The following is a 69,826-nucleotide window of genomic DNA, read 5'->3' as shown; positions in this document are numbered from 1 at the left end:
TGACTGGCTGTTGGCTGGAAGTCACGTTCATTTTCTTGCCACTGGGACCTCTCTATAAAGGAGCTCACTACATGGCAGCTTGCTTTATCCAAGTGGCCAAGGACTAGAGTCTGCTAGGAAGACACAAGTTACCATCTTATATGAAGTAACCCCAGAGGTGACATTCCATCACCTTTGCCTGTTCTGTTAGTTAGAAGCAAGCCACAGGTCCAGCCACTGAAAGAAAGGCAGGGGATCCCACGAAGACCTGAACACCAGGAGGAGAGGGTCACTAGGGACCATCTCAGAGCTTGCCCACATGAGGCATTTTCTTTTTCTGTGTAGAAGAGACCATTGTGTAGTCAAGAGCCCTGGGCCAGTGGCCCGAAGTCCTGGGTGTGAAGCCTGGCTTTGCCACATAGCATGTGAATTTAAATGAGGCCATTTCATCTCCCTGAGATCCAGTGTCCTTCGTCTTCAGTGGGACAGCGGTACATCTCTCGGGGGGGCTATGCAGAGGAGGAAATGAAGCAGCTTATGGAAGCACCCGCGCACAGTGGGAGCCTGTGCCAACCTCAGGCCAGGGAGAGGGGGACCCACAATTCTTCACATTTAAGCCTGGGTTTTCTCAAGAGAAGAATGCCAACAGTGACGTCCCTGAAGTTCAAGATCAGGGTGAGACTGCCCCACCGGCCACACTTCCCGCTCAAGGACTGCAGCAGAAATGCAGCCAGGAAACAGCAGCCCCCGCCAAGTTCAGGTTCACCAATATAAAATCATGCTGACCAAAGACAGTCCTGTGTCACCCTGACAGGCAATCGACATGTGGCAGGTAGCCTCCTGAACTAGCTCACTAAATGGAGGAACTGGAAAGCTGCTGCAACCGGTTCAAAGGGAAACATGAACAGATACGTTCATGGGTCAAGAGTATTGAATGAGCCGGCAAAATGCTCTGGGTGGGAGCACAGGGGACATGCAGTGAGGGTTGTCCCTCACCACGCATTTCATGTTCATGTCCATAAACAGAAGTGATTTGCATCATCACCCGTTCTCTACAACTTCGATTGTAAAATAGAGGCAGTGAAGAGCTAGAATCAGGTGGCGCAGCAGGGTGAGCCCTAAGAAATGCAGTTTCCCACTGGGGACACCCAATAATCCTTTCTGTGTATTCCAAGTCTCCTTACACCAGGTATATTACGTTGCTAGAGCCGCCAGAACAAAGCACCGCAAACTGAGCGGCTTAAACAGCAGAGATTCATTCTCGTCTGGAGGCCTGAAGTCCAAGATGACGCTGTGGGCAGGGCTGGTCCCTCCTGAGGCTGAGGGAGGATCTTTCCCTAGCACCTGGTGGTTGGCTGGCCCTCTTTGGCATTCCTTGGCCTGTAGAAGCCTCACCCCAATCTCTGCCTTTATCTTCACGTGGTGTCTTGTCTCCCTGTGTGCCTCTCTGTGTCCAAATTTCCCATTTTTACAAGGACACCAGTCATACTGGGTAGGGTCCATGCCAATGACCTCATTGTAACTTGTCTCCAAATACAGTCACATTCTGAGGTCCTGAGGGTTAGGACTCAACATGTGAATTTGGGGGCGACCTAACCTGAGGAAATCTGAACCCCAAAACACAGCTAGCCAGGCAGGATTGTGAGGGGGAACCTGGAGCCTGAGCTCTGGTGGCAGTGACCACAGTGCCCCAGGCCCCGCAGCATGAGGGTTGTCATGGGGTCCCCTCCCCATCCAGAGGTCCGCAGAGTCCGGCGGCCAGGATTGCTCACTGCACATTCATACAAGGCCTCTCCCGGCAGGGGGCTCCCACCAGGTCCTGCGGCTTACCTGGGGTGTCTCTCCATCAGTAACTTCAGATCTGCTCATTAGTAAAACGTTTGTTGCGGATTCACTCGGGAGGGCACTGGGCTGGGCCCCTGGGCTGCAATACTTGCCTGCTAGCCGGGAATGCCCACCAGAAAAAACAGCTAATAATATAAACACTGCAGTGGACGAACACCAGGCCCTGGCTTTGCCCTGAAGCACTGGCTTCAGATAACTTTCCCAGTGAAAGCTTTTGTCCCAACCACCTACCCCAGGACAGTTGTGTCCATGGCAGAAGCTTCTCTCTGGGTCTTCCGTTTCATGCAGTTGCATCTTCCCGGTCTCAGTTGCAAGGTCACACCACAGAGCTGCCCAGACCTCAGGTAAATGACAAGGCCCTGAAGCTGGCCTGTGACACTTGTGTTGCTCCTGAGGAAAGACAAAAGGTTTAGTTCTGCAAGTGGCAGAGTGACTGTGACGCTTTCTTGCTGCCAACAACTTTCCAAAACAAACTGCTGCCTTCATTGCCCATGTGATTGGGCCAAGTTTCTAAATTAGGTTCATAGTCTAGAGGCATTGTCTGTGATGTCATTTTTGTAAAAATCTGTTTCTCATTGAAGTTACAAAAGTAACAACAACAAAAGCCTTCAGAGAGCCTCACCGACTTTGTTGGTTTGCCCTATACACTGCCGCCCAGTGTGGGAGGTCCCGGGAGCTATGGTGGACAAAGCCCACCTCTGCCTGAAGCTTCCAGTCAGGTGTGCACCACTTACTGGGCTGAGAACCAGGACCAAGAAGCAGTATCGAGCTTCTCTTTGTAGTTTGTTAAGAAGAGGGATCCAATTCCTCGAAGGCCCCTGGCTTTCCTCACTTAGCACGACGTCCTTCCTATTGACGGCTGAGTAATATTCCACTGTTGGCATTACATTGCTGGCTATATTCCAGTTTGCTTAATTATTCATCTGTAGACAGACACTTCGGTTATTTCCACCCCGTGGCTATTGTGAATAAGGCTGCCATGAACAGGGGCGCACACATTCGAGTCCCTGCTTTCAATTCTTTGAGGGATGTGCTGAATCCCTCAAAAAAAATCGTGGTGATTTTTAAGTTGGGGGGGTGGGGAACTGTCATATCGTCTTGCACAGCGGCTCTACCACCTCACAGTCCCACCAGCAGTGCCCGAGGGTTTTGGTTTCTCCCCGCTCTTGCCCACACTTGTTGTTTTCTATTGTTTTGATCGCACTCATCCCAGTGGCGGTGAGGCTGTTGCCAATGATTTTTAAGACGCCTTCGGTTCCAAGTTTCCTTAGCTACATTCCTCCCCCTCCTACCTTCTGAAATACTCAAGAGGTTAAATTTATAAGGTAAGGAATTTTCTAAACATGAAGAACTGGGAAGTTTAGACTTACATTCCCCCAGAGCTCTTGGAATGAGTCCCTTTGCACCACCAGGAACTGTCCCAGTGGAGACTGCCATGTCACACTTCACAGCTGGTTCTTGAAAGCATACAGTGTTAGGAATGAAAACGAAGAGATTGTTTTAAAAGATCTTTATTAATTTATTTAAAGTCATGGTAAGAAACTTATTCCATGTTATTCTACGACAACATAAATAACATTTTATGAAAAAGAATTATTTTCAAAAAAATTAGAAGAGTGGACTTGTTTTCCATTTGGGGGATCTCTTTAATATCTACGTAGCTTGCTAGAAAACACCTGCGTTCTTCTATCTGCTCCTGTGCTCAGTCTGTTGTGATCTATTGTTTTAGTTGACGTGTGTGAAGAAAATTTGGCCTGGCCGAGATATGTAGTAGGAAAACGGAAGAGCATTTACTTAGATACTCCACCCAAACTGACCTGTGGCTGTTTCTTGAAGGTCCTTTGCAGTGTGGATTCTGACACCACATCGGTGAACTTTTTGTACTGCTGGACTAAAACCCACTGGTCTCCTGGGCACTTTAAATGGGCCTATGACCCACCCGAGATTTTGTAACATGGCCTTTTGGTCGTTTGGAAAATATCAATTCACTGAATTATGCAAATATTCTAAATGTTGACACATTTCACTAGACAATATTCAAAAATCACAGTTGCAAATATCACCACCTGCCTCATCAGAGAAATCTTTAAGGGTTGGGCGGAGACCAAGTTCGTGACAAGTCCAGGACTTCCAGAATTCTAATTTTCACTGGAAAGCTCAAATGTCATCACTGAAAGCAAATACTGTCCATTGGTTTCTTTGAAGTGACTAACTCACTTTATTCATTTTTAAGAAAATACCTGCCAAGTACCGTGAAGCCTGTCCCTTGTTCTCTCAGGTCAAAAAGTTTCCACGAAAAACAACACCTAAGTCAGCTCAGGCGTAGCAGGGCTCTTCCTCCCGGCAGCTGCTGGACTTGGGTCTGCAGAGAAGAACTGGACGTGTCCTTTCCATTTCCTTGCACAGAATATTAAAAAGTTGCATACTCAGTGGTCAAGACTTCATCAGATTAATAAATGCTGCTCCGTCAAGGACATTCGTAGCGAAACTCCTTTTTTACAGTGAGTGCCTGGTGATGGAGGGCACAGTGACAAGCAGTAGAATTGGGTATCACGGCCTTGATCCAGACAGGCAGAGGGCCCCACGGTTCTGCCCACTGTTGTGTTTTTGCCAGCACTGCAAATGCCACTGTGAAAAGCCAAGTAACGCCTTCGTATTGTTATAAAATGGTTTTGACCAGACAGACTCCCTGAATGGGTCTTGGGGGTCTTCGGACCCATGGACCACGCTTTGAGAGTCGCTCGTTAGATTTTAATGTCACACAGAAGACTGCAGTTCTTCGAATTGATTTCTAATTAGTTATTCTGCAAGGTCTCTTTGTATGGTTTTCTTTTCCTCATTTACATCTCTCGTTTGCTTATTAATTTGTCATTGAGAGCCGACAGGGTGCCAGCTCCCGTGCTGGGTTTCCATGCTAAGTGCAAGCTCACCTACTTTTTGTTCTGATTGGAGTTTCGTTTTTATACACTCCTCCAGGGTCTCACACAACTCACGCCAGGAACTGTTCAAATGTTGTCATATAGTGCAAGCTCCAAGAATTCTCCAAATCACTCAATTCTATTATCCGATAAAAAGCCTTCAGAGACACCATTTCTTGATGAGGTCAATGAGCCGTGGAAACATGATAACCCCCATCCGGACAGAGCAAGCCAGCAAGTACATTCAGGTACCAAGGAATTTAAAAGGATTTAAGTCACACAAAGCATGTCCTCCCACCACAGAGAATTAAACCACAAATCAATAACAGAAAGATAACTGGAAAATCCCCAAATATTTGGAAGCAATAAAACACACTTGTGGTAAAATACACGTATCATGAAGTTTGCCATTTTGACCATTTGTGAGCGTACAACCCCACGACCTTGAACTCCGTGACAGTGCTGTGCTGCGTCCCCACCATCCATCCATCCACAGAGCTCTCTCCTCTGGGAAGCAGGGGCTCTGTGCCCGTCGGACATCGCTCCCCACTGCCTGTCCCCCGGCCCCTGGGAGTCACCGTTCTGCCCTCTGTCTCTGTGAATCCTCTAGGCACCTCATCTGAGTGGAGTCATGCAGTGTTTGTCCTTTGGTGACTGGCTTATTTCCCTTGGCATGCTGTCCTCAGGGTTCATCCATGTTGTGACATGGGTCAGAATTTCCTTCCCTTTTAAGGCTGAATGATAACTCTGTTGAGAGAGAGAGAGAGAGAGAGAGAGAGAGAGAGAGAGAGAGAGAGAGAGAGAATATTTCTTGACTAGGTCAACGAACAGTTGAAACCGATAACCACTGGCAGGATGGAGCAAGTGACAGTGGAGGACACCAAACTGCACAACAGGCGGCTTGGGGTTTGGGGCAGACAGCGGGCTGGCGTTGAGCCAGCTGTGCGTAGCTCCCCTTGTGGGGAAGCGGGGCTGCTAACATGCTCAGACAGGTTGAGGAAGTGCAGGAAACTATGTAGCACCATGAAGAAGCGCTGCAGCCCCGGGAATGGGCTCAGCTGTGTGGGGCAGATGGTGTCTCCTGAGCTTTGGCACCTCGATGGGTCGTTTTGTGTGTCAGCTGGCTGAGCTAGCGCACCCAGTGCTGTGGCTAAACACAAGTCTACCTGTTGCTGGGAGGGTAGTTTCCTAGATGTGATTAACCTTCGGATCAGCGGGCTCTTGAGGAAAGCAGGTTGTCCTCCACAATGTGGGTGGGCCTCTCCCAGCCATCTGAAGGCCGGGAAGAGACTGAGGGCCCTGGAAGAGGCGGGGCTTCTACCAGCAGACGGAGCATTGCAACATCAGCTCTCACCAGTGTACCCCGCCTGCCCGCCCACCCAGCCAGTCTCAGCCTCGACAGCACCCTCAATGGCACGACGCAGCCCTGAACTAACTCTCTCTCTCTCTCTCTCTCTCTCTCTCTCTCTCTCTCTCTCTCTCTCTCTCGCTCTCTCTCTCTCTCTCTCGCTCTCTCTCTCTCTCTCTCTCCATATATATATGTGTTTCTTTCTCCACTCTACTGGTTCTGTTTCTCTGGAGAACCCTAAGACAGTACCCCTTTCCATCTCTATTTAGACCCTTATAATGGCATATTGAGGCCAGCAGAAGAGCAGACGTGCTTCACTGATTTACTGCACCGTTTCCTCCTTCCCTGCTATGGATGGCCAAGGCCTCCCTGGATGACGCTGGAAGGCGAGTTAGGTACTCGGCCCACAGTTCCCCTAGGGGATTATGCAGCTGAGGGAGACACTGAAAACATGCTGTCAAGTCCTGTCCTGCTTCCTAGCAGTCCACAGCATTCAGAGTCCTTGGGAAGGTTGCCCTCTTGCCCTCTCAGGGCCCCCGGGGCTTGGACACTCCCACCTGGAGGGGCTCCAGCCACGCCTGGCTGAGGAGGAGTGCGGGGATGGAGAGGCAGTGGTTTGGCTGCGGGCGCCTCTCCCACCTCCTTGCAGGCCAGCTGGCCATAACTGGCCTTTGCAGGGGCTCAGATCTGCTGTGGCCCCATCTGGAGAGACCCACCCAAGATAACGCCCAAGAGAGAGGGGCAGAGCTGGCACACTGCCCTCCTGCCCTCGGGACAGCACAAAGTTAGCACCAAAAGGAGCATCAAGCTAAAAAAATTCTTTTTCTTCTTGGCCCCTCATTCTTCACTGTTTTCCTAAACTTGCTGAAATGAATGTTTACCATCTTTTGGGACATCAGAGAACAGTTTCATTTTCTGCAGCATATTTTCAATGAGGAAAGAGTTTCGTTTTCTGCAGCACGTATTTTCAGGGGGGGGGGCAGAGAGAGAGTGAGAGAGAGAGAGAGAGAGAGAGAGAGAGAGAGGGAGAGAACAAAGCCTGGGCTGGACCTGTGGGCTTGGTTGGATAGTAGCCTTCTGGACGGCTGCGTCGTCTCTCTCTCTCTCTCTCTTACTGCCTATCAGACTGGACGGTACTTTTGTTCCGCTGCGTCAACATATATTTGTCTACAAATAAATGCACTTTTGTTATGTATAGGTATTAATCAGGATCACTGGAAAGATTAAAGAATAAACTGGTTACCAGGAAACAGAATGTGCTCACAAATTCCAGAGCCAGAAGGAATCTCCCAGGTCCTTGTACGGGGAGAAAATTGTCCGGACAAGTTTAAGGCTCCCTTCAGCCCCACTATGCCTTGAAGACAAATCATGGCTGTCCTCCCAGCACTGGGTGTCTCCTTTTCCTACTTTCAATATGAACAAGGAACACAAACTCTTGCCTAATAAGGATCTTTAGAAGGCTTGTTTAGCAACGAGATGGAATCACTTATAATTAGCTAAGTTTGAGTAATTATGTACTCATGTTTGTTCTATGTCTTACAAAAATTAGGGAGTCCTTGAACTACAGAATAATTTGGGGCACTTTTTTTTTTACTTTCAGAAAGATCCACATTGCCTTTTTATCATGATTTTCACCCCTTGAGTTGTGGATGCCATCTGTGTGGCACAAGGAATGAAACTCTGTGCACCCCTCCCCCAGCCGGCACCATTGTCTGTGAGACCAACTCAGGTCCACATCTTTGAGGCATGTTATTGACATAATGATGAGGCATTCTGTTCCTTTCTGAGGTTTTTACTCCAGATCTATTACTAGTCTTTAGCTAATTTTCTTTATACTATTATAGACAACTCAAGGGTTTGTGGGAAGCCACCAATATGTCTTCTCAAATGCACGTCTTCCAGGCAGGGCCGTTTGTTGATGACTTCCACGGCACATACTTCTATGTTCCATCATCGTTCTATGTAACTCCCACTGCATTTCCCGTAACATAGACTTCGTGCTGCGGTTGGCAGTTTCCTCGACATACTGGCTTCTCCCATTGGCTCACTGATACCCCAAACTCAATAAACCACCCCGTTACCGGGTGTTGGGCTGGTGGAAATTAACCAGCTTCTGCAGCAGCTTATTTTTGTTTTGTGTACTCATCTGCCTCTGGGAACTAGTGATTTATAAATAAAAATGTATTATTTATCATTTAGGAGACTGGAAATGTTGTGCGTCTGGAACTCCGGAAATAAATTGTCAGCCACCGAGCAATATACTTTTGATACATTGTAGATTTATTTGATACATCACCAGTTTGCCCAGATGGGCCTCCAGTTGTCATATGAAGACTGACTCCTCTGGGGAGGATTTGATGCTCTGAAAGTTTTATCTCCCTCTTTCACGGCCATTCGTCCCCTGGGTCCCCATCTATTTTCTGTCTCCTTGTCAACGACACTTAAGTGTGATGCAATAATTTGAGGGCTACAGGGTAGTAACTCAGGCTTGTGTTTACGTAGCATCTCCAAGGAGCCAGAGGTGCTCTAAGGACAGTGCTCGGGTCGCCACATTCTGGTGCGGGAGACCAGGGCTGGTGTCATTATTTTCTAACCTTTTTATTTTGGACATTTTCACATGCACAGAAGTAGAGAGAAGAGTATAATGAATCTCTGTGTACCTATCACTCAGCTTTAAAACTATTAACAGTTTGCCAATTTTATTTCATCTGTTTTCCATCCTTTTTTCTCCCCTTAAGTAGTTTAAACAAATCCCAGGCATCATGTTATTTCACTGCAGTGTGAGCAAGTGTTATTAATTCTGTTTTATGGGAAAGTAGAGATGCTGAAAAGTTAAGAATCTCACCCAAAAGGACACACCGAGTCTGTGGGGAAGGAAGCTACCAGAAGTGGATTTTTTCCATCCTAACACTGCTCTTGCAAGCAAAAGCAGACTATGCCCCCAAATGGTTTCTTTAGTCACACAGAGAGCGTGTCAGCAACTACACAATGTCAGTGGTGGGAACAACATGCAAACAGACTAATCACATCGATAGATTTGTCTCAGCCTGTAACTATTTAAATAAGTTAAAAGAATTTACTTCCTGAAACTACAAGTCAGAGTCCCTTTAAAGAATAACTAGGAAGCTAAATCCCCAAAGTGACATCGACTCAGAAGAATGCTATTTAAAATCCAAACATATGGTGTCAGAGTGAATCCGTGCGCAACCTTTGGTCAACTGTGACTCTAGCAATACTTGCTTTTGTTGTTGCGGAGGCGATACCGACATTCCTGCGAGGAGAATTTGCAGCAAATGCTGCCTCCCGCTAAGATGTCCTGAGTGTCTGGGGTCTTCTCCTGAGAACTTTTTGAGCTTTGGGTACCTCGTCTGCCAAGAGAACACTGCCAGACACGTTACCACCCTCCGGTGTCCCCACAAAGGATGGCTCTTGGGGCAGCTCTCAGAGATGATTTGGAGTTTCCTTTGGTCCCTTGTGGTGCTGCTGGGAAGCTGTTGTATATCAAAGAATTCGGCCAGTCTCTGCGCCGCCCCCCCCAGGAGGCCTCTAACTCCTCCCAACACACCTGAGCTTCTACTGACCAGGTGTCATGGCGGCCCCCAGGTAGCTTCTGGGTGGGGGCCCATCATACCAGAAAGACCATCCAGGGGTTCAGAGGATTGGAACTTTCAGCCAAGTGGTATCAGGCTGACCCCTTGACCTCCAGGGGGAGGGTACAGAGCTTGAGTTCAATCACGTGACCAGTGATTCAGTCATAAATCTGTAATAAACCCCGATAAGAATTCAGACACTGGAAGCACATATGAGCTTCCTGGTTGGGGTGGCACGTAAGGGCACAGAGGCTGTGCATTCGAGGCCGACACTGTTTGTCCCTTCTTTGGGCGGGGCAGGTCCTGATTTTATCCTTTATTTATTTATTTATTTATTTATTTAAAGATTTCATTGGGGCACAGGACTTTATTGGGGAACAGTGTGTACTTCCAGGCCTTTTTCAAGTCAAGTTGTTGTCCTTTCAGTCTTAGTTGTGGAGGGCGCAGCTCAGCTCCAGGTCCAGTTGCCGTTGCTAGTTGCAGGGGGCGCAGCCCACCATCCCCTGTGGGAGTCGAACCGGCAACCTTGTGGTTGAGAGGACGCGCTCCAACCAACTGAGCCATCCGGGAGCTCAGCAGCAGCTCAGCTCAAGGTGCCGTGTTCAATCTTAGTTGCAGGGGGCGCTGCCCACCATCCCTTGAGGGACTCGAGGAGTTGAACCGGCAACCTTGTGATTGAGAGCCCACCGGCCCATGTGGGAATCGAACCGGCAGCCTTCGGCGTTAAGAGTACGAAGCTCCCACCACTTGAGTCACCAGGCCAGCCCCTGTATCCTTTATGATACAACTATAAATTTCAGTATAGTGCTCTCCTGAGTTCTGTGAGTCGTTCTAGCAAATGATCGAACTGGAGGAGTTGTTGGGACCCTCGAATTAGTAGCCAGTTGGTCAGAAGCACCAGTGGCCTGGAACCCCTAAAATTTGGCTGGTACATGGAGTGATGGCAGTCTTTTGGCGTGCCGTGCCCTCCATGTATGGGTCTGTACTAACCCCGGGAGCTGCTGTCAGGACGGCATGGCTCAGCCAGCTCACTCACCTTGGAGCCGTAAGTACCTGGTGTCGGTCGGTCCTGCATCCACCCCCAGATCTCAGCACAGCACCTGGATTCTGCGGGCCTCTCCCCTTGGCCACGCGGACGATGCAGCGTCCCAGGCCACTCTCCAAGGGACGGGTCACAAATAGTCAGCTGCTCTAGCGTTTTTCTGTGTCACCGCTTATGTTTTAAAACAGTCATATTAGATTTTATTATCAAATCACACACACATTGCTAAAAGCACAAATATAGAAGCAAATAAATAAAATATAGAAGTCAATGAATGAAAACACACTCAGTGTCGTCAGAGGTGCCCACTGTCCCCAGGAAGAGGTGTTCCCTTGCAGACTCTTTTCAAGGAGTTCCTACCATTTTAAGGAAAAAGCTGGCCCTTCCCACAGGGAAGGCAGAAGTGCTGGCCCCCCCAGGTCCCTTTCCCTCCTTCCTCCTGCTCTGTGCCCTGAGGGCCATCTGCACAGGTGGCTCCAGCAGCTCCCTCCTTCTGGCTTCCAGGTGGGCTGGCCAATGGAGGCACTGTGAGAATTCAGAGGGTAGGAGGAAAGTGGGGGCTGTTATGTGTGGGTCACCATGGGGCAGGTCCCTCCCACCACTGCCAGTTTCATGCAGTCCCCTGCCTCCCAGTTTCTGGGAACCACTCCCTCTCTTGCCCTGCATAGTCCCTTGGCCGTAGCTTGGAGCCAACACCCACGTAGTGTCCTCAGATCACTGGGTCTGTGTGCTTTTTGTATTCCGCTGGCCCTGGCCAGTGCACTGGAATGGGGAGGAGGCAGCAGGAAGCACCTGTGAACTCTGGGAGCAGCCACCACCTGCCTAGCACCAAGGGTTGTCTTGGGGACACCCAGGTGGTTCTGGTCAGACCAAGTCCAGGTGAGAAGGGACTGGCCAGTCAAGGTCACTGAAGAGAGAAGGCAGAGGCCGGTACCTTGGCCAGGCGGGTCAGGCCATCCACGCTACAGACCGGCTGTGCGCCAGGGATGGTGAGGCCCTTTGTTCCTGTGGGAACAGCTTTTGGTGGCCCAAGGTCTCCCACGTTTAAGACCTGGAAAAGCCACATCGTGAGCAGAAGTAACAGCGAACGCTGGCGAGGGCTTGGGTGACTCACCACGCCCGGGCTCTCAGGTTATCACAGAACAGGGGACGCTAAGCAAGGAATGACACAGTGTTACCGGGGTGACACGGGCTGCACCTGCATCACTGCAATGCGCCAAAACAGTTTCTCAAAGTCTGGTCCCGTGCCACCTGTCTCCGAGTCACTGGCATTCGTCCGAAATACAGACCATTGGCACCAACAACCATGACCTTACCTGGGCTCTAGGAAATGGCGACCTTGAGACTTCCCCACTTTCCCATGCAATTTAGATAAGACTTGCTGTCTGTTCTTTCCCACGACTCCCATAGGACTCACAGAAGATACCTTCTATACACAGACCCTCCTCCCCCAATTTCCTGTTCTTTGTCTCATGACTGCCTAGCTGAGCGTAGAGCTGTCCCCTGAAACCAGTTAGACACAGAGATGAGCATATTCCGTTCAGCTAACTGACCAAGACGGCGCTTGACGAATGACACTGACGTCAAAAGTACCCTGCCTGTGATTACTCTGTCCCCTCCCTGTAAAAGTCCAAGGTGAGACCACCCTGGCAAGACCCTGGTCTTTGAGTGGGGCCTCTCCTTCCTGCAGCGTGAATAAAATCAGTCTCCTCACTTGTTTCTTTGGTCCTGAGCTCCCACCCAAGACCGCTAAGTTGGGAGTCAGCATTTCAAGGCCACAAGTCAGGAGTCAGCATTTTCGCTAACACCCTTGGCGATTCCTATAGGGTCAAGTTTGAGCAGCTGGGCCCTGGAGGCTGGTGTGATGGAGGACATCACCAGGGCTGCGTGGTCGAACTCTGACAAACACTCCCTGCACTAGCAGGTGAAGGTGTGGTGGGAGCTTGGTGGGTGCCCAGTGGGGGCTCGGTGGGGGAATTCGCTCTTGCAATTGCAGTTCTGTCCTCGAGCTCGTGTTCCCAGCCGCTCTGCTTTGACCTGGGGGGAAAGAGCAGATTTTGTCAATAGAAACAGATTTGTGAAAATCAACGATAAGAATTTTTGAGATCAATCCATTGCTTTTTGAAAGCAGCTCCAAAACAGCTTTCTTAACATGCAGGGGTCCAGCCTCCTTCCTTCACCAGCCTGCCCCATTCAGCCTTTTATTGGTTTGTCATCATCCAGCCTGCTGACAATGAATGATCTCCTCCCAGGGAGTCTCACAAGAACCGGAGTCCTTGCCAAAATCGTTTGGCACAAACTCCCCTCTGAGTCAGAGCCTCGAGCCATTAGTGAGGAAGGAACAGCTGCAAGGGCTGTGCATCTGCGAGTCATTTGAAAATTTTATGATGAATAAAAACTCTCCACTACACAGACTTATCCATTATGTATTAACCTAATACCTCTACAATTACACCGCCACCCAGCTCCTTTTGTTGAGTACATTTTTTCTGATGACACTCCAACTCCAATAATAAATCCAAATATCTAAAACGTTGACTATCCAGTAACATGACATAAAATTCCCTACTTTCTACATGGTCAGATCCTCAATGGCAATAATAATAAATACAGCCTGCACGGAAGGCAGAAGAGAGACGTGGAAACCCCCAGCGTGCTAAGAGCACAGAAAGATAATTAGGGGTTTTAGATTAAACAACCAAAAGATTGAAACAAACAAAAAAAAAACAGAGTGCATTAAAGATGCTGAAAAATAAGCCTTTTAAAAATAGTCCAAGCACCACAGGCTGTTTAAGCTGTCCCCTGCGGGTAGACGACCTTAGTTTGCAACTGTGTGTCTGGCGGTGCAATCAGGTTGCTTTAAAGGACCCAGAGGCATAATGAAAAGGGAGGAAGGTGGAAACTGAAAGCTAGGAGAAAGAAAAGGAGCTGCGTTAAGTACCATTTAGGCCGCGCAGCAGGGCTCCTCCCTGCGAGGAACCTTGCGGAGAGTGGTGGCGGGGTGTAAGTGTTCAACGACACCCTAAATTACTTTGTAGGATGGGGGGTGCCGCCTCCCCTCCCTTCCTGTGTCTGTTCTCAGATAGGGCATCCAGCTGCCCAGTGTCTGGGTCAGCTCTGAGGAATGCCTTTCCCCCTTTACTTCTTTTTCCTCTTTTCCTTCAACTCCATAGTTTAAAAATTCTCTCAGAAAACAGCCTTTGGTGTCATGAAGCTTTGCCCATTTCCATGCGCTAAACTCGCATTTTTATTTTGTATCAGAACATCCTTTCTCTTCTGATTTCTTCTAATTCCGGCGACAGTGACTTGCCATATGTTCTAAGGAAGACAGTACATTACTTTGGCTTCCCTTGCTGGCTGGGAGCTGCGGGTGATATATTTTAAGCCCCACATTTAAAAATAAAATCCTTGGCAAGCCTTCTGATGAACGAAAAACAGCAAGATATACTTGCAACCTAGGCTCCGATTCGTTTGGATTTTGTAAGATTTCAAAGCCTGGCTTAAAAGAAAGGAAGAAACAAAGGCTGGCGGGTGCCAAACTGGAGAGGCTGGACCTGACTCCTGAGTGTGGGTCCCCATCCCATGTGGGGCCAGCCTCCTAGGACAGAGGGTGGCCGGCCTGGGAGCTGCAACGTGACCCCAGGGCCTCTGGGCGGCTCTCACCAAAGGAGTCCAGGAGGTCGCTCAGGCCTCCACTACCCAGGGAATGCAAAGAGGCTGCCCTCCTTTCTCTTTTCTGCGTCTGCAAGCTGGTTGCCTGTGTTGGATGTTCAACTGGCACGGCTGTCCCTGGCTATGTCCTGTCCCCTGATTTCTAGGCTGGGGGTTCAGTAGGCAGGGATAACAGAAGAGACATTTTTTAACCCTATTTGCTAAGAAGAGTTGCTTCTTAACTGAATCCCAACAGCCCACTTTCTGGGACTGCCCTTTCACGGTCTCCACCCTCCACTGGCCCCCAACCCAGCCCTCCACCCGCCATGGCCGAGGAGGGCGGCTCGGTTTTCCTGTCTCACTCCCAGCATCACTCAGGTAGTACTTGATTTGTGAGAGTCCAGCCTTGCTTGCCTAAAGGAAAGGTGTTTAGGGGTGGCCGCTTAGCTCAGTTGGTTAGAGCGTGGTGCTAATAACACCAAGGTTGCCGATTCGATCGCCGCACGGGCCACTGAACTGTGCCCTCCTTATAAAAAAAAAGGTGTTTATTGTAGGCTGTGGGTGGCAGGCACTGCCCAGACCCCGTGCTCTTGGGCACAGCTGGTGCTGGGGGAAGCTGGCGGTCACGGAAGGAAGGCTCGTATCTCACCCACCCTGGAGCCTCCCTGTGTGCACCGTCCCAGGGATGCATCCTGCAAAGGGCCACTCCTACGTTGGAGGAAGCCTTGCTAATCCAGGTACCAAGACGCCACGGGCGAGCTTCCATCTTCCCTGGTCTTGTGGCTCTACCTCTGTGTAGAACAAACTGGGGCGCACATGACAACTTGGCCCACGTTGGCACGCTGCACATTTGGGGAAGGACTGAGAGCCGTGGTTACCCAGGATATACCTTTTCCACCTCCTCAGATAGCAGAGCAGAGAGAGGTAAGAACCCTGAGGAGGGGGACCCTGTTTCATCCCTGTTTCATCCAGGAGACTTTTTTTTTTTTTAAAGATTTTATTGGGGAAGGGGAACAGGACTTTATTGGGGAACAGAGTGTACTTCCAGGACTGTGTTTTCCAAGTCAAGCTGTTGTCCTTTCAGTCTTAATTGTGGAGGGCACAGCTCAGCTCCAGGTCCAGTTGCCCGTTGTTAGATGCAGGGGGCGCAGCCCACCATCCCTTGTGGGAGTCAAACCGGCAACCTTATGGTTGAGAGCCCATGCTCCTACTAACTGAGCCATCTGGGAGCTTAGCGGCAGCTTAGCTCAAGGTGCCGTGTTCAATCTTAGTTGCAGGGGGCGCTGTCCACCATTCCTTGCGAGGGTTGAACCAGCAACCTTGTGGTTGAGAGCCCAATGGCCCATGTGAAAATCGAACCGGCAGCCTTCAGAGTTAGGAGCATGGAGCTCCAACCGCGTGAGCCAACCGCGTGAGCCAACGGGCTGGCCCCAGGGGACAACTTTTGGCAAGTCCAAGACCTCACCTCGCTGTCTGTCTCTCACGTAACTCGAATAGTCAGTATTTGCAGGAAGCACGCTGGGAACGCCAGCCCAGAGGTGTCTTCTGCTCTTGTTGCCACAAGGAAGCATGTGGCGTGTGGCCAGTGCGTTCACTGACGGGTCTCAGTTGCAAGTTTTGTGTGATTTCAGGAAGACAGGGAGAAGTCCACACTCACTTCTGACCAAGGTAACACCCTCAAGTAAAAGGAACGGTACTGGAGACAATTGGATGTTTGTGAGTTCCTCCACTTGTGGGAAAAACAGCCACTGGTTTTTGCCAAAACGATACTATAAATCCATATTCTATTTTCACATGGGGCAATCTCACCTGCTGTCACTTGTCAACCGTGTCACTCATTCCTTCTACCTGTACAAATTAGATTTAGATGAACTTAATGGGAAGTGCTGTGGCTTTTGGTGTAAAGATGCACTTGGCCATCATCAAGGCACGTGTGCAAGCCCGACACCACTGCCCAGAGCTGGACTCCCCATGGAACCAAGGAGACAGGCTTCAGGCACACACCCCCTGCCCCGGGGCTGGTGGGGGTCCAGCCAAGTCTTCACAGGGTCATGTGTTGTCAAATTTGCAAACGTCAGTTATTTTGATCACAATCACTTACGACCACAGCCTCTATCCGCTCCGGCGCCCCGAGTCATGTCTCCGTCCTGTCAGGCGTTGCTGGCTGGGGACATGTTGGGACCTGGCAGGAGGACACTAATTTGGGTTTAGTGGGACGCATTTATGGCTTCACACTGACTCCCGGGTGACCAGGCTACTGATCGCTGTCTCTGTGGAAATGGCTTCCAGCCACATGCCTACTTCCCACTGAGCTGACCCCAGGCACGCTGTCCCGAAGGTGCTGACCAGAGGGTATGAACATGAACATGTAACACGGTCACAAACATGTGCTATGACCATGTGACATGATAATGAACCTGGGATATGATCATGAACATGTGATGTGACCATGAACCGTGTGACATGATCACAAACATGTTATGACCATGTGACATGACCAGGAACATGTGACATGACTGCACATATGATGTGACTGGACATGTGACATGACAATGAATATGTGATGGGATCAAGAAACTCTGAGATGACCCGGAATGCGTAACATGACTAGGAACATGTAACATGACCACAAACGTATGTATGAACATGAGATATGGCCACAAACATGTGACCCAGCTACAAACGTGATGTGACAATGAACATGAACTTCGACCATGCCCTGAGATACGTGGTACCAGGAGTCGGCGGAGGAGGAGGGGAAGGAGATTTTGAAATTCACAAAGCCAGAGCTGGTTGGTGGAAAATTCTTTCAATTATGAAAAATTGTACACACAGGATTTGGTTCCCATGTGTGGCTAGACAGACGGAATTTCTCTCTTGTCAGGCACGTACCCCACAATACAGCATGTGAAATTACACATAGGCTTGACTTTTTCTTTTCTAATGTGAGTCATGTGAAATAAAATTCACCAGAATTTCTGTGTTTGAAGCAGTAGTATGAACAGCAAGGACATCTGTGTGTGAAGTCACATATTTTATGTATCTAAACTATCAAAGAATAAATTTTGACCAACCATGCAGGAGGAAAGACTGAATTATCTTTATATTCTAGCAAAATAGTAATAAAACATTGTCAAGTGAAAAAGTATTGCAGATTGGTGCAGCCACTATGGAAAACAGTATGGAGGTATCTCAAAAAACTGAAAATGGAACTACCCTATGATCCAGTAATTCCACTCCTCGGTATCTATCCGGAGAAATCCAAAACCTCAATTCAAAAATCTTTATGCACTCCTATGTTTATTGCAGCACTGTACACAATAGCTACGACATGGAAACAACCAAAATGCCCATTGGTAGATGACTGGATTAAGAAACTGTGGTACATTTATACAATGGAGTATTACGCAGCCATAAAGAAGAAAGAAATCTTACCATTTGCAACAACATGGATGGACCTAGAGAACATTATGTTAAGTGAAATAAGTCAGACAGAGAAAGATAAGTACCATATGATCTCACTTATATGCGGAATCTAAAGAAAAGAATAAGTGAATGAACTAATCAGAAACAGTTTTGGAGACAAAGAGGAAAAACTGAGGGTTGCTAGATGGGCGGGGGGTGGGGGTAAGGGGGAAGGTGAGGGGATTAGAAAACAGTCAGTAACCACAAGATGGCCACGGGGTTTGAAAATTAATCTGGGGAACGTAATTTAGTGGTTACCAGAGGGTAAAGGGGTTGGGGGGTGGGAGATGAGGGTAAGGGGGATCAAATATATGGTGATGGAAGGAGAACTGACTCTGGGTGGTGAACACACAATGTAATTTATAGATGATGTGATACAGAATTGCACACCTGAAATCTATTTAATTTTACTAACAATTGTCACCCCAATAAATTTAAAAAAAAATAAAAATAAGGTAACGATGGAAGGAGAAAAAAAAAGTAATGAAAAATTTTGCAGCCAAAAGTTATTATTATTTTTTTATTAATTGCCTGACACATATGGAGGTCAAGCAGTTAATAAAAATATCATGTTATTTTTCTGGATTTGTGAGGTTTATGGTATGTACCAGCTTTTGTAATTTGTAAACTTTTTCTTCTCCTTCTAAATAATGTGCACTTTCATACCTAACTTTGAATGAATAATCCTGTATTATTTTTTTGTGAAAGAGAGCCCTTCTAATTCTATAAGCTTTAGGCCCCACAAAACTCAAATTCATCCCCAATAGTGCTCCGTACTTTCTCTTTTTTTTTGTAGCTGTTAATTCTCATCGAACTTTTCTAGCCTTGAATAGAACTCATTCATGGCCATAGAAACTAATTGCAAAGAATAGTTCCAACACATCTCACTAAGAGACGCATGTCCAATCAAGCTTTACTTTTCAAGTTTAGAAGTGATCGTAAAATATGACTAAATAGATTAATAAGATTTGTAAAGAAAAGCTTTAAGAAAAATTAGATTAAATAAGATTGAATATTAAACATGTTTTCAAGCTTTGATTTAAAAAATTTTGTTTAAATTCCCCCCACTCCCTTTTTCCACCTCCCCCCGCCCCCCCACTCCCCCCACTCGGGTTCAAGCCGTTGTTTCTCAGTCTAGTGGTGTAGGACACAGCTCCCTGGCCCGTGCTGGTGTTAGGAGCCTTGGCTCCCGCGGCTGAGGCAGCCGGTCGCCGGTAGTTGGTGGGCCACTCACAGCAGCTCACTGCAGCCCAGCTCCAGGAAGAGCTGTTGTTCACAGTCTTAGCTGTAGAGGGCGCAGCTCACTGGCCCACGTGGGAACCACATGGGCGACCTGGGCGTTGGTAGCACAGAGCTCCAACCACCTGAGCCACCGGGCCGGCCCTACATTTTAAAATAAATTAAAAACCTTTTTAAAATATCAACTTAAAAAAAGTCTTTTCTGTATGAGAATCTGTCCGACATAAAGGAACTTAATTTGACACTAAAAATACAAAGCATTACATTATACATTAAATTATTAAATTTAACAGATAAAAAGAAATTGAAGTAAAACATGAAGGGATTTCTAAACTTCAGATAAACTTTTTTTCCCAAAAGACACCGGTTCCTAGTAAATTCCACTAGAATCAAGCAGCAGACTGAGAACCGTGGGGGCATCACGGCTCTCTGAGTCCAGCTTCCATTTTCAACAGCGCCACCCACTTGCTCTGAAAGATGAGCTGGGTCCCTCTCGGCTGCCTCCCCGCCCCCAGCGCCTGGCTCCAGAGACTAGGCTTGGATGATTTTTACGATTTTTACTTCATCGTTCTGTCTCAGTTCCATATACAAATACACCATTCGGTGGCCTCTTACTGGGGCTCTTCAACTTCTGAGTGTCAACGTTAATTATTTCCTAGTTGGCAGGGTTGCATCGACTAGTTTTTCTCCCACGAAGGGCTCATAGGTGATACATTCTCTCAGAAAGGCAGGTAGAAGACAGACAACAGTGAGATCACCAAGGTGAGATGACCTAACAAACGGAAAAGAGAGACACATGGTTGTTACCAGAGCACCTTGCTCTTATGCTTCTAAGCCTGAAGAGAACATATACTCATCCACACTCGGGACAAAAGTTATTTATCAGACGAGCAAACGTCAGAAACCGATACTTCCTGTTGGCAAGGGTGTGAGGGGGTAGGTGCATTCCTAAACTGCTGGAAAGACTAATCTGGATTGACCTTTCAGGACGGCGGGTGGCGGGTGGCTGTCTGTGAGAATCTCCAAGAGCTGCCTGGCCGCCCAGCCCAGGAGCCACCTCGAGTGCAACTGATGCTCTGCCTGGGGAACTGCAGTGACCGGCTGCCTCCGTCTCCAGTGTCTTCCTTCCCAACTTTATTCTCCATAGGATTGGTTTTAACAATTCTTGTTATTTCCCAAGCACTTGACAAGTTAGAGCAGGTTCATGAACTTCCACGTGCCCTTCACCCAGTCTCAACAATTACCCACATTTGAACTTTATCACCTCTCATGCTGCTAGCCCCTTCCGCCCTTTTATTGTCAGAGTATTCCAAACAAATGATCAGTTTGGCTGTTTTTGCAAAACCGAATAGCTAAATTCTCTTCCTGCGGGGTAGAGCCTGTCACAGACAAAATGTTTCTGTCCCCCAGAATTCATATATTGAGGCCCTAGTCCCCCGTGCGACGGTATTAGGAGAAAGCAGCTGTCTGCAAGCCAGGAAGGTCGTCCTCACCAGGAAACAAATCCCCAGCGCCTTGATCTTGGACTTCCGCCTCGACTGGGAGACGGTAGATTTCTTATTTAAGCCACTCACTGTGTATTTTGATTGGCAGCCTGAGCTGACTGACACAAGCCACAGGATTCAGCCCCGACACTTACTCAGTGTAGTGTGTCCCCTCTTACTCGGAGCCCCCAGCGACGTCAAAAGACTTAGTTTCCTATAAACCAATTGCCATTTCAGAGTCCAAGCCTTGCATGTACCCGTCCTGATGCCCTGAAGACCTCCAGGGCCCCCTCCACCTTCCCACTGTATGCCTGGTGAATTCCTGGTCACTTTTAAATCCGGGTGAGACATCATGTCCCACACAGCCTTCTCTGACGACCACGCACCTTCACCTCTTCCCGTCAGTCCACTTCTGCTATTACCCTTCTGTCAGGGGACGCAGCACGCTATCTCGCGATGCTTTTCGCACACCTCTCCTTTCCCTCCTTGGGAGAGGCTGCCTTCATCGGCTTTGAACCCACAGCCCCAGCCTAGGCCTGGCAGTCAGGAAACATTTACAGTGTTTCTCACAGGCCTGTAAGAGTGAAAATTGCTCTGGAAGGAACATCATTTTAGCTGTTAATTTTTTATTCCTGGCATTGTTTCAGATCCTTCCAGAATAAGGGCAATAAGAAGGAACAGGGAAGAAGGGTCAGGGAAGGAAGGCGGTCCACCACTTCCTTAGTCTTCTCTCTGGCCAGCCTGTTCACGGAATTCAGTGATCTGTGGCAACCTCTTTAATACTGGGGTCAACAACCTGCACCCCTCAGATAAACCCTGCTCTCTGCCTGTTTTGTAAGATCCACAAGCTCAGAATGATTTTAACATTTTTAAAGGGTTAAAAAAAACTGTGCAATACTGACTGTATGTATGTGGCAAAGCCAAAAATATTTACTATCTGGCCCCTTACAGAAAATGTTCCCCTCCTCCTGCTGTCAGAGCACGTGGATTCTAGCATTTAGCTCCCCTGCACCATCCCGCAGGGCACAATTCCGTGGTCGCTGAACTCATTGCACAGCCCTCGGATTGTGTCCTGGCCCTCGTGCGAGGTGTGGGGCAGGGTCACGTAGCGCTGGGTGGCAAGCTGGGAGCTGCTGAGCAGTCTCAGGTGCCGAACGCAGGTTGAGAGACTGGTAGGAGGACAGAAACTGTTAAAATACAAAGCACGTGCCTGGCAGCAGCATCAGAAAACCCTCCAAACGTCTGCTGATTTTCAGTTATTAGCCAGCTGCCAGCCTCAGGGCCAGAACCCGTAGTAAGCAGGGGCTAGACTAACGGTTTACACACACTCTCCTCCAGTCCCCAGGGATTTATGTGACAGGGGTAAGAGAACACACACCCAGGGAGATGTTCGGGTGACAGGAAAAATATAAAAGGACATAACTGTGTACCTTATTTAACTCAAATCTCGTGGCAATAAAAGCAAGTGTTCATGTGTCACACGTGATTCGTCAGATTCGCTTCTCGAAAGCCATCGTAAGGAGACAATACGAAATACAGAATGAGTTATAGTCACACAGCTGTTTCTGGTAGCACTCCTCAGGAGAACATGGGAAATAACAGACCCAAAAATGGTGCGGTGGGCAGCCATTGTGTTGCCACCAGATGGGGACAAGGAGTCATGAGCGACTATGGGCCCAGAACGCAGACCGCCTGGCACCGCCCATTGTTGCTTCTCAAACCTCTTCAGTGGGAAGAGAGGGGACCCAAGTCCCAGGGAAAACGTCACGCAAATTAAAACATATTCATATCCGTTTTTATACAGAAAGAATTTCAGCTCGGTGACAGTAGCAGTCCAGAGATGCACCGCGGGGCTTCACACTCTATGTCCCCTGCTGCCGGGCCCATGTACCACCACACGTCACAGGGGTTCTGCGGGCCACAGTTTGACAAGCAGGCTATTGAATGGGAAAACCCCAGCAGGATAAAAAAGTGTACGTACGTTATACGATTACGTCTAAAACCACCACCCCTGGGGAAACACGTAAAATGTCAGTGGTAGCTGGGTTACCACGGTGGGCTTTAGGTAATTACTATTTTCCATTTTCTTTCTGGAAATGTGGTCTCAGTAGTTTTCTAATAAAAATGTGATTTTGAAGAATCTTGCTGAGTCCCTAAGCCTCTTGGGTGGTAAGAAAAATCTGAGGCAATCACAATGCTAGTTGGCAATACTGTTTTCAACTTTGGTATTCTTACTTGGACTAATTTTAATAAATGTAGGATAACAGAAGTGGGGAACCATGTTATAAATCCAGTGTACTGTTTGCTGTAAGTGGACTGGAGGCCAAAGACCAGAATTCATATGAAATGAAATAAAGCCCATGAAGAAGAGAAGCGTGGGGACAAAACCAAACATGAAACTGTCCTGTATGCACAGATGTCCTCCTTCAGGGACATGTGGTCTGAATGGATGGCCCACATCTCACCTCTGGATTTCTTCTGAGTTCCCGGAATCTGTAGCAGTCTCATCTAGATTTGATTTTTCTCCGAGGGGCCTGCTTACTTCGTCCCCACAGGGTGCCCGGTGCACAGACCCGCCCCGCCTACGCCTGGGTGCCTAACATTTGCAGCGATGGAAGCTCATTCGGCCAAGTCTGCTGCGGCCGTCTACAAACAAAAAGCTATAGCTGGACCCTAAAAAATTTCCACCCTCCCCAATCCCACCACTGACAAGTTCTGAGTTTACATCAAATACCTCATTCAAGTGCACAATTGTTCCTTCTCTGATAATAAAATGCTAATTTATTAGAACTTGTTTGCAAAGCAGTAGTTAAAATTAACAAAACTCCTACTTCTAATTTATCAAGAACTAGGTCTATAAAATTAGACGTCACTGTTCCATTTGTCAGCACCTAGCTGGGAACCCACATTAATGCTGAAACGACCAGGGGCTCAACACAGAACCACTGCGAGTGTTTCATTCCTACATTCCCTCATTTTAGGGTGTCCAGTGAGCCCTAACTGAAGAAAAACTCCTTGCACACAGACGTTTTCCTAAACCCAGGCTGAATAAATGCCCAGCAGTCGTGTTGCTGGTTCGCCATTCGCTGTGAGGGTGTAAAGGGAAAGCATCTGCACACGCCACGCCTGGAGGCTGCAGCGGACTTTATTTTCGCAGGCAAGGGTGCGGCAGGAGACGTCAGGGTCGCCTGTAAGCCGAGCTCTCAGTGGCGAGGTGACTCTCGTCCGGAAGAGGGCTGAGGCAACCTGAACTTGGAGAGGTCCAGGTTTAGGTCTGTGAAGGTGTAAGGGGTGTAGTCATGATGCTGCAGGTTCTTGTAGGAGCTGTTGTCGAACGGCTCGGCGGGCGCGGCGGGCGCAGCGGCCTGCGCGGGCTCTGTGGGGGGAAGACACGCGTGAGCTCTTGGAACAAGAACGGCCTTCTGCGCAACCCACACCCCAGGCCCTCTCCGTACCCCGACCTGGCATGAGGAAGCTTCTAACCAGAAAAGAAAAGCCGCGGAAGCAACAGCATCTTCAAAAGCAAAAGGAAGGAATTAGCTGAAAGTTTCTTCTAAAACATGCAGACCGCATGATGTAGGGAATGGAATGGCTGTTAAAACGCGTCTTAATATCGTCCTCCGTGGATTCTTTCCAATCTCAGCCCTAGAGCTGCCGGAACTTTGAATGCTCCCAGAACATTATGGAGGGACTTTCGGGTCACGTACAGATGCAGAAAAAAAATGAGATCTATTAGAATCTGTCTAAAACAGAAACATTTTATAGAAGAAAAACTTCAAAAGCAGAGACTAAGTCTCTGAATACAAAAAAGTTAGATAAACTCCACCTGTTTTAATAATAACACCCCAGTTAAGGGGAGCTGGAAATGAGATGCACAGCTTTTAACTTTTTTGAAAAAGTTGTTGCTATACTTTAGACTAAAAAGTATTATTTTAGCTTTATTTCTTTAAGTGGGAAAAAGAATTGAGATCCATACACCTAGACATTTGGTACTGAAAACTGAAGTGTGTGGTTGAAGCAAAAGAAAAACTGCTCTCCTGTAGTGGGGGTGCCACATAAAAGGACGGCGGAATAAAGGTCGCGTGGGATGATGGCTAAGGTTTGGGTTAAGTCCCTACTGACCCTAAATTGTCACTGCAGCTCTCTCAACTTCTACTCAGGCTGCACAAGAGAGAACTTAAATGCATCTCCCACTATTTGAATTCATACCAAAAGTTTTTGTTGCTGTTGTATTACGCAAAAATGATCTCTTATTTAAAGAGCTGCCATCTTTCTAATCTCAGCAAGTGGAGTGTCTCCGATGTGTGTGGGGACATCACAGCGCAGGCATTATTAAGTCGGTACAGAAGGCGACACAGGGAAGGGACACGTGGTCTAGAGAACTTATCAAAAACCGGTCCACTGGGAAGGCACGGAGCTGCCCGGACATGGTGACACTCAGTCCTCCACGGACACAGCCCCTGCGCTCCTGGGACCCTCTTTAGCCTCCGAAGGGCAAGGAGAATACTGGAAAAACCCCACATTCATGAAAAATTGGAAGCACATTGTTTTCAAGAGGGTTTGCGATCTGAAGCCCCCAATTCTCTGTGTTTTCTCCTGGAGGCTCTGGTATTCCTGTCCCATGTCCAGCAGCGTGACTGAAAGAGGAGGTCAGTAAGGCACCTGTCGAGGTCTTGAGAAGTCTGGTAAGCACTGGCACGTGTGTGTTAACGACAGCTGGAGAAAATGGAGGGAAGAAAACACACAAATGCTGTCAACATAACACAAACGGTGACAATCATCGCCAGGTAACATCAACCGGGCGCAGGGGGGGCTTTAACAGAATGAAGAGCGGACAGGAAGGGGCTGGGTTAGTAATGCATTTGAAAGACGCCTCGGAGGGCCACAGATCCTGAAACTGGGGACCTCCTTCACTGTTCTGCCGTGACCTTCCTAAAACACGCTGGATTTTATAAAGTTCACTGCAGAAGAAAATGGTAACATAAAAGGAATAAATGTTTCCCTTTAAAACTCTGAGGTAGCCAAAAAGCCCTTCATAAAAATTCAGAACAGAAAAACAAAGCGGCCCACCGTGTTTGCCAGGTAAGGGAGAAGGAAGCCTCCAGAGAGGACTCGGCCAGTCCACGCTGCCTCTGGCCACTTCCGACTAAGTCCTAAAATGCGGGTTTCCCTTAGGCCTGAGGACGCTCAGAGCAATCAGGTCCGCTCCCCTGAGGGCACGAGACCAATGTGGCTACTGCCCGTCCCCCACGGGACTCAGACAGGACCCCCTCCGCTCAGTGCGCTGCACGTTCAGGAAGTGGACACTGGCACACCCTCGCAAGTTAAGGGTGATGCTGTTACACCGCCAGTTTTCAGGATTATCCTGCTCCCGGGACAGCCAAGAGAGCCAATAAATCCCAGCACAATACACTGCGCATGTCTCCGGGGTCTGTGTAGGAAGCGTGCACTACTCGTAATTAGGACGGCTGCCTCTGCTTAGCGGAGGGGGTCCTGGGCTGCTCGGCTGCTCTGACTAACGGTAACACTTGCTGGTACCCTACAGGTGTCCAGTGCAACCACCCCAAGGACAAGGGGAGCGCTGGACAGTCACGGCATGTACCCTGGGCGCCGGCCCGCTCGTCCCCCGCGCTTGCCGAGTCCTCCGGGGTTTCGCTCTTCGCCTCAAGCGTTAGTGCTGCCGTCTTGTCCTCCGAAACGTCTTTCTTCTGAACAGGAACCGGCTTGACATTCTTTATTGGCACCTGATCTTCCAAAATCTCTTCTTTAGCCTTCAAGATCCCCTCTGTTACCTGCTTCCGCAAGCTCTCTTTTGGGACCAGGGGAAAAGCCACGTCCCCACCAGGCTCCGGGATGTGCTCTTCCGGACGTCTCTCCCTGGTCTCAGGAGGAGTCGCTTGCAGCTGTCCTCCTGCGGCGGTTTTTTCTGTCAGTCGAGGGGACCCCGCGCTGCCATTCAGTTGTGCAGATATTCCCGCCTTTGTAGGGTCAGATGAGATTTTCTTAACTTCAAATGGCTCTTGGCTTTCTTTCTCTATTTTATTTAACCTAACTGTTTTCTGCAGCTTTTTTTCCTTTACATTTTGCATCAGAAACTCTTCATCTACTTGTGACTTGGGTACCACGGGTTTTGGTTCAGCATCTTTTTTGTCCTCTAATGGCTTGGTGGGGGTCACCTTCTTCTTCGTCTGACGGGGCTTCTCTGGAGAGCTGAGGTCCAGATGTGGCTGTGGGGACCAGGTCTTCTCTTTTGTTGATATCGAAATTTGGGGCACTTTGTTTTCAAAGGCACGGGAGGCCCCTGGTTTTGGAACCTTTCCTCTGCCTTTGCTCGTCACCTGAGAATCAACTTCGGAGCTAGGCGCCTCCTCGTCGGACTCTGAATCTGAGGAGCTGGACGAAGACGAAGACGAAGACGAGCTGCCCGGCTCTCTCCTGCTCTTCTCAAGAGCTTCAGAACCGGAACCCTGCTTTCTGAATGAAGGTGGAACTTTCTGAGGAAACTCTACCAAAGTCTTTCTTGACAAAAACGTTGGAACCCCTGCATCTGTGAACTGCAGGTTGTCACTGGGGTTAGGGCCAGCTACCGTCCCACCGCGATTCACCAGTGACGAGTAAGAACTGGGTGAAGGTAAGTTTTTAGATAATTCGGCAGCTGCTGGGGTGGTTAGTAGCTTGCCCTTCTTGTTTGGTTCCACTACATCTAGGAAATGGCATAAAGAGGAATATGATTTTTAATATTTAGTAAAACAATCTAAATTCATCACAGTCACAGACATTTCATCATATACCAACTTGGTGTTTATATCTTCAACGTAATCATCCTCAGAAATGTTCTATGGAAACCCACTCTTTAGTGAAAGCCACGCCACAAGAGAACAGGAAGAAATGTAGATGATTTTCTCTGGAACTGGAAAATTTAAAAACGGGGACTTTTAACAACAGAAGTGACAAACTTGTTTCTATTTTTCACAAGAGATCTTCTTTGATGATAACTATTTTTAAACTATTATTTCACCCAAATTTGAGATCACGTATGATAAGACATTTTCAGATGACTGTTGAAGTCATCTGATTACAAATGTATAATTTGAAAATTACAAATGTATAATTTTTTAGAGCTCTCAAAAACTGGTGCTTCTCAAATATTAAAAAAGTTATCCATATCGTATGAACTTGAGCTTTCTGAACAAAGCAGCAAAGCAAAAGCAGAGACAAAAGCCTGGTGGGCTGGGTGTGCTCATACACGTGTTTGGGGATCGGGGATGATGGAGTGCAAGTGTAGCCGCTCTGAGAGGAAGAAAGCCTTCCAAATCACAAGCCACCTGGGGATTTCTTCAGCCAAAGAAAGCAAATGGACTGCAAGGCCAAAAATGTCTAAAATAATTTAATGTCATATACACATCGTTGGACACAACAGGTTTTAAACTGTAAAAAATAAATAAATAGAATAGTGCCAACACAAAAGCATTATATTTTGTAGTCAATTAGGAAAACATGAAATCATATAGCACATTAATTAGAGCTAATTTCAATTTTCTCAGGCGGTAAATCTTCTCTAATCATACAGATGAGAAGAAAAATAAAGGACAAGTTTTTATAAATTAAAATTACTTTTCAAATCTAAAGCAAAAATTTAAAACATATTACAAATGAGCAAACTCTAAACCCAATTTTCATTAAGTCTAGGAGTCTATTTTCTGCTATTTTACACTAAAAAGATTTCAGTCCTATTTCTCTCAAGTGGAAAAAAACGCATTCCTAGCTTTACTTTCTTAACAGTCCAAAAACGTTTTAATTGTTTTCTGAACTCAGGGACTTCCATAAAACAGAATGACAGAAAATGATCAAAGAAAATGGAGGAATAGCCAAAAAGCGGGTATGGGTTTTGTTCAGGAGCAATGTGCGAGGGCAGGACTGAACAGCGAGAGCCTGGGAGACTCCCAACTGTCACCTCTCCACCTTGCCCACCACCTCATCCTGCCAGTGCCTGGTCCTATGGCTCCGTGCCAGCCCAGACTCAGCACTCTGACCCCCCAGGCGGGTGCTGATGCAGGTAACTCTCAGAACCCACAGGGCTCCGGGACCATGGCGAACAGAAAAGCGAGGTAAAGAAGCGCATACACACTTGAACGCTCCCTTCTGTCTCTCTAAACCATACTTGATACACCTCAGAAACTCCAACGGCAATGTGTAAGATGTGCTGGCCTGAAAACCCCGACAGCCTCGCACCTGGGTCATTAATTCACTTTTATGTTGAGCACAAACTTTCCACGTATGAAAAATTAACTTACGCAACTCGACATCAAAAACCCCCAAACAATCCAATGAAAAAATGGGCAGAGGACCTGATAGGCATTTCTCCAAAGAGGACATGCAGACGGCCAATAGGTACATGAAAAGAGCTCAGTGTCATTTATTATCTGAGAATGCAATCAAAACCACAATGGGACATCACTCGTCAGAACTGCTGTTATCAAAAGAGAGTAACAAGTGTTGGTGAGAATGTGGAGAGAAGAGACCCCTCGTGCACTGTTGATGGGACTGTAAGTTGGTGCAGACACTGTGGAAAACAGTGTGGAAGGTCCTCAAAAAATCAAAAACAGAGCTGCCTTATGAGCCAGCAATTCCACTTCTGGGTATTTATCCAAAGAAAAATGAAAACACTAATTTGAAAAGCTATCTGCACCCCTGCGTTCATTCAGCATTATGTACACTAGCCAAGATATGGAAGCAACCTAAGTGTCCATGGGTAGACGATTGGATACGAAGATGTGGTATATACACAAAATAGAACATTACTCAGCCATAAAAAAGAATGAAATCTTGCCATTTGCAACATGGACAGACATAGAGGACATTATGCGAAGTGAAATAAGTCAGACAAAGACCAATACAGTATAATTTCACTTATATGAGGACTCTAAAAAAGAAAACAAACAAACAAACAAAATGAAACAAACTCATAGACACCGAGAACAAACTGATGGTTGCCAGAGGGGAGCGGGGTAGGGTGCTGGGCGGAAAAGGAGTTAAAAAAAGGCAAAACTTAACATAAGGCTTATCTTAGAAAGGCTGCTTTGAATAGAAAAATTTTCCGGAATCTTCCAAAATTTGTTGTGCAGATTTTTAAAATTGTAAATAAGTTATTCAAACCACATTATAGGTTGATGTATCACCTACTGAAAATGGAAAGAAAATTTCAGATGGGATGAACAATAACATAATTTAGAAATTCTGTCTGGAAAAGCAACTTCTGGCAATTTCATAAACCTATGAAGTATTATTGCAGATATAAGACAAAAACTTACAAGGGCAAGGATAATACTAGCAACAAAACTCAACTGCTCATTCATCAGTAAACACTGAAAGAACGTCAGAAACATGCCAGACACAATACAAAATTTTACTGACATTCTTGTAAACATGCTTTAGGGTGATAATGGTATGATGTTTATGTCAAAAAAAAAAAAAAGAAAAGAAAAATCCTGGTGTTTAAGATACCTATTTAAAAACAATGGATTAAAAGAAAAAAGAGAACCCTAGATTTAAAAATGAGGCAGATACAGGACAGAATTAAATGTTCCTGTAGAAATCAGGCCTCCCGTCCAAGGGGCCGAAGACACCACCAGGAAGGTGCATCTTCCAGTGGGGACCCATGGTGTGTGAAGACAGCGGGCTGGCACTCTCAAGCGAGTGCCAACTTCTTATAACCCACCAATGTTTTTGTGTACAGACCAAAGAGGGACAAAACAAAAGAATCTAAACACTTTTAAACTGAGGAAATGGTGTTACGATAAAAATAAGACAAATTCAAATGATCACTCTAAACCCCCTATGAAGCTTATACATTTGCAACGAGACTGTACATATTACATATGTTAAATTTTAAGTTATTTAAGGTTCATCAACTAAGACTAAATGCAATGGACCTGTATTATAATCCATTATTAATAATGAGCATGGAGTAAAAGGAAACTGTTGCGTTTCCTATTTTCCTTCAATGAGGATATGCTACATTGGTATTCAGGGAGGGAAAGTAAAAACTCTATAAAAGTCAAAATGACTATGGAAAGAGTTGGAAACGGATCAGACATCATGTTCCATTAAAGTGAGTAATAATGAGAAATGGTGCCTGCTCTTAACTCTCTGCAGTCACAAAATGACGCTTGCAATCCTGGACTGTGGCCAAGCAAAGCCTGGGAAACCACAGATGAGTCTCAAAACACTGAAAAAAGTCACAGTCAGGGGAAGCAAAATAAGGTGGGGTTCACAGCTACCTCCCGGGAGTACAGGGTCTGTTGTAGGGCCATCTAAATGCCACCGAGCCTTTATACTCTGCATCCATTGCTACAAATCAGAGTTTGGCATTTAGAAAATAGGACAGAACCAGTTCAGGGCTAAATGTTGAGTCAAAGACTGTTACAGTACTGACGTGTTTGGTCTAAACTCTGTTACAGATCTTATGTCTGATTACAATCTGGATGCTGCTGGAAAGGACAAACCCTAAATTATGTTGCTAGTAAAACTTCTTTTTATGTGTGGGAAGCTGACTGATTTATTTACTCTTTGTTCTTCTCCCCTAGCGACTACCATTAAATCTTACTTTTTGGTGGACTTGGCTTCTTAGGATTTGGTGGCTGTTCCTTGTCACTCTTTCCTGATTCTGTGGAGAGAGAAACTGCAGGAGCAAGTCCTCGAAACATTCGTCCTTCTAGGAGAATAGTCTGACAACAAAATGAACAAATATGGGTATTTTAGAATAATACCATTTACAATAGCTATTACTACATACAAATACCACATATTATTACTGCATATGAATGTTTTGGATTCTTATGGCATATTTCTAATGGTTATTACAATTTCACAACACGTGCATTATGGAAATTGTGGAAAATACAAAAAAGCTGCAAGAAAAAAACACCTGAGTTCAAGGACAGTCGCTGTTCACATTTGGGTACTTCTCCAACCAGACCTTCTCTTGTGCATATTTTTTTGTAGTCTCCAATTACCTATTAACCTACAAAATACTCAGCATGTGTGTACGACTGCCTACTGTGTGCTGAGCACTGTTCTAGATGTTCCACGGAGAACAGAGGGGCCTATCATGAAGGTGAAAATAGTTATTTTTCATGTCAACAGATTTCCCCGCGGTACTTTATTTTGCAATGAATAGTTACTGCCTTTGTAATAAGAGCTCCTTTTAATGTTAAATATAGTGAAGTGGCCTTAGCTTTTACATATGGAGAAAGACAGCCCTTCTTTCTCCCCTTTTCATAGAGGAGGTAATGTGAACTGGCTTCCTAGTAACTGCCAAATAAGCTATCGGGTCAACCAGGTACCCAGACGTTCCCTCATTTCCTCTTCTGGTTCAACAAGAAGACGCCGTCCTGAACGGTTCCGACAGCACGGTGGCCTGCGACACCCGAGAGCCCCACACCTGTCCGTGGCCCCAGCACCCCACACCGCAGGCTCGCCAGGAGATTCGGTCGAGCGGGGGCCCGTCCGGGGTCGGGGGTCTGCCCGCCGGCCGCCTGTCCCCGCCCGGAGCCGGGCCAGTGCCCCCCACCAGGACGGCCGGAGTTGGCCGTCAGGGCTGCGCTCGCCGTCCGGGCTCTAAGCTCACTCCCTGCCGCGGGCCCGGCTCCCCTTTACCTTCAGACACCAGGCTCGTCCTTGCCGCAGCAGGAGGGCCGCCATCGCGGTGACTCCGGGGCGGGCCGGGCGAGGAACAGGCGGAGCGAAGGGCGGGCAGGGCCGAGGTCGCACCCGGACAGACGCGACCGCTGCGCGCGCACCGCCGCCTGAAGGCCCGCCCCCTGAGCTTAGGGCACCAATCACAGGCCGGGACAGGAGCAGGCGGGGGAAGCGGCCGCTGCGCGCGCACCGCCATCTGAGCACCGGTCCTCTGGGCCCGGGGCGCAAGGCGGGGGTCGTGCGCACGCGCCCCAGCCTCCCCCGGCTCTTTGCGCACCTCGGGGCCACGTCTCGGGGTAGAGCCGCCAATCACTGGCGGGTGGTTCGCGCCGTCCAGGGTGCTCGGCGCGGCGGGCACACGGTCGCTAGTGGGGGTATTGCGAGGGTCGCCTCCTGTCAGTGTGCGGAGGGGACCCCGACGTCTGCCGTGCCCCCTACCTCGGTGCACAGACTTCAGACGGTGCCCCGGGGCTTTGCTGGCCCTGGCTGAGTCCTTATGTCTGGTGGGCTTGATGGCCCTCTGCACGTGGTCAGGTTCGCACCCAGCGCCCGGCCCCCCTCGTTGCCACCCTGCTGCGTGAGCTCAGACCCCCATCCTCCGATCTGCGTGGTTACCTGTGGTCACCCTTGTTCGCTGACCCTCCTGCAGGGCGAGCTCAGGCGGGAGGATGCGCTTTGGGCCGTGACAACACTAATACCGGAGCCAGGGTGATGAGAGACGCAAGCTTTTCTTCGCCTGACGTTCATAGCTTACAGTGCAATGATTTTCCCCAGTTAGGCATAATCGTGGAGTAGACGTAGTTGGTAATGGCTTCCTGACCCCCTGCTGGTCGTGCCTCCCAGCCCGGATCCCTGCCATGCCCGGTGCCCTTATATTCCCGGCTAACAGCTGGAGAGTCATTCGGCGGAAGATAAACAGCTCCCCCAGACCCTTACCAAAGGGGATCAAGCGAATGCAATGGGGGAGGCAAAGAGAACAGCCTTGGGTCTTAGGGCAATAATGAGAAAGGAGTCCTTTGTCCTGCAGGGAGAAGGAAGAAAACGTGCTAATAGAATTATCCTTTGCCCAAATTAACTCTGTTGTCCCAGGGGAAAGCTCACACTTGTTTTTGTGAGTGTGCTTGCTTTGCAGGTGATTAAGAAAAGTGAAGGTGATGAGCCACAGCTGCCACTTGGGGATCCTGATGTGGAACTGGGGTGTCTACATGGCTCTCTGGAGCCCCCAGTGTTGCCTGCCTCCTTCCCACCCCCAGAAAAGCAGGGCACAGTCAGCTAAAGGTAGCCATCTGGCTAGAGTCTTAAGACTCAAGAACAAACAAAGTGCGATGGGGTATGGTCACCAGCCAGAGTGGGTTCAGGAGGGCAGGTATGGTTGAGGGGAGCCCTGGGGAGGAAGAGACCCTGTGAGAAGGGGGGAGTCATCTTAGTGGTTTTCAAAGAAGCAACATAAGGTTATACGTGTGAAGGTAACTATGGCAACAACCTGTAAGACTAATGCCTAAACCTGACCCGCTCAAGATCGACTAGGAAGCTACTGCAGTCAGGCGGGGAGGTGAATGCCAGGCTGCACGCACTATTCCTAGTTAGCCAAAGGGAATAGAAACCTCAGGGTCAAGTACAAGAGGGAAATATAAAGTGCTACAGAAAAATCAAAGAAGCAGAGGCCAAAGAAAGGCCCAGTGATCTCAGGAGTATTTGAGGAGAGGGGTTTGTATTGTATTTTCCAGTCAGCTAAAAAACTAGATTGTGCCGACAACAGGGGTTGGGCCTCTAATCACTAATGCTCTGTTCAGAGTTTTTCCGCCGGCTACCATCATCTCTGCCTGGAGCTCTAGCAAGTACCAATGCGACATTTTTCAACAAAACCTTGTAGGAAGTTGGCATAAGTGGAGCCATTTTAAAATGGAGTCAGGGCAACCGTTCCAGAGGAGCTGGTTTGCATAGCAATATCCTTGAACCTTTGGAATATTTGAACCGGGCAAAATACCTTCGGACAGGGTCAGAGCAGCATTGTCTTCCACACAACTGTTTGTAAAGCTAACAGGAAAGCAGACCTCCTGACCACAGGACTGCAAATTAAGGACATTTTTTAGAATCACTAAACAGCCATGTGTAGCTGAAGAATAACTGAGCTTATACAAATTCCAATACAGACTCCTTCCTTCCATTCATGCCATTATTTCCCTTCCTCTTCTTGTAAAAACCCCTTGACTTCAGCCCCATAATCAGAACACTATTTGGGCTTCTGCCTGAATCAGTGCTTCACGAATAACTATTCTTTGATCTCTAATAAACATGTGTTGCCTCTCACTTTGGCTTTTTATTTTCAGGTTAACATAAATCTCAAAAACTTGTGTTTGTCTATATTCTTTTATTAATCACCTAAAGTTTTATATAAGCTACCAGAAACCCTCCCGTATGTCTCGCAAGGGTGCATTAAACTTCTTTTTCAGATAACTAGGTAACTAGAACACCACTTGGACCCCAACCATGAACTTGAAGGTGTTTGGGTCAAAGAAGAAACTAAAAATACCTGGATCACAGCATCTGAACGAACGCCCGCCCTAGCTCTGTATTTTTGTCTAATGTGTATATTCTTTTTAAGCCCCAAAGGGAATGTATTACGCCATTATCCTGTGTAAATTAATACAATTCAATTATGTGTTTTAAATTAAGATATTCTGTTTTACAAAACTTTCAATAACATTGGCTTTAAAATGTTGTTTAGGATAACCATATATAGTATGCTTTACTAAGTCAGATAACTTTCTTTTAATAAAAGAATAAAAACTGGTAGCTCAGCATACAGGAAAAGTAAATTTAAAAGCTTTTTTAATTTTGTCAAGAAGAAATAAGGAAAGTTAAAGGGAAATTGGGTGTACGTAAAACTGTTTTAAAACACACGTAATGACTTCTCTTTCTGGCAGTATTTGCCCCCTAGTTACGCAAAACTCTTGGGCTACAGCACATTAGGCAATTCTGGGCAAACTATTACAAGAAGAATTTCAACGACCGATTCTGTCCACTTGTCCAGTTCTGTTTTCTGTTGTCTGCTGGCTCTGTTCATGATCGCTGTGCAGAGGTACCCCTGAAGCTCATGTACATCGGGGCTCTTAGCGGTGGGAATTCCCAAGCCTGGGTTGAGTGGACATTTCCTTTTGAGTGGATTTGCTTTTCGTGTCTGCCAGGATCTTCTGAGTCCTTCCCATCTTGGTCTAGTGTGCTCATTTTTTTGTCATAGTTTGGAATGTCCTGGACCACAGGAAGTGTGAGTCCCTAGGGACCAAACAACAGAAACAAGAAACCACAAGAAGCTCCACCTGCCCTGCGAGCATTTGCTGATCTCAAGTGAGCGAAAGCCTTGGTTTCACTGACGTCTGGAGAATAGGAGACAAGACAGTGGACCCACGAACCCTTGAGAGTGGGCTGGAGAGCGCCAGAGGAAGCCCACACAGAGCTTCCACTCACTGACACCGTGAACCTGGGCAAAGCCACCTGCTACCAAAGAAAGGCCACGGGAAATGCGTCTATCTCAGCCGGGCACTGCGTGGGGGAATGTTTCAAGGCCTACTGTATCTCGAGTTTGGGGTTAAACACACACACACCACATACACCCCCCCACACACACACCCCCCCCACACACAAACACACACACACACACACCCCACATACCCTCCCCCCACACACACCACACACACACACACACCACACACACCCCCACACACACACCACACACACACACACACACCACATCCCCCCCACACACCACCCACACACACACACCCACACACACACCACACACACCACACACACACCTCTTCCCGTTTCCCAGGACATTCCAAGCTATTTCCATTAAAATTAAAATTTCTGTTTAGTCAAAGGTACTATAAAAGTTAAAAGACAAACCACAAACTGAGAAGTAACTTAATTTGCAAAGAATTAGTATCCAGAGTACACAGTTTCTTACTCATTAAACAAGAACAAGCTGCCCAAAAGAATAGATAGTTGCTGCCTTTGGAGGGTGGGAGCTGGAATATCGCTGACACTGAGGGGGTCCCAGGGCTTCAGTTCTATCAGTAATTTGTATTTCTTCAGGTGTATTGTAGGTACACCAGGGTTTGCTATCTTACTTGTAAATTTTTTGTTAAGTATGAAGTACTTCATAGTACATTTTGATGAGTAAAAAACCCACAAATATTTCATTTAGTGCCTCTCAAAGTTATATGATCGTTTTAGATGCCCACTTTTTAATGGAAAGATGGAGATTCCAATAACACTGCCAGAAATCTATCTTCTGTGCACTGAAATGACGAACAGGTTTGTCCAGCAGGATTGTCTGCACGTGAGCCTTGCATATATAACCCAGCTCTGCATCATTTCGGATGGTCCGCCGGGTGGCGGCACAAAACGGGCACCCAGCTTTGAAGATCTGCCTTCATGTGTGTCACACCTCGCCAGGTGGATTGTTGCTGGAGACTTTCCAACTCCCTAACGGCCAAATGTCATTACCAAGCAAGGGCGAGCAGAGTAGCTGAGCGCTGCCACTGAGTAAGCAGTCAGTTGTTAGAACACCACTGTCCTCAAAATGAAAATGTATGTTGTCTTAGTTTGCTAGGTCTGCCATAACAAAGTGCCACTACCGGGCAGCTTAAGACAACAGGAAAGTATTGAGCTGCAGTTCTGGTATCCTACATCAATCAAGGTGTCAGGAGGGCCACTATCCTCTGGGTAGAAGCCTTCCTGCCTGGCCTCGGCCAGCGTTCGTGGTGGCCAGCCATCTTTGGTACTCCTTGGTTTGTAGCTGCATCAGTCCACGGCTTGCACTGTGGTTACTGTGTCGAACCTCCATTGGTTCTCCCTTGCAATGATTTCTGTGTGACTCTCCTGCTTTGCTCCTGCCCTTCTTCCCCTCCCTTCCCCCAACCTTGCATCCTTCGTTCTGTGATACACAGACTCTCCTCCATATTCTGCCTCCACGAAAGCTTCTTTTACCTCACTGCCTTTAAGGAAGCCCAGCTATGCCCCAAGCATCGTGTTTTGCCAGCTGCCTTTAAGTCTTGGTGTAAATTCATCCTTGATTCTAACAGGAAGTGGGGTTCCAGTGCCTCCTGCCTGTCATCATCCCTTCACTCTTAGGTGAAAAGAGCTGCTCCTTTAAGACAGTGGATTAGTTATTCCATGTATTTACTTAGCAAATGTTGATTGAGCACTCACTGACATAATTTATGTTAGGTATTGCGCTGCAAGCTGGGGCAACAGTGACCTGCAAAATTAGGCATCAGTCCCTGTCCTCGTGGCATTTGTAGTCTGGAGACAGACATGAAACAAATAGTGCTGTGAATGCAGATAACGGAAGGTCAGGAAAGGCTGGCCTGATTAAGTGATGACTCCACTGGGGTGAAACTGGGTGATTGAAATTAATGAGGGACAGGAGAGAGATGGGGTTGAGGGGAGAACATTTCAGGCAGGAAGGCGAGCATGTGCTAAGGTCCTGCGGTTAGTAAGAGCATTGTGCGATTAACTGGAGGGGCAGTCCCGGCTAGAACAGAGAATGGACTGGGCCTGGCAGGGACCGAGGCTGCAGAGTAGGGGGGAGCCAGACCACATGCAGTTTCGTAGGGCATGATCAGGATTTGGTCTTTGTCTGGAGAGCAATGAGAAGCCGCTTGGTTTAAATATGGGGAGGAAATGACCAGATTTGTGTACCGGAAAGATCTCTCTGGCTTTAGTGTGGAAAGTGGATCCGCGGGGAACAGGAAAGATGCTGGCAGCAGCAAGCTGTGGGATCGCTGTGGTTTGGCTTATGGCCGAGACCATGGAGATGGAGAGAAGGGGTGTCCAGGCGGGGGATTTAAGTGAGTAGATGAACAGTGTGTAATATGGGGGCCACGTGTCCTGAGAAACCATCTATCTGTGTAACTGGTGATGGGCGATGCCACTCCATGAGCAAAAGGACACCGGAAGTGGCCGTGTCTCGAGTTGAAAAATAGCGCTTCAGGAGCCTCCTAAGCGCACAGGACGCGAGCGCTCACTTCCGGCGACCTTAGCTCTGAGCTCACGTCCTGGCCCGGGATCTGAACCCAAACCCTCTCATTTCTTGAAGGAATATTTACCGAGAACCTAACAGGTAGGTACCAGGCGGACCAAGTAGACCAGCTACCGCGCGAGAAACATCCAGAACCGCCCCTAGGTAGTCTGGAGGAAAGGACCAACACTAAACAAGAGTTAGCACGCGCGCCCTGTATGGCATCCCGACAAATCTGGTCCGCGCCCGAGCCGGAGCGGGCAAGACGCCAGGGTCAGCGGGAGGATGGAAAGACGACGTCCTGCGCCTGCAGGCCCGCGCTTCCGCCGGGGCGCGCGGGGACGCGCGGGGACGCGCCACCTGGCGGCGACCGCGCGTGACGTCACTGAGCCGCGCCGTCCGGCACCGGCGTTGGGCGGTGCACGTGGGTGGGGGCGCGAGGGCCGACTCATGGCGAGTTCCGCGGGGCTGGCTCTGAGCGGGCAGGCGCTGGTGGTGCGGGGAGGCAGCCGGTTCCTGGTCACCTCCACTGCGAGCAGGTGAGGGGTCTGCGCTTGGAGCGGGGAGCCCAGGCTGCGGGCGCGCGTCGGGGCCTGGAGACCCCGATTCCCCTGCGCCGCCCGAGCGGCGTCCGTGCTGGGGTGACACCTGGGGAGTCCGCTACCGCCTTCCGACCCGCCGGCGCCGCCTGGGCCCGGCCGCGTGCCCGCGCCCTGGACCATCTGCCCCCCGTGTCCTCCCAAGACCCGCCCCCGGCGCGCCCCTCGCCGCCTGCCCAGTGCCCTGCCCACTCCTTGGCCGGTCTGCGGCGCTCTGGGTCGGACTCGGGGGGCCGCGGGGCCCGGCCCGGTGGGGCGACGTAGGCTAGGTTGGTGCCAGTGCTTACAAATCAGTGACTCTTGTTTCTTAGTTTGGGTGAGATAGACGTTTTCTGTACCTCGAAGGTGATGAAAGTGCCTGTGACGTCATACTGTTGAAGTATTTTGTGGCTAGAATTTTTTATTTGGATTCATTTTCTTTAATGTATAAATCTATTTGGGTTTTCTATTTCTTTTTTTTTAATTAAAGTTTATTGGGGTAACAATTGTTAGTCAAGTTACACAGATTTCAGGTGTACAATTCTGTAACACATCATCTATAAATCCCATTGTGTGTTCCCCACCCAGAGTCAGTTCTCCTTCCATCACCATATATTTGATCCCCCTTACCCTCGTCTCCCACCCCCCACCCCCCTTACCCTCTGGTAACCACTAAACTATTGTCTGTGTCTGTAAGTTTTTGTTTCTCATTTGTTTGTCTTGTTCTTTTGTTGTTTTTGGTTCATATACCACATATCAGTGAAATCATATGGTTCTCTGCTGGGTTTTCTATTTCTTGAACAATTTTTGGTAATTGGTATCTTTTTCCAGGTAATCGTCTATCTCATTTTTCAAATGTATAGTTTAATATACAGATTAATATACAGAGTTGAAAGCTTTAGACGGAGAGCCAGTCATCTGTCTCAGGTGTGCAGTCCACACCCGCCCTGGGGCATAGGGAGGGAGACGTTTTTACTCTGGGGAACTTGCTGGGACTGACTGAGCTCCCGGCGCTCTCCTCTTCCTCCGTCTCCTGGCTGCGGCGCCTGACCCCTCCTCCTCGTTTGCATCTGTCGACCTTACCCTACTTGCCCTGAGGCGTCTTGGTCTGTCGCAGCCGTGCCCACCATTCCCCAGAGTCTGCAGTGTGTACCTCCCTGGTGGCCCTTCACATGGTTCTGCTTTTGCTTTTCCTAATTTCCCGCTCCTTCCTTATTGTTTCCCGGTGTGTACACAGCGCCCAGGATTTTGAAATCAGGAAATATTTGTTGCTCGGGTCGTCTTGACCCAGGAGCCTCATGATGTCAGTACTGGTCAGGCTGGACTCCAAGTCGTCGTCCTTCAATCCAGTTGTGGAAGGCGCAGTTCACTGGCCCACGTGGGAATCGGACCCACAGCCCTGCTGCTCAGAGCTCGAACTCTAACCAGCTGAGCCAGCTGGCGGCTTCCTCCCCAGGGTTTTGATTCCCTCATAGTTGAAACAGAGGACATGCCGGACAAGTGTGCTCAGTACTTTTTGTTAGCGTTTAGTTTCAGAAATCCAGTTTGATGTAAAATTTAGATTTCATAAAACCTGTCATCCCAGATTGCTTTAGATGCCCCCGTATCTAACACATGCCACAGGGAGACATGATCTGCTTGCTTCTGTCTTGCCTTTTGAGGAAATCTAGGGGCAGGCGCAGTTTCTCATTGGGAGGACGACACCTCTTCCTATACTATAGTGTTCGGTGTGAAAGGAGTTTAGAGTACAGTCACTTTAGAGGTTGCAAATTTGTACTAGATGCCTTCCCCATGCCAGGCACTGGAGGTGGGTGGGAGAAAGAGAGAGCGACGAGACCTTGGGGTCTGATGGGGAAGGTGGGTGATTCCTGTTTCGGTAAATGCTTGGCAGCCATGGGAGCTTTTTTGGGTAGATGAGACATGTTTATAAACAGGAAATGGCAATTTTAAATTTGGGTGCAAAAATCCACTGAAAACAATATCAGAACACAATTTCTTTTAACAATCATCTTGCATTGATGTTCTGGTGCTTGAAGGAACAATATACGCATATTACTTCCTGTTGAGTTTTTGTCCTCGTTTGTTTTATTTAGCTGATTTTTTTGTACAGAACCATGCCAGTGTGTATGGCAGATCTAAATAGAAGATTAAGCAAATAAAGCTCCCAGAGACTGTTCCCGGAAATAATGTACCTAGACAATTTCTTGTCGGGGCCAGGACTCTTAATTTAATGAGCATGCAAATATTTTTCTGCTCCAGGAAAAAAAGGAAATGAGCATTTTTATTAACAAAGTGCTTCTTTAAAACAATCTGTTGTTTTTCTTTAGTGATGATGACATCCTCTTCACATATGATTGCAGCTCTGCAGAAAAGAAGCCACAAGAAAATAAAGGGTGAGATGACGGGGAGGCCTCTTGAGGTCCTGATCTTGGTTTGAATAATGGGACTTGCTAGCCTAAGATGGAAATCGTTGCCTTCCCACCGAATTCTTCATTTCTTTTTACCTTGCTGTGTAGGTGAACCAGGTACCACCTCAGAAAAGAAATGGGGAACTCATTTTCAAGTTAGGCATTAGGAGCATCAGGTCTTCTGCAAATATTTTGAATTAGTTTCTGTCAGTGATTCTTTTATTGGCACCTTTAAATAATGCCATCAATTTTAAATTCGTTGGGGGCAGTTGTATGAAATTAACTTTCGCTAATCGAAAGGTAAGAAAAGCAGAATGCGATGATTTTGTGTGGTGGGTTTCTTTAGTGGAGCTGGTCTTGTGGCTCAGTTTATTTTTTAAAATATGATTTAATCCCTACCTCTGGTCTTCGTTCATGTCTGTGGGGGAGTCGGCCGTGTGGTCTCTGAGGGGTCTTCCTGCTTAGCTCTGTGGATTCCGGTGTGTATGTTGAGAGATTTCTCTGTTAGATTTTATCCTTAAAAATGAGGCTGTTTTGAACCTCCCCATAACATGTCTTATATTTTGGCTACTTGAACCTCATGGCATGTTCTATGTCTTCTTGCAATATAACTGAACAAGGCTGGCCTGGAATCCCGCAGCCTTAATTTCTCAGGTAAGTCCTAACCGTTCTCTCTTCCTCAGGGAGGACGGACAGCCCGTGGATAAGGGGAGTGACACGATCCTGGCGTCCACCTTCTCCCAGTCGGGCAGCTATTTTGCTTTAACCGATGACAGTAAGCGTCTGATTCTTTTCCGTACAAAACCATGGCAATGTCTGAGTGTCAGGTATGAAATGCTAACGTTGAATAATTACGATGTTGAACGCACAGCTTACACTTACTTGCCAATAACAACAGTGAACAGTAACTGTCAAGCAACTAACACGTAGCGCCGCTTACGTGCCCGGCACTGTTTTTAGCGCTTTCCGTGTGTGTGACCTGCTTTAATCCTCATGAAGGTCCTGTCACGGGACAGGGGCCTTGTTCTCCCCACACCCACTGGCCAGGAGTCCAGAAGCCGAGCCAGTCAGTCAGTCAGCTTGGAAAGGGTTGAACTGGGCCCCGAAACTGGTCACTCTGGCTCCAGAGGCGGTGCCCTGGCCACTGCGCCAGCCTGCTTTCCGGTGTCCCTTCCGCCTTGCGGTGGTGGCAGAAATAAAGGTCGGTGTGTACCCTGAGAGTGGGGATTTGTGTAAGAGGAGGCGTCTGTGCCACAGCTGTAACTCAGTGAGATTTCGTGGGAGTGAGTGCGCTTACTTCTAAGTATCTGAGAACAGACGGGAGCGCAGCGTGGCTCGGGGAGGACGGTAGTGACACAGCAAGAGCACAGGTCCGGGGCGTCGGCGGCTCTCTTCCCCACCACCCTGGAGCCGCTCCTCTGCCTGACGCAGTCCTCGGCTGACTCTGCCACCTTCTGACAGGAGATTTGGGGACCCTCGCTTCCCGAGAGCCCCCGTGTCTCCTCAGCCCCGTGTAGGCGAGGACGTGGGTGATGCTGACACAGGCGCCGGGCAGATGTCAGTGTCTGTCGGCTCTGACAGTGTCCTCTGTGCAAGTTCTCTTGTTTCCTGAAGAGGGTGAAGAGCTCTGCTGTGATACTGATGGAAACACCCACATGGCTGCCCGTCCCCTCATTCCCGCCTCCCTGAGGCTGCAAGGTTTAACGGTCCCTGATGAGCAGAGACAAACTCGCGCAGGTGATAATGTTTGAACTTCTAAGCAACCCAGCTTAAGGAATTCCCCTTTGTAGCTGGCTCACACCTGTTTGGGGACAGCTGTGCTCTTTAGAGATTTACTTCATCTTGTTTTTTAAGAGAAGAGTAAAACGCCAAATTCCCGGAGGCATCAAAAGCAAGGCATACCCACTCTGCCCTCTGCCGCAGTCAGCTTAAAAATAAAGTCTTAACAATATTTTTATCTTATGTGCATTTTTATATATCAAATAGGCAATGGATGCCCGTGATTTAAGAGTGGAAAAGACAAAACAATGAAAAGGATGTGCAGTGATGTGTAAATCTCCCCCCAACCCCCTGTCCAGGCCCCTCCCCACAGGCAGGTAGGTTTCCCAGGAGAAGGACTTAGTGTGTGTTGCCACGTGTCCAGGTCATGACTGATGACGAATGGCTTCCTGCAGCTGACTACGGTGAAGTCATCTCGTCCTCAGCTTGGAAGGCCCGTTAGGCAGCACCTTTTTGCCAGAATAGCCTGAACATCAGCAGCTAGTTAGAACACAGATGTGGAGTGCTTTCCAGATATGGGGTCTTGAGGGTTCTGCCTGGAGCTTCTCTGACCCTGAAGGGTCTTTGCAGTTGGCCTTGGCTTTGAGTTGCTTCCACAAGCTGTGGGGAAGAGGGAGGGACATGAGTACAGGAAGCAAGCTGGTGACGGCAGGAACAGAGATGGCAGCTGTCTTAGTCTGCTCGGACGTCCATGACAAACTGCACAGGGTGAAACACGTATTTATTTGGTACCGTTCTGGAGCTGGGCGTCTGAGATCGAGTCGTCGGCAGGGCTGGTTTGTCTGGAGGCCTCGCCCTTGGCTTGTCGATGGCTGTCCTGTTGCTGCCGGTCACATGGCGTCCCTCTGTGCCATGCCCCTGGTGTCTCTGTACCCCAAAATTTCCTCCTGTAAGGACACCAGTCGTCCTGGATTAGGGCCAAACAGCCTCGTTTAACCATAATCACCTGTCAAGGCCCTCTTTCCAAATGCAGCCACATTCTGAGGTATGGGGAGGGATCGAATTCCAGCTTAGGCATTTTGGGGACATAGTTTGGTCCGTAACAGCTAATCTTACCTTTCTGACACTGGCTGCTGAGTTTGTCTCTAGAGCTTCCATAGCTTCTATCGGATTCTTAAAGGGGAGTTGCCCCAACAGATGGAAATCAAATGATCTGAAGGAATCTGGTGGGAGTTCTTTGGCTCAAGTAAAGGCTGTCTGGCCAGACACGTGCTCAGGAGCCAGCGGGTACCTGGGGGAGGTGCAGATGGGGGCGGGGCTGGAGTCTGCAATGGTGACCAGCTATCAGGCCATGGCAGTGCCACCGGCTGGGGACGGCAGCACGATGCCATAGAGCTGATTGTCCCCCAGGATGTCATGGATCTGAAGGTCACCGTCAGGTTGGCGGGGCACTTAGGCTGGAGCAGAGGAGACCTGGTGACATCAGGGCCTGAAGGGTGTGTCGGAGGCCATTTGATGGAATCATCAGCGCTAAGGGACTGACGCGTTAGACACTGGAGAGGGGACGTGTCTGCAGCTCCGTGTTGTGGCCGCAGTGCTTTCAGCCGGCGCCGTGCAGGGACATTTTTCACTTGCGTTTCACTTGTTTCGCTATTTTAAAAAGCGCTTCAGTGAATTGTCATATATAGATGTCATAAATGTCACTTATCGGTAGAAGTCCCCAAAATGGGTTGCCAGGTCCAAGGTAAGGGCACTAGCCGAGGTGGAGACTCCCAGGCTGCCTCCCCCCCCCCCGCCCCGAGCACAGGGGGTGTCACACTTGACGGTTTCTGAGTCTGATAGAAGGAAGTTGGCATCCTGTATACTTCATCACGAGCGAGGGCCAGCGACCTTTATCCTGCAGAACCCCGTGTCTTGTGAGCGGCTTCCCCATGTGCGTCCCTTTCTCGTTTGCTCACGATTAGGGAACGTAGGCCCCTCCACGGGTTGTAGGTGGTCCATCCACACCGGTTCCTTTCACACGGTCTTGGCCCTCAGTGAGGAGCACAGTGTGCACAGAAGCCGCTCAGGGCCTCCGCACTCGCCTCGCAGGCAGCTTTTCAAAGACCTGTGGTCTCTGTCCACGTAACGATGTACTGGGTGGGGCCTGGCCTACTCCCGGGTGCCCCAGTGTCTGCTGGTCCATGAGGTCGGGGAAATTGTGGGCAGGTCTTTGGATCCCCCCGGAGTACAGTGCGTCCTGCGGGAATTTACAGCTCTCTGCAGCCGCTGCCTCCTTAACCGCGGCTGCTTTTAAAACTGCACCTTGGAGGGTTTGGAGGAAAAATTGAGATGGAAATTGGGGGCAGCGATGGTTCTTTTTAAGTAACAGTTTAGAATGACAAAGGGCAGAGAACCCCTGAACTGAGCAGGTCAGAGAGACTTCAGGCCTGGAACCAAGGCTAAAGCGAGGTTTTCTGAACCAAAAATGAGGTGCTGGGGTGACGTGATGTTTTCTCTTTTGATGTGAGTGTTTATTAATGCGGAACCTCGCACACACAGTCGCACCATTTCATAAAATGTGTGTATTAAAGTCACAGAAGCCTCTGGAAAAGGCAGAGCCCCAGGAAATCAGGTCTGGTTTGTTTTACCTGCAGGGTCTGGAGATGGGGAGTCACTGCTGGAATGTGTGGAGTGGGGGAGCCCGGGGTCAGGGCCTGGCGGGGGGCGGGGCCCCCACACCAGCTGGGGCCTGTTTCAGGGCTCACCTTCTCCGGGGGGCTCCCCTCACTGACAGAGGGGAGGGGCAGGCCGGGCCTGGGGCCCGAGGACCCACTGGGCTGTGAACCCCATCACTGTGGAGGGAGGGGACAGTGCTGAGAGCCTGCAGAGGCTGAAGATTGGGGGGGCCTCTGCCTTTGCCCCTGGGGCAACATGGCCGCCCACTGGCCGATGACCTGCCCCCCTTCTGCAGCCTGTCTCTCCAGACCCTAACCCCCAAACCTGCTCTGTACTGAGCCCCATCCTAGAATCGTTGCCAGGCTGAATTTAGCCTGAGCAGCTGAAAGTCCCCAGCTGGCACAAGACAAAGGGACGAGATATGAGTGCCATTTCTGTGCTGAGCTGGGTGGGAGGAGTGCTGCGGGGCGGGCGGTGGGTGAGCTCCTTGGAACCGAGGCCCAGTGCTCCTGGAGGAGTGTCCTGGGGGCTCCCGCAGGGCGCTGTGGCCTGCTGTCACAGCTGCTTCATTGGCCCGTTAGAGCGCGTGCGTGTGTGCATGTGGCTGGCGCCACACAGGCCGCTCGCTGTTGAAAGCACGGTGCTCAGGGAATTCTGTGAACCTTACCCCAGCTCGATGGTCTCTCGTCATTGTTTTCTCCATGTTTATGCTTCTCTCTGCAGCTCCACTGGCTCAGAGTGGAGTGGAGGAGGTTCAGCCGCGACCTGCTGGCTGGTGCCTGGGAGGCCACCCCCCGGCCTTTTCTGTCCTTTTGTCCTTTTGCTCCTGAGAAGTGCTGGGTCCTGTTTGGTCCTTGTGTGGGGGACATACTTCCTACAAGCGTTAGTTTCTATGTCGAGCTGACATCTGGAGTTCCAGCTGGCCTGAGCTGGGCGCCGTGTGCACAGATATCAGCTCTTTATTGGGAAAGGGGGTCCAGTGCCACCCCCTTGGGGGACAGAGGAAAGCAGGGACTGTCGGTCTTCTGTTAGGGTGCCTAAGTGTGGATACAGGGGACGTATGTGTGTGAGGCGGTGGCACAGCTTGTATCTGATACAGAATGGAAAGCCCAGGCACCTGCCTGTAAGAGCACACCTGCTACTTGGAAGGGATTCCAGTAGAACTGGGGGTGGGGACCGGAGGCGGCAGCAGGAGCCCTGCCCCCTGGAGGAGCCCGTGTGGCTGTGGGCCTGTATCGGTGCACTCGGGCCTGAGCTGGCCTTTGCTTCTCGCTCTGATACTGTTCCTGAACCAGCTGCAGAGGTGACAGACCTGAGTCCGGATCGAGGACTTGAACTTGAGAGCCTGCCCGTTGAGACCGAGCTGGGACTCAGCCCTCTGGCGGGCCTGCCTCCAGAGAGGCCCGACAGAGGAGTGCCGTGTGTCTCGCCCCAGCTCTCAGTATCGGGGACCCCGTCTTGGGGTCCACGTGCACGTGCCGCATGTGGGGTTCCTGGCCCACCTCGGCACAGCCAGGCGTGGGTTGTCTCTGAGGGTGGGGGTGCAGTGTGGCTCGCAGGTACTGGATGGGAAGCTGCCAGGAGGCCCCGGGGTGGGGGTGCCTGAGGCCTTGGGCTTTATGCGGCCGCTGCCGTCACCCCCAGATGTGCCGTCGAGGTGCTGGGGCCAGGAGCAGCTCCCCTGACATTGTGTTACGACAGTGTTCGCACGTACAGTAAGGTGGGGGGATTTCGTACAGAACGTGTAGGTCCCCCCGCCCAGAGTCTGCCGTGAGGAGCAGTTTTTGAATCTCTCCCGCCTCCTAGGACCGTGGTGAGGAGGTGCACGGCCCTGACGTTCACAGCCTCCGAGGAGAAGGTCTTGGTGGCAGACAAGTCTGGGGACGTTTACTCCTTTTCGGTGCTCGAGCCCCACGGCTGCGGCAAGCTTGAACTTGGGCACCTGTCCATGTTGCTGGACGTGGTAGGTGCACGGAGAGCTGAGCTCGGGGGGTGGGGCAGGGGTCGCACAAGGGTCTGGGTGGGTGTGGGGTCTCCGGAAGCAGGGCTGTGAGCAGGACAGCTGGAATTTGGTAGGTGAAGCCAACGGCACGGTGAGTTAGGAGGGGGCTGGCTGGTTCCGGACTGGAGGGTCAGCCCAGGTCTGGGACACGGTGGAGGGGGTGGGAAGAGCAGGCACAGTCACGAGGCCTGAGCTCGTCCCCCGTGTTCGTGGGCATCACCCCAGCCCCTCCCGGCCCCCGAGCCAGGAGCTGTCCCACCGGAGGCACCGAGAGGCCCAGTAGAGGCTGGGCTGTAGCCACTGGCTGCTGGAGTTGGGGGGATCCCCTTGGGGACACTTAGGAACAAGAGGGGAAAGACAGGTCACCAGGACTTGGTGACTGGCTGGACATGTGGAATAGGAGGGAGGGGGGACCCGGCGTGCGGGGGTGGGGGGAGAGGTGGGTGGCAGCAAGGAGACGTGTGTAGGAGCCGCGGCATCAGTGTGGACGAGGAATGGGATGCAGTCCCACGAGCGCCCCGCTCTTCCTCCCCCGGCACACAGGCCGTGAGTCCGGATGACCGCTTCGTCCTCACCGCTGACCGGGACGAGAAGATCCGGGTGAGCTGGGCCCTGGCACCGCACAGCATCGAGGCCTTCTGCCTGGGGCACACCGAGTGAGTCTCCTGCCCGCCCGCCCGCCCGCCCGCCCGCCGGCCTCCCAGGGAGGAAGTTCAGGCTGAAAGCACAGGGGTGGCCCCTTCAGTTGGGAAGCTGGCGTCTGTGTGACCCCTGGGCCTCGGGGAGTGGGGACCGTCCCGTGTGCAGCTTCCCTTCGAGGCCAGGGCTCACAGCTGGCCAGCCCTGTTGCACGCAGCCGTCAGAACCTCCTTCCTCTACGTGTGTTGGGGACAGTTTCCTCGTTGGCCCTGAGGTCTCCGTGTGGGGTGTGCCTGCAGGAGCCCATGTGCACACAGCTGAGAGGCCTGCCACCCGCCATCCACGGTGCCCGGGGGCTTGTTCTGGAATACCCCCCCTTTCTCAGTGTAGACACCTGGCGGTGCCCAGCAGTGGTCAGCGGTCACTAGGTGGTGTGCTGAGGACGAGGGACATACTTCAGTAGTTTCACCTGCCCGAGAATGAAATAGCCTCCGGCCCCAGGCCCTTGTGATCTCTGTGATCTCTGACTCTGTGATCTCTGACTTCTGTGAGTGAGCTCTGTCAGCAGCTGGGCTTTGAAGTTCTGAAGGGAGGCATTTCTGAGGAATACCCTCTCCTCGGGCAGAAGCCTGATTATCATGTGCACAGAGGAAGAGCACTCTGAGTGGCTGAAATGTTTTCAGATACATTATTTGAGGCCTTGGAAGACATTGGAGGGATTTCATTGAATTCTGGGATTGCTTCTGTTTCCTTTTTTTGAATGGAATATAAAAATTGGCCGTTAAGAAGGTCACTCAGCTTGTACCTGTGATGGCTTATTTCGGCTTTCTTCAGTTCTGGCATCCAACACCTCGTACAGCCTGCAAGCCCTCGGCCCCGTGGCACTGTCTCGCTGGCACACTCCTGTCTCAGGGCCTTTGCACGTGCGTTTCTGCTGATGGGCACTTCCCCACAGGACCCACAGCTCTGGGCATTCCTTCACCCCCTCGGCTTTCTGCCACCTGCCTTCTCAGGAAGCACCCCCTCCCCCCGTCCCCTCTGTTCTGTGCTTTTCTTCAGCCTGCAGCTGGTCAGTCTGAAGGGAGGCCTGCCCTTTAGTGTAAAACACCTGACTTCAGAGACTTAGAATGGAAAAGGATGTAAAAATGGCTCATTATTTGTTACACTGATTGCAGATTGAAACGATATCTTGGATATATTAAGTAAAAACATGGTATGGAAGTTCATTTCACCCGTCTGTTTAGTTTTTTGACATGGTCACTAGTAGCAAATGTGAGCAGACACCGGGGCTGAGCTGCTGCTGGCCACTCGAGTCTCGGGCCATGCCTGGCGCGTAGCCGGTGCTCGGGAGATGTGTCAGTGAGTGAGTGACAAATCATCAGTGGCTCGCAAGAATCCCTAACACCTAGGGAAGGCCTGGTTTCCGCTTTCTTCCTGCTGAGAGTTTGAGGTGACTGACTCCGGCTGCATCGACCTACAATGTGGGCTTCTCCCTTTCTGAGCTCCTGAGATTAGAGCCCTGTGCGCCCTCGGGAAGGCTGCGCGGTGGGGGTCCCGGGAGCCTGCGTGTTAGTGATCCGACATGCAACCGCGTCCCCCCTTGGGGTGGAGAGTGTGTGACAAGTCCGGGACCCGAGCCGGGTGTCTGAGGACAGGTGGTTGTTCGGGCTGCCTGGGGCTAAGGGACAGCAGGGATGACGGAGGAGCGCTGTGCTCTCCTCCACCCCCCACTGGCCTCCGTGTCTCACCCCGGGGGTCCCGCCATCATGGACCTTCAGGGAGGGTCTCCAGGCAGCTCAGAGGGACACAGACACTCGTTGATCTTTCTGGCAGGTGTGGCTGGGGAGCGCATCTGGACCTGGGGGCCGTGCTTGCTTGGAGGCTATTGTGTTGTTGGGGTCCCGAGAATGGCTTCCTATGGCATCCACGAGGACACACCAGTGACACGGGTCACGCGGTGCCGTGTTTGTTGGAGGGCGGGTTTGGGGCCCCGCTCACTGAGCTTCTCCTGTGCTATAGGTTTGTGAGCCGCATCTGTGTGGTGCCCGAACATCCCGAGCTGCTTCTGTCCTCGTCCGGGGTAAGTGCGTGGCTCCCACGCGGCCCTCCAGGTCCCTCAGCGGGTGGGTCCCCCACAAGGAGCTTGTCTTGTTCCCTGTGGTGGCTCAGAAGTCAGCGTGTCCCTTTTTACCAGCGGTCCTCCACTAGATGGTGCTTGTTTTCTGGGCTGTGGAGCTGGGTGTGAGTGTGTGTGTGTGTGTGTGTGTGTGTGTGTGTGTGTGTGTGTGTCGCTACAGCACATGTGCAGGGAGTCTGTTCTGAGGGCTGTAGTTACATCGGTAATCGTGATCCCAATGAAAGCAGCTGATAAGACGCCCTTTCTGAGTCCTAGACGGACCTGGGTTCCATCACCACTGCTGCGACACACTCAGAAACCCCAAGTGTTTCCCCTTGTGCGAATGCACGATCACCTATGTGCATGTATGTGTATGTGCATGCATGTGTGCACGTGTGTATGTGCACACATGCATGTGTGTGCACACGTGTGTATGCATGCACATGTGTGTATACATGTGTCATTTTTTGCCTAAGTGCAGCAATGTCTGACCTGGTGATGACATCAGGTTGTCTCGTGCCCTTTGCCCATTTCTCCGTGCAGGGGTCACCCGTTTTCCTGAATGATTTGCATGAGCTCTTTAGAGCAGAGAGCTGTGTTGGGGAAGGTGCTCTGGCCATTGCTGAGTCCTGTCCCAACGACCTGGTGGAAGCCTGGATCCTGGGGTGGGGGTGTCGTGTTCCGTGAGAGGCGTGCTGACTGGTCTTTGTTTGCAGGATAGCACTCTGAGGCTCTGGGAATACAGACACGGCCGAGAGCTGCACTGCTGTCACCTGCCCAGCCTGCAGGAGCCGGCGGAGCCCTGGGGCGACAAGGTAACCCCAAGTTGGTCTCTGCTTTCTGGGGAGGCTGGCAGGGCTCCTGGGATCCTGTGGAAAAAACAGTCTTACATTGGCAGTGTTTCTTTGCTTGGTGCAGACTTTATTTTAGCTTGAGGGAAGTTGTGTATTTCAGATTCTGAAGATACCTAGTCTTGTAAGGGGAAATAATTTATATCTTAACCACATTTGCATTCGAGCGACTAATTTACGGAAAGGCCTCTAATCCGCTTAGAAATGGAAAAAACAGTGGAGCTGGAGCCAAGACTTTGCTCTGGGGGTTTATGAGCCGGGCAGCAGGCTGAGCACCCACCCAGCATTCTCTGTTGTCCATCCTGGATTAATTTCATGACCCCCCAGGTCAGGTCACATGGGCCTTCAGTTGGCAAGGGGATTTTTTGGGGGAAGGTGTGGGTGGCCTTTCGGGGTGCGTGGGATTCTGTGCTTGTGGGCACCTAGCTGTGAGGTATCCTGCGAGGACAGGGTTTGGGTTAGTCACACGTGGACGGCCCCATCGGCTTCCCCGGGCCTGCTGGGGAGGGCAGGGTCTACCATCACGTCTACTCGGGCCTGCAGAGCTGGCCCCAGGGTTGGTGATGACCAGGATGCCCTCTGCCTGTCCCCAGGGGCGCTGTGCACTTTCCCCTGAAGTCCCCATGTGGCACCTGCCAGCCCTCGGGAACTCGGCTCTCTCACATGTGTCACAGACCTGGGTGTGAAGTGAAGGGCTTCTCTGCCTGGTCCTCAGCTTGGCTTCTTGTTTCCCTGGTCTACCCGGAGACCACCCTGGGCAGCCGCCCTCATGGGGCCTCAAAGCAGGCAGGCCAGGCCTCACTCAGGCCAGGGCCCCAAGGAACCAGCCGAGCCGCTGTAGGGGGCTCCTGGTGTCCTGCCTGGAGGCCGTAACCAACCTGATTTGTTCTGGTAACTTCTTTGCTTCCTTGTGCCTTTACTTAACCCCATGCCCGGGGGTGGCGAGGTTCATGGGAGCCTCTTCTAAGGGTGAAGGGAGCACATGGGGGAGAGGGGACCACGTCCAGCCTCTCGGATGCCTCGCTCCCCGCCTGGGATCCCCTGCGTGGGCCAGGCTGGGTGAGTGGCAGGCCCTTCCCTCTGCACTTCTCTGGACTGGTGTCCAGTGTTTCCGCCGCTGGGCGTGTGGGTGCCGCAGGCAGTTATGTCTGCACTGAAGTCTCCTGCTTCCCCTGGTGTTCTCTGTTCCCTCTTGTGCTTGCTTTTTGACCAAGTCTTCTGGCTTTGGAGACATTCCATGCCTGGAGGCAGGGCCAGAGCCATGGAGGGCTTTTACGTTCTGCCCATCACGTTGGAGCTCCTGTGACATGGGCGGCCAGCCCTCTCCTTCCTTTTCCCTCACTGGTTTCCAGAATGTGCAGGCTCTGCCTTTTTTCTCCCTGGAGCACCTGTGAGGACTGTCAGTCTTGCAGCGTTTGCTCTCAGGTGGAACAGAACGGTCCTGCGTCGGGTCCCTGCCGTGCTACTAAGCTGTGCTTTTCCTTTCAGAGGTTTGCCGCATCTAGGATCACTTACTGGGGCCGGCAGAGCTGCGTGGCGCTGCTGTGTGACTGGTGAGCTCACGGCTTCCGGTTCCCACAAGCCCGGGAGGGAGGGAGGACTGCAGAGATGGATCCACTGGCCACATGGTCTGTCTTCTGAATCGGGAGGCTTTAGCGACACTGTTGGGGTCCACATTCTGAGGTTGCTGTGGCGTGTGGCTGTGGGTTCCTGTATGCTGGCATTCTCTTGCATGCCATTTAAATCCACCAGCTTAAGGGATCAACATGACCTCCAGCTGGTCTTCTGTGTGTCATCGAATCCCACCCAAGAGCACTGCCTCAGTCAGGGCCACCCAAGGGCCGGTCACGCAGGGCCACCCGAGGCCTGGTGGTCGAAGGGATGGACTCAGGCGCATATGCCATCCAGCTGTTCCCCCTGAGCACCTGTTGTGCTCTCTAAACTTCTCACTTGTCCTTGTGAGCAGTCTTAGGAGGGAGTCTTAGTTTGTCTTAGAAATAGGATGCAGGTTCAGGGAGGGTGAAAGTGCTGGCTGCTGCCCCGCACGCGGTGGCACGGTCGGCTTCTCTACACTCTTCCCGTCTGTCCTGTATTACTTGTCTTTGCTGCGTAACAAGCTGCCCCTTTAGTGACACGAACGCTCCGTATCTCAGCCTGTGGCTCAGGCAGCTGGAGCCGCTCGGCGGGGTGCTCCTGGCGCAGTCTCCCTGTGGTGACAGCCAACACGTTGGCGAGGGCCCGCGTCTGCTCGCTGGGGGCAGCCCTGGGGCTAGGCAATGCCTCCAGCCTGTGGGAGTGGTAACGAGTCTGCTTTCTTTCCTCCTGGGAAGTATTCCTGTGGTCTACATCTTCCAGCTTGATGTCCCCAGACAGCAGCTGGTTTACAAGCAGCAGCTGTCCTTCCAGCACAGAGTGTGGGACATTGCTTTCGAGGAGACCCAGGGGCTGTGGGTGCTGCAGGACTGCCGGGAAGCCCCCCTGGTGCTCTGCAGGCCCGAGGATGGCCAGTGGCAGGTGAGATGTGTGTCCCCTGAGCCTGGGGTGGGGGCGGGGGCATGGGGCAATAGCTGTCACCCCTTTCAGCTTGATCACATGTTGGTGCCAGAGGTGTGTCCTGGGATGTAGTTGTAGGGCTTGTGACCTGGGAGAAGGTAGCTGGGGTGCCTGGCCAAATTGTCCAGTGTCGTGAATCCTGCAGTGGACTTTTGGGGGATCGCCGTCGTTGGCGTGTTTTCTCCATGACTATCCCAGTCAGCCCGCTTTTTTAGTAGAGAAGCCGACACTTGGTGTGTGCACCTAACCTTTACAGGTTCAGCATGGCCTCCCGGGGCCATGGTCCCATGGTCAGGAGCCCCAGGAGCACTGGGAGGCGTGTGGCCTGTGGGCGGACCCCGCGCCTGCTCTGAGTTGGCTTGCTCACCTGTAAAGTGGGGATGTCATCTCTTTCCTGTCCCGTGAGACAGCCTTGGGGAGAACCCACACAGAGCACGCCAAAGCCCTTTGCAGACTGTCCTGCCCTTCACAGACGCTCACCTGACTGAGTGCTCTGCAGATGCCCCTGAACCTTTCAGGACTTTTATCGGAAAAGTGGCAGTGAATGCCACCAGCTGGTACCTGTCAGGTGTGCCAGGCTCCTTAGATAAAGCCCCACGTGATGAGCCAGCACCTGAAACGCCGGCAGCCCTTGGGTCGTGGCCTTTCATCCTGGCGAGATGTGGTGGGAACGGCATGCAGACTCACCTGGCCTTCACATAGAGATTCACGGGGCCCCTTGCCCGGCCCCTTGCCCGGCCCCTCAGCACGTCTGCCCATTACTGTGCCAGCAGCCCCTTCTGATCCCAGCTTTCCATTTGCCTCTCAGTCTGTTCCTGAAAATGCCACAGTGAAGAAAGTCTGCGCTCACCTTCGCGGGAACTGGGCCATGCTTGAAGGTGAGGACGCGCGGCCCGCCTTTTGGGGTGACCTCCGACTGCGGCCAGGCACAGGAGATTCTAGAAAGAGACGTAGAATAGGAAGCTGTGAGGACATAGGGTGTGTGGGAGGGGCGTGTCCCTGGTGGGGGCACCGAGGAGGTAACCCACACCGGGCACAAAGGCTGGGTGTGACTTGGTGTCAGGACCCCGTGTCAGGGATCCGTGTCGGGGGTCCGTGTCGGGGGTCCGTGTCGGGGACCCCTTTCGGGGATCCGTGTCGGGGGTCCGTGTCAGGGATCCGTGTCGAGGGTCTGTGTCAGGGACCCATGTCAGGGGTCCATGTCGGGGGTCCGTGTTGGGGATCTGTATCGGGGCAGTTGAGCTGCATGGGAACCGGGGTCACAGTCGCCTCTGCCTTCAGGGCTGGGTGTTAGAAGTCCCCAGATGGGGTGGGAGCCACTCCCAGTCCCCAACTGGTGGCACTGAGCGACTCCACAGTGTGTGCAGTTTTCCCGGCCAGAAGGTCAGGCATGAGGACAACCCATGGGGCCACCCAGTGTCCCCCTGGCCCAGTGGGGTCCTAATAGGAACACCAGGCTGAGGGAAGGGGGAGAGCAGCGGAAAGAAAGCAGCTCACCCCACGAGCGGCCACGTTCCACGAGGAGGGAGCGGAGTCCCATCAGTCAGGGCCACGTGAGTGCAGAGTGTGGCTCCAGTAGGGAGTCCCGTCGCACGTTAGGGCGGTGAGTCCCCACTGCCTGCGCTGGTGAGAGGGCAGGCCCTGATGCACAGCCCCTGGCTGTTCCCTCACGCTTCTCTCGGGCAGAGACTTGAAGCAACAGTGTCTGGAGGGGTGTTTGCAACCTGGCACTGGAATTCCGGTGCCTTCGTCCAAATAAATCATTGCCCAGCACTCTGCTCAGAGCCAGACTGCACCCCTCCGCCGTAGAGGTCGGTTCCTCGGAGCTTTGGAGAGATGCCAACATGAGCATTTTGTTCACAGGAGCAGCGAAGCAGCATCTGGGGGAAAGTGTCCTTGTGGGGACGCGTTGGCTTTGTGTCCCAGGGTTAACTTCCATCCAACTTCCTTTTAAAAGTGGCTCTATGGCAGGACTGTTGGGGCCAGGAGTGCGGGGGTGGGGGACACACAGCGGCACTAACAGGGCGCTCCCTGCCTGGCACGTGCCGTCCTCGCCGCCTGGGCTTGGGGCCTGCACGTCCTGAGGGTCACCTCATTCAGGGTCAGGCCCTCACCGTGCTTGGTTTCCTAAGAAGTCTACGGTGCAGGTGGGGGCAGAGAGCACAGAGGAAGAGAGCTGACCTTGACAGTCACAGGAGGGCGGGAGAGCTGAGGGAGCAGGGACGGCCGGCACGCGTGTGGGCACAGGTGTTTGTCACTGATGGGCGTGTGGCGTTTCCCACTGGGGCGAGGTGGTCTCAGGCACGGCCGACTTTTATCGTTGGTTAGAGGCGAGTCCAAGGTCCAGCCAGTGTGGCCACCTAGAAGAAGGTGCCCCCAGTCCACAGAGAACTCCAGGTGGTCACGGGGTCACTTCCCTGTTGCAGGGGTCCCCGGGGGCCCAGCGGATCCGCCAGAGGCAGCGTCCCAAGTCACCGTCCAGCTGGCATGTGTTCTTGTCCTTCCCACACAGGCTCTGCTGGCGCGGACGACGGCTTCAGCAGTCTCTACAAGGCCACCTTCGACCACATGACCACTTACCTGAAGAAGAAGGAGGAGAGGCTGCAGCAGCAGCAGCAGAAGCGACGCAGGGATCTGCCGTCCGGGCCCAACGGGCAGACCAAGAGGGTGAGGGCCGGCCAGGCGTCCCGCAGCTGCCCGTCCTAGGCACGGACGGCTCCCGGCCTCCGAAAGCAAAGCAGACTTAACTTGTCCCCTCCCTGCCAGCAGCTGCCTGTAAGAAGAAAATGGGACATCACTGTCCACTTACACTTGGTGGCAGTGGGGTCCACACCAGCTCAGTGGACGGTAGCCTCCGGGGGTATCCCCACAACTAGACGGTGCCCGGGCTCCAGAACATTCTGTCGCTGAGCAGAGGCTCTTCTGCTCGTGTTCTGAGCAGCTTTCTGGTTGAAGGGAAGCTGGATGGGGTATCAGCTTAATGGAGGCCCCCCCCCCCGTGAGCCGCTCTGTGCCTGGGAGCACTTGACCTTCAGACTGGAGGACGCCACATACTCTGGGGGTTGTCCTCCAGGGGAAATCCCTGAGCAGACGTTTCTACACCGGTGAGATAGACGTTTTCTTCTTGTTCCTGGCGTCTCGCCCTTCCGGCTGCCGCTCGCCACGCCACGCGGGGCCTTGAAACCTACAGAATTAAGTGCTCAGCTCCTTCCTCACCCCAGCCTTGTGCCACGTCCCCGTCCCCATGCCGCGAGTGGCCCCGTCTGCTTGGCACAGCTGCAGGCAACCCGGCGTGGAGCCCTCGTGGACAGCGCAGGCGAGAGGGCCTTTCCGGGTGAGGACGTCTGCGGCAGGACTGAATCGTGCAGGGAAGGTCTGGGACATTACGTGTATTTATTATCTTAGTTTCAGCTTCGGGCACGTGTCACAGAGAGCAGGGGTGTCGGCCGAATTCTAATCACCGATCAATAAAGGTGAGCTTTTAGTACCTTCTGGAAATGTTTATCAGCAACATGTGGAACTAATTTCAAAGTACACTGAGCAAAACCGTTTGGATGAGTGTATTGTTTGTGACCGAAATGTTCGCTTTTTGATTTGAGGAAAAGAGCTGTTTGGTGTGGGGTTTCGTGGGGTACTTGGAAGCACATCGTTTCGTGTATCAAAAGCTGGATACTTAAAATTGTTCCTGAGTGCCTTGTTTGAAACATCTGTCTGAAAACTGCTGTTTGTGATGTGCTGAGAGTCGGGTTGGGCGAGACTAGTTTAAGAGCAAAGGGGGGTGCTTGGGGCCGAATGGCGATGCCCAGAACGGAGGGAGTGCTGGGGTACGGGGTGGGCGTGACCCCCAGGGCACGTGCCCGGGCCGGGGTCCTGTGGAAGGGACCTGATCTTGTTGGTACTGGCCCAGGGAGTGTTCTCATCAGTAATCTGCTTTGAAATTCTTGGTTTTCGGAGAAGTTTAAGTTTGGTCTTGTCAATGTCTTGGCTTAAGACGGCTCAGCAAACTGTCCTGCAGGCCAGATTGCCAAGTCCTGTGAGTTGATGGTTTTTACAGTTTTGAATGGTTGAAGAAAACCAAAAGAAAAACAGTACTTCATGATACACGAAAATCATACGCAATTCAAATTCCAGTGTCCATAAAATGTTGGCGCAGCCACGCCTGTTTGTTCTGGTCTATGGCCCGTGCCCGCCTGTGCTACCACAGCGGAGGGTAGCTGACCGGAGTCCGTGGGCTTGCACAGTCTGAGATGCGTGTTATCTGGCCCTTAGAGAAAAGTTTGTCGACCCCTATTTAAGGTCCCTTTTAAATTAGTGTATTTTAAAAATTAACTGGTTCATTTGTTTGGGGAAAAAGCGCAAAACCCTGTTCTTCCTGTGATCACATCGACCTTTCCCACCAAACATTCACTGTGTCCCCTGGGGCAGGCGGAGCAGGTGTCCTGGTCATTCCAGCCCACGCTGAGAGGGAGCCCCGGGTGAGCCGGGTGCCTAAGGTGGGTCCTTTTCACCTGATCGGGAGGCTCAGGCCCTGACGGTGCACGGGGTGCCCGGAGCCACGGCCCGGAGACCCGAGCACAGGAGTCCTTAGGGACCACGGTCAAATTCCTCATTCTTACCAGGGTCATGTGACAGAGACCAAGTTCTGTGCCGACTGACAGTGACAGAGGTCCACTCTGCCCCTTTCTCCCACATCCCCCCTTCTCCCTGGCTGCGCAAGTCAGTCTCCATTTGCCACTCAGATGTGTTTGTTCCCCTTCTGCCCAGGACAAGGGGCTCCCGGAGGGTGAGGCCAGCGGAGCCAAGCAGCACTGGGGCGATTGGAAAAGGGGGTACAGTGCCCCCCGCCTCTGCAGTGTCCTTCCTGCGGGTGCGTCCCACAGGGCTGCAGCCTCCTGGGGCTCTGGCCCCACTGGTCCCAGGGGCGTAATGGCTTCCTCCTTGGCTCTGAAGCCCTGTCCAGGCCCTGGGGTTAGTCCTTCCATTAAGGGCTCTGACAAATCTCAGGTGATATGAGCCGTCTTCTGGGGGACCCTGACTGATTAAACGAGCCCTTACATGCCCTCAGTTGTCTCCGAAATTTCTTTTCCGGTTGGTTTGAAGCCAGACCCACATAAAGGGTTTTGCAGCCCTTAACTCTTCCCCTAGAACTGTAGCGTCCCCACTTCCTTCCGTGACTTGGACTTGTTGAGAAGACTGGGTCCACTGCCATCGCCTGATTCGCAAAGCAGTTTATTGATTGGTCAGTTTCGCCTGTGGACCTACTGTGGGAGCTGAGGTTTTCTTACACACACCCCTAATTTTATTTTTCTCCCATTTTCCTTTTTTGGGGGGAGGGTTCTAAATGTTTACTTTGGGGGAGATTCCTTGGGCTTTGTTTCAACTCACTGATTTTTAAAAATTTGGTTATCATTATTTCTTAATTCTAAGCATTGTAGTTCTTATTTTGATTTCCACTGCAGTATACAACGGGAATGTCACCAGCTGAACCCTTGGGTAACTCCCCACCAGAAACAGGACATTTACCGACAGTTGAGAGGTCCCCCAAGTTCCTTCCAGTCGTTGACACCCCCTCCCAGGTGAAGGTGCTGACTCAACACACCAGCTTTCCTCTTGTTGCTTGTGGTGTCTTTGGCCCCACTCTTTGGGTGAGATTCGTCTACATTGTTGCATTGGTTGTAGAGTCACTGTCATTGCTACATAGTGTTGCTTTAGGTGGCAGCCCTGCCATGTCTCCAGTGTGGCTCCACCTTTCTGTCTAATGGCCTTTGAGTCTTTCCAAACCGGCCGCCAGCGAACATCGTGCCCCTGCCTTTTGGAACACGTGGAAACGTTTCAGTTGTATCCCGAGCTGTGGAGTTGCTGGCTCACGGACATGTTTGGCTTGGATGCTGCTGCCTGTCCTTGTGAATTCTAACCCCACCACACGACGTCAAATTTGGTACAGTCCCATGCTCAGCAGTTGAGGTTTTGGTAATGTTTAATTTTGCAAAGGCACAAACTTGGAGAAATGGGCTGGTATGTGGGAGCCAGTGAACTGTCCACCTGGCCTCCAGACTTAATCATGATCCTGCTTTCGGTAAGGTCCCCTTGAAAACAGCGTGGATCACCCACTCTAGGGGATGCCAGCCACAGGCCATGCAACCACTCAAGCAGCCTGTGAAGAGGTGGCCTCCTGCCAAGAGCCAGTGACTGACGGCCTGGACTGAGCTGTCTTGGGAGAGCTGCTTTCTAATACAAATATAGAACGCTCTAGGATCTTTCCTGCATCACCATTTACCTCCAGCCTGTATGTGTTGACACGTGTATTGCTCTGTAACTTCCCTTGTGATTTCTTTGATCTATGGGCTATTTGGAAACGTGGTGTAAGTTCCAGACATTTGACTTTTTTCTTCAGATTTCTTGCGTCACTGGTTTTAATTCCATTGTGGTCTCGGAATATACATTAATGTCATTCCTTTTAGATTTGTTGAGCTTTAATCCTCCACAAATCGCATGGTTATTTCACGTGCCCTAGAAAGGGTGTGTGTGTGCTGAGTTGTTGGCTGGAGGAGTGCCCTAACTGGATTAGGTCAAATCAGCGGCCCTGTTGGCCATGTCGGCTCCAACACCACCGTCTTCCTTCCTTTCCTGCACGTCCATCACTTACTGAAAACAGTACTTCCATGTCTAACTAATTGGATTTGTCTGATCGTCCATTGTCCTAGTGGTTTGGCCTCATGGATTTAACCTTCTGATATTAGGTACACACACGCTTAGGAATGTTATGTGATCTTGAGGAACGACCTCTCCTCACCCTGCAGGACTCCTTCCTCTTTGTGCCCGCTCCGCTCTGTTGAGAAGCATAGATTACTGGATGGCCCCAACTTCCTTTTCATGAGTGTTAGTATGGACTCTTTTTTCATTCTTTCTAACGTACGTATGCATTTATATTTAAAGTGCATTTTCTTTTGCAGAGAGTACCTCTTTTTTTATTCCCCCAAAATTGAATTTCAGTGGAAATACAGCTTGAGCCACGTACGTAATTGAAAGTGTTCCATTAGTCACTTTGAAAAGTTTTTAAAAAGCAGGTGAAATTAATTTTGAGAATACAATTCGTTTAACCCAATATAGCAAAAACTGTTTCAACATGTAATCTCTATAAAGTTATTCATGAGCTAGTTTATGTTCTATTTTTAACCCTAATTGTTCTCATGTGTGCAGTTCCCTCTTTCAGGCACTCTGTCCCAGTTTGAGTGGCCTTGGCCTCTGAATTCCAGTGTTCATCTCATCGGGGGGTGGTCAGGCTCCTTTTGGGCTTGTCTTCCCCGAGCTGCACCCAGAATCCCGTCCAGACAAAGCTCTCCTAGGGTGTCTGTCTCTCTCAGGGGCCACTGCCCTGCACCGCCAGCTTCCCAGTTGGTTTGGGTGGGACGGGGATTCCGGACCTTCGTCTCCTTGGGCGGAAGCACGAGTCCCTGCAGTTTGAATTTATGTTAATATTGTGACGAGTGAGTGAGGGCGCCTCTTTGAGCTGTCGAGTCTCCTCAGTGTTTCTTGGGGGGAGGGGGGCTGATTTGAAGGTGATCTTTGTAGCCCTTCACCTGTTACGTGAATTGCAAGTTTTCCCTGTTTGATTCTTGGTGTTTTAAATGTTTAATACAGATTTTTCCGTAGTCAAAGATATCCGTCTTTTTATTGATGATTTCTAGGAATTGTATTATATTCAGACAGGTTTTTCTCCACTCTTTCCTCCTTTGAAATGGAGAAGAAGTGGGACTCAGGACAGAAACAGGTACCCCTGCCTGACATCAGGCAGGGATGACAGGCTGACCGGAAGCAAACGGGAGGGAAGATTGTGATTTCCATGTCAAAAGCCGCTTAGTTTTTTCCCCCCAAGCCTTGCTTTTTACCCATGAAATGGAAGCAAAGGGGCGCTCTAGGATTCACAGTGGGATTTGTCCATCTTTGAAGCAGAATATTAATTTGGTGTTATGTTTCACTGGTTCCAATTTCATGACAAAGAAATGAAAGAACCAAAACAATAGCTCTGTTTTTATGGCTCTTCTGGGCTGTTTTTTGCTGGCTTCATGGGAGAGGAAAGGTGTGTGGAGGGAGAAGAGCTCGCGAGAGGACCTGGCAGGATGGGTGGGAACAGGCACCCGTGTCCTGTGGGATGGGCAGCGTGGGTCAGGCTGAGCAAGGATGGCGACAGGAGGAGAGTTCCTGCAATTCCAGGGGCCGATCCTCTGGGACTCAGGGTCCTCGGCGGCCACTGGCTCATACAGATCATTAGCCAGAGAAATCGAAATGATGTGGGACGTGTGTCGCGTGTCTGTCCTTTTACAAAATATTCTGATGAAAGAATGGAGAGGGTCTCAGGACCGTCGCAAACGTGGCCCACGTGGCTTGTTCCACAAAAGCAAACAGGGCAGACCCTGGCCTTGACTGACGATCACGTGATCATCGCCTCCATTCTCTAGCTTCCTCGGTCTGACTCGGGGAGCGGAGACAGCAGGTCGCTCTGCCCGGTTAAACCTGCCAGACAGTCTGGCTTTATAGCCCGGCGTAGTCAGGGTCCCCCTGCAGCTGATCCTGGTGTGAAACCTGCTTTGAACTCGAACAAAGTTAAATATTCAAAGGTCCCTAAAGCCACTCCCACAGATGGAACTAAGCGGGACTGTTGTATAGTAGGTGCTCGTGGGAAAGCCATTCACCAGGTCGGGTTAAATAGGAACAACAGTGTTACGGGTCAGTGCACGCCAGTGGAGGAAGTGACCCCGGCGTGGCCCCAGGGCCACATGGCCCCAGGGGACTTTCAGAGACCAGCTGGCACCGACTCGTCCTGACGTGGTCCAGGGTGTAGTAAAGGAAGGAAAGGTTCTGGGTTCCTCGTGGGAAATGAGGTCACTATTAGACACACCAGGTAAGGACGGTACTCGAGTGACACGGCCCCCGGTGTCACTCATGAAACATCGGTCATCGGTGCAAACACACGAAACAGCAGCCAGAATCCAGCCCCACGGTACAAAAACAGTACAGCACGACTGGGTGGCATTGATCCTAAGAATGTAAGGTTTGTTCCTTGTGAGCCAATCTATTAGTGTCATATATCTTATTAACACATTTGAGGGGAAAACTCATACACTCCTCACTGGAGATAGCAGTCTTTTAGAAAACTCAACATCCGTCATAAAATAAGAAAATGGGAAATGAGGGAGGATACTTTCTTTTTAAAAAGTGGTGGTAAAAAGCACATCACATAAAATTGACCATTTTGGCCATTTTTAAGTGTACAATTCCGTGGCATTAAGTACATTCAGTTGTCTGCAGCCACCTGAGGGCTCCATTCTTTTTTTTTTTTTAATTTTTATTGGGGAATATTGGGGAACAGTGTGTCTCTCCAGGGCCCATCAGCTCCAAGTCGTTGTCCTTCAATCTAGTTGTGGAGGGCGCAGCTCACTGGCCCACGTGGGAATCCAACTGGCGACCCTGTTGTTCAGAGCTCGCGCTCTAACCACCTGAGCCATCCGGCCGTCCCCCATCCATCTTGACCTGATAAAAGCTATATAACTTGGTACCCAAGCCCGGGTCTTCCTTGATGAAGAGACCATGGCGTTCCCACGGAGATCAGCAACAAGGCACTCCTGCCTCTGTACCCTCCCCCACAGCACCAGAGGTACGAGCCAGGGTGGCCACACAAGAGGAACCAACTAGGATGACAGGGCGGAGAAGCAAAGCCATCCGTTTGCAGAGGACGTGATAGCACATCTGGAAAACCCGAGCGATTCGATGCTCAGACTCAATACAGGAAATACCGGGTCTGGAGACTAGTTTCCATCACGTCAGTAGCCTCCCTGTACACAGACAACACACAGACGACAGTGCCATCTACAGCAGCAACAAATACTGCTTAGGAACACATTGAACGAGAAATGTGCATACGTCTACAGTGCAAAGTTTAAAACAGTCTTGAAAGATACAAAAGCAGACGAACAAATGGAAGGACATCTCTGCCCTGGATGGACGACTAAACTCTGGTTACATCAGGTCCCCCTAATTGATAAATTCAAAGCAGCCCCAATACAAGTATTGTCTATTTTATGGAGTTAGGCAATTTGATACTGAAGTTCATATGGAAAAACAGACATAAAAAACAGCCAGGAAAACACGCAATAACGGAGGGGGTTCTCCTCCGACTAGCAGTGGCACACACCATCAATCCCTGTGATTAAAACCATGGTACAGAAAAAAACAAAAAACAGAAAAACAAAACAAACAAACAACCATGGTACAGGCCTGTGACTAGATAGAGCGGGGAAATAGAAAAGAAAATGCAGAGCAGCCCCAAGTATATATAGAATCTCACTGTATAACTAGGTATGTCTCAAATCACTGGACACAGATGAATTACACACACACACACACACGCACACACACACACACACAAAAGGGTGATGGGACAACTGGGTTGCCATTTGGAAAAAGTTAAAATTAGATCCATATCTCACTTCATACAAGTATGAAATCTAAATACATTAAGAAGTAAAAAATGAAACCACAAGTACTAAGAGAAAATACAGATGAATTCCTTGTTAACTTCCGTGTAGGGAGTCTGTTACTCAAAATCCAGAGACAATAAGAAAAAGATCAATACATTTGTCTATAGACAAAATTTTTTTGCACAACAGAAAGCACCATGAACAAAATAAAAACAGGGCTGACAAACGGGGAGGAAATATTTGCAAAATATAACACGGTAAAGAGCTGCCTCTATCCCTATGTAATATCCCTTTTAAAAAACTGGAGACAGGGTGGCTGGGTGGCTCAGCTGGTTAGAGCACGAGCTCTGAACAACAGGGTTGCTGGTTCGATTCCCACATGGGCCAGTGAGCTGCACCCTCCACATCTAGATTGAAGACAACGAGTTGCTGCTGAGCTTCCGGAGGGGCAGCCGGATGGCTCAGTTGGTTAGAGAGCAAGCTCTTAACAACAAGGTTGCAGGTTCAATTCCCACATGGGATGGTGGGCTGCACCCCCTGCAACTAAAGATTGAAAACGGCGACTGGACTTGGAGCTGAGCTGCGCCCTCCACAACTAGATTGAAGGACAACAACCTGGAGCTGATGGGCTCTGGAGAAACCCACTGTTCCCCAATATTCCCCAATTTAAAAAAAAAAAAAAAAAAAACAACTGAGAGACAAAGGACCAAAAAACCAAACCATATGGAGAAAAGGGAAAAAGACATGAATAAATAATTCTCAAAAATGACCCTCAAGTGTCTGAAAAAATTTTCAAACTTGCTCATAGCTAGAGAACTGCAAATTAAAATGACAATAAAAAACTATTTCTCACTTAGCAGATTGCCAAAAACTTACATAAAACGACGACACACTCAGTGGGTGAGACTGTGGGGAAACAGGCCCTCTCCACATTGCTGGAGGGGGCTTTGGCAATACCTATCAAAACTAAACGTGCACTCATCTTTTGTCCCGCCCTCCCACCTTTGGGGTCTACCCTGAAGACGTATCCCACAGTATGAAAATGCACACCCGTAAGTTTAATTGCTGAGCGTGATTTGTCATTGGAATTTGTTGGCAACCACGTGAATGCCCACACGGGCGAGGGTTAAGTGAACTCGGTTACACGGCACGATGGGGCACCTGGAGCACCCTGCAGCTGTGACGATGGCTGGAGGGTCTGTGCACCCACACACAGTGATGCAGGACCTACTGTTACGTGTCAGGCCAACGTGCACAAGTGTCTATAGCATGTTACCTCCATGTAGGAAAGATGGGGATAGAAGGAAATACACAGGCGTCTGCTCATTTGTGCAAAAGAAATACGGGAAGAAAAACCAGACACTGAAGACAGTGGTCGGTTCCCTGCAGGGTGTGGGTGGGACTGGGATGGGAGAAGGGGGCATAGCAGTGGAGAAGCCGGGATGGGGGCAACGTTTTCCCAAGGGTACTGCTTTTGTAAAGCTCCCATTTTTGGAACCACAGTAACATACCCCGAAATCAACCAGCAAACCAGGATGTGGGTGGGGGAAATCCCAAAGGCAATACAGACAGTATCAAATGAACCTAAGTCACTAATACATGAGAAACTGAACCCCTCCTGAAGGGGGTGGGGAAGAAAAGAACCCACTTAAGTCACTTTGAAAACGACATTTTGACTGGGTCCTCTAAGGACAAAAAGCACCGGACAACATACTGTCCTTAGATAGTAAACTTGTTTCCAACGGGGTGTGGGTGAGCAATACTGAAGTCGCTTTATGTGCACATTGGGATTGAATAAGTAAGTACCCAGGGCACAAGGAGGCCAGGGTCCTCACTGTCAGAGAAGGAAGTCAGGACAAGGAAAGAGAAGGGTTATCAGGAACCGGTAATGTGGGAACAGGATTGGAGGAATCTGTGAAGCTACGGTTTTCATACATGTACATACAGATACACAGAAATCAATACACAGGTGTGCATATGCTTGGGTTCGTCTAGACATATACATGTTCCAGCTCTTTTTGCTCAAAGATAATGACACCCAGTCGCACTGAGCTCACTTGTCCACCCAAATTTTGGTTTTTAAAGCACTACTCTCCAATATGGGCAATACTTTGTTTTATGGTGCTCCACAGATGTTGTGTTTTTCACAAATGGAAGGCAGGACTCTCTACCAATGAAAAAGATTATGACTCACTTTTGCAGTCCTTGCTTTATAGGGTGGTGTGGAACGGAAGCTGCAGCGTCTCTGAGGCACGCCTGCCTGAGACACCAGGGGTCCTCGGAGAAGCGGGCGGTTCTAGGGCTGGTGCAGGGAAACTACGAGCTGAGCCTAGGACATTGTGTGGAGCCACAAAATAAGGACGTGCTCAGAAAAGATGGGATACTTGTTGAAAGAACGGGGAACCAACCTAACCTGAAGGGGCTCCCAAGGGCCAAAGCTGGAGCAGTCTGAGCAAGAAAATAAGTGAGGGTACAATTGGATGATGGTCCATAGCATAACATAAACACCCACCTGTATAAAGAAATCGCTGAATGAATGAATGAATGAATGAATGAATGAATGAATGAATGAATGTTGGAGAAGGGACAGTTCTTCCTTACACAGGAATCCTGATTAATAACCGTAAAAGGGGGGATTGAAATACAAAATGACCACTAGGCAAACGCCACAGACGTAATTGTCACTGGCAAGACCCACTGATATTTGGGGAGCAACAGGATATCTGCTCAGTTTCAGGGCAACTCCGCTAAGATACTTGTTACTTGCAAAGAGAAAACGATGCCTTTACATGGGAAAACCCAGCAGACACTATGTAGCCCAGAGACCAAGGTCAGTCCCCCAGCGACCTGACTTGCGGACACCATGTCCCCCTGATGTGCACTGAGGGACTTGCCATCATGGCTGTGGGGCTCCTGCTGATGCGTGGATAGAACCCCCCGACATGACGTCACGCAAACCCACATGGAGGCAGCCTATCGTACTCACCCTTCGAAGGTGTCAGGGCCACGAAGAAAGGACAGACTGAGGGACAGTCTCAGCAGGAGACTGTGCAGGAGGCCGGGACCAGCGACTCGGGGCCGTGTGGGAGCCTGGGCTGGGTCCTGGAACAGGAAGAGGATGTCGGTGGGAGCGCTTTTTGAATCATGGGCAACACCTGGCCTGTTCGTGTGTTTGTGGGAAAGGCTGGCAGAGGGAGCCATTGATAAGCGAGGAGAGGGGAGGGTGGCAGGAGGCCAGTCCTGGGGACAGTGAGGGGTGGGGCTGCCTTCCTGCCTCTGCAGCGGTTGCACTTGGGGTGGGGGCTTATGGACACACAGGAAGATGGAGGGTCCAAGATGCTGTTGGGTGAGCACGACAGGTGTGTGCGCCACCGCCATCATTCTAGACTTGGGCTCCTGACAATCAGCGGCCCCCGCACCATGCCTGGACCAGGACGAGCGGGTCCCCATGCCTCAAGGGCAGGTCGACAGGTTTACAGTCTGCTGGGGAGACAGACTGCCTGTCAGCCCGTGGGCCCACGTCACAAGTGTGCAGCTCACCTTTGTGCCATAAAGCTCATCCCCGTCTCTCATTGTCTAACTGGGAGACAGACGTCAGCAGCACCGGGAAACCCCTCCCCTTGGGTCCCTGTGCCTGCTCCCCCATTCCCCGGTGACCAGCCCTCCTCTGACACCAGCGATTGATTGCTTTTGCCTGTTTTGACCGTGGTATGTGAAGAATCACTCAGTATCTTCTCTTTGTGTCTGGCTTCTCCGGTTTACATCTCCATGTGACAGTCAGTAGGCTGTTGTGTTTTCAGCTTTGGGCCACGGCGTCTGTGCTGCTATTCTCGTGTGTGTCATGCTTGATGAATGCCTATGCATGGCTTTCCAAGTGTGAGAGTTCAGTCACAGCGGGAATGAATGAATGAGTGATCTGGAATCAGAATTTCAAACGGAAAAGTTTGGGAACTCCTGTTCAGTTCCTAAGTTTCACATGACGTTGGGCTGATTTGGCTTGTCCCTGTGACCAGCACAGGGCACAGCTATTATCCATCGACACCTGGTCCTCGGCAGGGGGACCATAGTGGGCTGGTACCATCAGTTGTGACAGGTAATGCTTTTGAAAACAGCTCTGAGGGCTTCGGATTTGGGGGAGAGTGATTCTGAGCCTTTGAGGGCTGTTTCCATGGAGATAGGAAGACAAGCAGTATTTGCTGAGTACTGCTGACCGGCTGAGCACCGTGGGAGGTATTTTCATGGCTTGTTCTGCTGAGTTTTCACAACAGTTGTCCTTATCACACCCTGCAGCTCAGGCGCTGGCTCAGGGACTGGCCTGGTGACGCTGCAGGTGCCGCTGGTTTGTGCAGCGCCAAGTCCAGCTCTTCTCACGGGCTCCATCGCTGTCTCTTGGAGATAAGACTCTTTTCTTTGACTTTCCATCCCTGAGCCTGCAGCCACCCCACAGCAGGCGCTCAGTTATGTGGGGGTACGGGGAGACATTGCCGCAGGAAGCCGCTCCTGCAGCCCCTCACACGGGGTCCAACTGAATTAGTAAGGGGAGGGCCGGGGGAGCTGAGGCTCTATGAATTTCCTCCTGTATTTGGGCTTTACATATTTTGAAACATTTACTTAGCGGCTCATGGGTTCAAAGTTGTTGTCTTTCCTAAGAACCTGTTCCTTCACTACTAACCAAGGCCGTTCACTGTCCTCAGTGATGCTCTTTGTCCATGCATTTTTACTTGGTATCAAAATGGCAACATCAGCTGGCTTTTGGCTGACACTTTCTTGGTGTATTTCCCCCACCCCTTTCCTGAAGCCCCCCCACTTTACTATATTTAGGTATGTCTTTTGTAAATGGCCAATGGCTCGATGTTTTTCCTTCTAGCCTTATAAGCGCCAAGCCCAATACATTTCTGCGACGTCTCATTGCTGGTACCTTTGCCCGAGGGGCACCTGTCCTGTCTGGTGCTTTCTTTCTGCTGACTGCATCCTTCTGTGCCGTGTCTCCACCTACCTTCTTGCCTTCGGATCCATTGCATTTCTTACCCACCCCCCTCTCCACTTTCCCCGACGCCACAGTTTTGTGAGTGGTATACTCTCTTTCTCCTCTTTTGGTGTCACAGCCTGATAAAACAGAGGACATTTGTGATGGAAGGGAACTGTGCTGGAATAACTAACTCTCTGCCGGTGACTCATCACTCGATCACACCGAGCCTGGGTGCAAACCTGGAGGAGGAGGGATGACAGCCCTCCGGAGGGGCTGTGGTGATGACATGGACGAGTGTGGCCGGCACAGCTCCCACCAGCTTCTCCCGCCTCACAGCTAGGACAGGGGCAGTTTCTTCTGCTTCCCCTCGAGTCAGTCCTGATCTCTGGGCTGGGGTGGGCCGGTCTGGGGAGCCCACAGGAGTGTGTGGATGTGAACGAACCCACTTGGTGACTGTTTCTCCGGCATAATCTCCTTGGGGGAGGGAACAAATGGCTCAGGTGGCAAGATCATGATAAAATGAAGACGGGAGTGTATAGTTAAAGAAAAATGGCACAATTTAGTGAGAT

General features: G+C 50.4%; 3 protein-coding genes across 7 annotated transcripts in view; 2 read left to right on the top strand and 1 right to left on the bottom strand.

The window, feature by feature from the left end:
• The window catches only part of LOC117033148 (basic proline-rich protein-like), a 19,677-nt gene extending 18,979 nt beyond the window's left edge, over window positions 1–698 (top strand). The window contains exon 5 of the mRNA XM_033125138.1: window positions 325–698. Coding sequence (XP_032981029.1) covers window positions 325–381 — 57 coding nt within the window. The 3' untranslated portion in view covers window positions 382–698. The remainder of the gene's footprint in view (window positions 1–324) is intronic.
• A 22,988-nt stretch (window positions 699–23,686) lies between these two features.
• On the bottom strand, window positions 23,687–32,371 carry NDUFV3 (NADH:ubiquinone oxidoreductase subunit V3). Of its 2 annotated transcripts, XM_033134216.1 has the most exons (4): window positions 32,220–32,371; window positions 31,168–31,288; window positions 26,164–27,264; window positions 23,687–23,937 (listed from the first exon to the last, which is right to left on the bottom strand). In XM_033134216.1, the coding sequence occupies exons 1-4, from the start codon at window positions 32,262–32,264 to the stop codon at window positions 23,765–23,767; spliced, it is 1,440 nt and encodes a 479-aa protein (XP_032990107.1). In that variant the 5' UTR covers window positions 32,265–32,371; the 3' UTR covers window positions 23,687–23,764. The 2 variants fall into 2 exon arrangements, with proteins under 2 accessions (XP_032990107.1, XP_032990117.1); XM_033134226.1 differs by lacking the exon at window positions 26,164–27,264.
• A 5,892-nt stretch (window positions 32,372–38,263) lies between these two features.
• On the top strand, window positions 38,264–56,653 carry WDR4 (WD repeat domain 4). Of its 4 annotated transcripts, none has more exons than XM_033127031.1 (11): window positions 38,264–38,388; window positions 41,192–41,257; window positions 41,956–42,047; window positions 47,456–47,612; window positions 48,195–48,307; window positions 50,310–50,370; window positions 51,123–51,221; window positions 52,746–52,810; window positions 53,588–53,771; window positions 54,619–54,688; window positions 56,323–56,653. In XM_033127031.1, the coding sequence occupies exons 4-11, from the start codon at window positions 47,598–47,600 to the stop codon at window positions 56,514–56,516; spliced, it is 801 nt and encodes a 266-aa protein (XP_032982922.1). In that variant the 5' UTR covers window positions 38,264–38,388; window positions 41,192–41,257; window positions 41,956–42,047; window positions 47,456–47,597; the 3' UTR covers window positions 56,517–56,653. The 4 variants fall into 4 exon arrangements, with proteins under 4 accessions (XP_032982922.1, XP_032982895.1, XP_032982914.1 ...); XM_033127004.1 differs by lacking the exon at window positions 38,264–38,388 and adding an exon at window positions 38,686–38,825 and having other exon boundaries at window positions 41,956–42,099; XM_033127023.1 differs by lacking the exons at window positions 38,264–38,388; window positions 41,192–41,257; window positions 41,956–42,047 and adding exons at window positions 42,117–43,009; window positions 43,259–43,368.
• Window positions 56,654–69,826: the final 13,173 nt, after the last annotated feature.

This window comes from Rhinolophus ferrumequinum, chromosome 2 (assembly GCF_004115265.2).
Source record: "Rhinolophus ferrumequinum isolate MPI-CBG mRhiFer1 chromosome 2, mRhiFer1_v1.p, whole genome shotgun sequence".
Classification (NCBI taxonomy): domain Eukaryota; kingdom Metazoa; phylum Chordata; class Mammalia; order Chiroptera; family Rhinolophidae; genus Rhinolophus; species Rhinolophus ferrumequinum.
This window is presented reverse-complemented; position numbering and strand designations above follow the sequence as displayed.

Coding starts and splice junctions, on each gene's coding strand:
- NDUFV3 (XM_033134216.1), bottom strand. CDS start 32,264: ATGGCGGCCCTCCTGCTGCGGCAAGGACGAGCCTGGTGTCTGAAG. Junction 31,289..32,219: donor GACGAGCCTGGTGTCTGAAG/GTAAAGGGGAGC, acceptor TTTTGTTGTCAG/ACTATTCTCCTAGAAGGACG. Junction 27,265..31,167: donor GAAGCCAAGTCCACCAAAAA/GTAAGATTTAAT, acceptor GCCATTTCCTAG/ATGTAGTGGAACCAAACAAG.
- WDR4 (XM_033127004.1), top strand. CDS start 38,737: ATGGCGAGTTCCGCGGGGCTGGCTCTGAGCGGGCAGGCGCTGGTGGTG. Junction 51,222..52,745: donor CGGAGCCCTGGGGCGACAAG/GTAACCCCAAGT, acceptor TTTTCCTTTCAG/AGGTTTGCCGCATCTAGGAT. Junction 54,689..56,322: donor GAACTGGGCCATGCTTGAAG/GTGAGGACGCGC, acceptor CTTCCCACACAG/GCTCTGCTGGCGCGGACGAC.